Source organism: Nannobrachium achirus (genome assembly GCF_963921795.1).
Source record: "Nannobrachium achirus genome assembly, chromosome: 5".
Classification (NCBI taxonomy): Eukaryota; Metazoa; Chordata; class Actinopteri; order Myctophiformes; family Myctophidae; genus Nannobrachium; species Nannobrachium achirus.
In genome coordinates, this window is record NC_137814.1 from 66,293,599 (window position 1) to 66,365,687 (window position 72,089).

At 43.6% G+C, this 72,089-nt stretch overlaps 1 pseudogene across 1 annotated transcript; it reads right to left on the bottom strand.

Moving 5' to 3' along the window:
* Positions 1-29,991: 29,991 nt before the first annotated feature.
* On the bottom strand, positions 29,992-52,633 carry LOC308285268 (annotated as a pseudogene). The gene is made up of 9 exons (XR_013963344.1): positions 52,487-52,633; positions 44,355-45,357; positions 43,996-44,018; positions 43,556-43,747; positions 42,978-43,244; positions 42,678-42,816; positions 37,461-37,545; positions 35,088-35,120; positions 29,992-30,431 (listed from the first exon to the last, which is right to left on the bottom strand). The product of XR_013963344.1 is annotated as an uncharacterized misc_RNA (transcript).
* Between the last annotated feature and the right edge of the window lie 19,456 nt (positions 52,634-72,089).

Consider the following 72,089-nt stretch of genomic DNA (forward strand, 5'->3'; position numbering starts at 1 on the left):
GTAATGTGACTATGTGCATGAAAACAGAATAAATACAATATTAAATAATGAAAACCTACCTGTGAAGTTTATCTACATTCAAGTCAGGTGTGTTTAAGGTTGAGAGAGATCTCTCTGAGACTCGTGCTATGCCTTTATCTGCAGTGGAGACATGGCCTCTTCGGTACACAACAGATGCCATAGCATGAGTTGTTTGCTTCCCATCCAGAGTATCCTCGTTTTGATCAAAGTTATCGATGGCCGCATCAATAATTCCATGTTCAGAGACTCCAGTGAGGCCAGTTGGGATGTATACACCACTTTCCGTCCTTGATACCTGGTCTGCTGCCACAGATGTGAGGAAGTGTCGAACCTCAGTATAGGAAGCACAGTGCCCCATTGCATTGAGCTCATTGATGAGTTTCTTACTACCAAATTCGTGATGAATCAAGATGGCAAGTCCCAGTGTGATTGGCGTATTGATGTGACAGCACTGTGCAATGAGATCATGGCAGATTGCAATGACACGCAGATTGTCCTTCAAAGCTGGTTCCTCATCACAGGTCTTGTAATTTCTGTGGGCATTTGAATCAACACACCAGTTCACAAAGTCATACACACTGTTTGGTACATAGTTGCTGCAATGGAGACGTGATAGCCGATCACTGCTGACATATGATTTACAGTCATGATCAACCTGATCCATGCTTTTTCTCAATATGTCTGCAGCTCTATGTAGTATTTGCCTGTCAGAGAGATTTTGACTTGGCTGTTGGGTATCAGAGTCTTCTGTAGGATTTGTTGTCTCTTCTGGCTTTTCTTGGAGATGTGCAGCTTCTCTCATTGCATATCCCATGGGCACACTTTCAGAGCATACCATATCGGACTTTCCGGCTCGTTCAACAAATACCAGCCTGTGCTTGTAATGCTGTATGAGCTTTTCCTTCAATTTCCAGGATGTGTATTTAGTGTGTTGTTGGACTGTCTCATCTTCTTCCTCAGACCTCAGTGTCTTCAGTATGTCATCATAACTCTCCGTCAAGGAGTTTAGTGTCACCACTTTCATGTCTTTGGAAAAAACTGTTTTGTCAATAACTTCAGTGAGCTTAATAAAAGTTTTGTCATAGATACTGATCTGATGGTCTGTTTCTTTTTTCCGTCTGGCAGCTGCTATATTTCGTTCAGAAATGTAATGTGCAAGGCAGCTTTTATGATATTTGGCATCATATGCAAAGAGATCCGGGTACGCAATAAGCCGATGATGTATGACTTCATCTTGTCTTTCTGATGCTGCATGGAGGACCTTGTCTCTGGTACTCTTACCTGTACCAGTCATAATGGCTGTCAGGACTTCCGGTCTTGTTCTGGCCTTCCCACAAATGAAACAATCTCTTCGTATGTCAAATAATTGGGTATCAATCCTACTCAGTCTTCTTGAGGGGCCTGGTGCAGGTATGCTGTCACTATCAACATTTGCAGCTTGTTGCTCATTGATATTGGTCTTACTGGAGTAATTTGCTCTACATGCCACATGATATGATACCTTTATTTTGAAGGAAAGTATATCATCTGTATAAGGAGAGAGGGTTTTATTCACATCATCATCTCTCTGTTGAGCAACACGTAGTATGCGCTGAAGACCTTCTGCTGTGGGTTTTTTGACATATGGCTCTTGTTTCTTTCCTTTCTCTAAATCTTTACCACAGATTATACAAAGATTTGGATCCAATTTTTGCACATCACTCTCCATTCTGGTATGAGAGAAGAAGAAAAATGATACACTTCAGAATTTGTACAGTATGTATGTACAGCAATCATATTGTTAACATTGAGACCAATTATGGATGTGTTCCATTCAGATGAAACAGAGTCAGGGTGCTGCTAATAGGCTGCTCAGTGGAATGCTTAATTCAAATTGATAATAATTCAGCTAGACTCATACTGTATCTACTTCAATTAAGCTAGGTCACTTTCTAGCTAGCTACTACAATTAAACTAGGTCATTCTCCAGCTAATATTGTACTTTTACTCCACCACATTTATTCGAAAACTTTAGTTATTAGTTACTTTGCAGATATAAATAATAATATACATAAACCAATTTGGTCCTATTTCATAACTTGGTCTACAAGCTCACAACGTGTTGCATCACGACGCATTGTGAGCTTGTAGAACTGCTATTTTTAAACATTTTGAACTTTCATCCTTTTACACAAGTATATTTGATCTAATTAGATAATTAATTTGGCATGGTCTTTCTCACCCTTTTCATATTCCAAAATATTTGCAATGATTTACCTGTAAGTTTATGAAGAAACCTGTGAAGGCAATTCGATGCAGACAAAGCAGGGAGCCAAATGTTGTATGACTTGACAGTAACCAACTCTTGAATTGACTGACTTGCTGTTAGGTTAATATAACATTGAACATCAAAGGGGTTGACCTTGGTTTCCCTCAGCCAGGTGAGCTAAATAATCGTTAGTTCTACTGTGGGTCTGCATTTTTCTCTGCACTATTGTTGAAGTTGCATGTTAAGTTAAAAGAAAGAAAAGAAGAAGAAAAATAAAAATAAAACACAAATGGGTGTGATACTGTAGATTTTATTTTATATTATAATGTATTTATTTTTTCAGATTGGGACACCTTAATAACATAATGATTTCATTAGGAATGTTTAATATTCTTTATTTTTCTTCTTTTTGGGACACCTCATACCTTTTGTGACTTAACTCCATGAATATGCAAGCTATCTATACACAATTGGTATTGCTGGGTTCAGTAGAACCACACCTTTCAAACAAGCCCTCATATGTGTTGCCATGGTTTTCTGTGACAGAGTCACAATAAAGTAAAGAGAATATTATTCATATATTTACATTTTCGCCTATTGTAGGTTTGTGTTAAAATGACTATATCTCCTATTTGTAAGAAGATATTTACATTCCGTCTTTTCTAGAATATAGAGGGATATCCTGGCTTCCAGTATGCCAAGTTTTAGACCTCAAGGAGCTGCCATATTGGATCTACATGAGTTTATATGCCTCAACCCCCAGACGGACAGGCTTTAATTTGAGTTTGGGGGTGTATAACAATATATATCAATTTCACCACTTTTGCAAACAAATATTTTTATACAAGAATCCATTTCATGAATGGGAGGCATTAGAGATGAGGAAAAACTATGTTGTGTTTGGTTCTACCTCCGGGAGGGGTATCTCGAAAACGAAAGCACTTCTTTCCTATTTGTCACAGGCCTAATACTGACATTGTCTTACAGACTGTTTCTCTTGCTCACTCACTCACTCACTCACTCACTCACTCACTCACTCACTCTCTCTCTCTCTCTCTCTCTCTCTCTCTCTCTCTCTCTCTCTCTCTCTCTCTCTCTCTCTCTCTCTCTCTCCAGAGTCTGTGAGGTTGGTGAATGGGACTAGTTTGTGTTCAGGCAGAGTGGAGGTAAAGTCTGATCAGTCATGGGTCTCGGTGTATGAAGGTGACTTTGACCAGCAGGATGCAGAGGTGGTCTGTAGGCAGCTTGGCTGTGGGCCTGCTTCAGTCCTCCAGGGGGCGCTCTATGGAGATCCAATGTGGACCAAAGAGTTCCAGTGTGAAGGCACTGAGTCTGTTCTCCTGGACTGTGGAACCTCAGATTCAACTAGAAACGCCAGCTCACCTGACAAGATTGTTGGACTCACCTGCTCAGGTAAAAAACTACACTTTCCGTTTGGAGTGTTATTTCATACGGCAAGTAATGACTTTTTTTTACTAGTTATTCTCTTGTCTCTGCACAGAATCTGACGGTGTCAGGTTGGTGGGAGGAACCAGCAAGTGTATTGGTACACTGGAGATGAATCACCAGGGAGAGTGGAGACCAGTGGATGGTTGGTCTGACTGGAACCTGAAGTCATCATCTGTAGTGTGCAGACAGCTGGACTGTGGCTCTGCTGTGTCAAGAGAAAGGACTTCAGGTTCTACACATGAACTTGTTTGGTGGATTCCATCCTCCTGCGTCGGATCTGAATCTTCACTGAGTGAGTGTGGAACAAAGGAGTCGGGTAATTCACCTGCCAGACTGGAGGTGATATGTTCAGGTAAAGCAATACTTCAATAAAGACGTATTTACATTATTTTATCTATCTCTCCATTGTGTTTATAAAGCTGCTCTTTCAACCAATCACCTCCGTCTTGTTACAGATATGCTGTTTAAGCCAATCATCACCCTCATACCCTCCATAAATGTGGTTTCTGTGGGCCAGCAGCAGGGGCTGCAGGTGATGGAGGGTTCCAGTTTCACCATCAGATGCTCCGTTCAGCCACAGTACCCAGGAGGCTCCTTCCACCTCACCTTCACTGGATCCAACACAACACACACCTACACCCAGCCAGCTGTCAATCACTCTGACGACTCCCTGATTCCTGCAGCAGACCCCACTGGATTCAACCCAACACCACCCAACCCCACTGAACCCAACACATCACCCAACCCCACTGATTCCAAAACAACACAAAACATCACAGGACCCAACACAACACTCAACCCCACTGAACCCAGCACAACACTCAACCCCACTGAACCCAGCACAACACTCAACCCCACTGAACCCAGCACAACACTCAACCCCACTGAACTCTACACAACACTCAACCCCACTGAATTGGACACAACACTCAACCCCACTGAATTGGACACAACACCCAAACCCACTGAATCAGGTTCAGGTTCAGGTTCAGGTTCAGGTGAATCTGACACAACACTCAACCCCACTGAATTGGACACAACACTCAACCCCACTGAGTCGGACACAACACACGACCACACCCAGTCAGCTGTCAATCACTCTGACAACCCCCTGTTTGCCAACTTCCAGTTTCCTGCGGCAAACCAAACCCACCAGGGAAACTACAGCTGTACTTATCACATCTATGTTTTTCATCATAACTTCTCGTCTAAGAGCGAAGTCCTCTCTCTCACTGTCACAGGTATGGACTCGTCAAATGACAATATGAAACTCAATCCACATAATGCTGTTTAAGCCAATCACTGCCTTCATACCCTCCATAAATGGGGTTTCTGAAGGCCAGCAGTTCTTTATGTGATGTTCTAATATATTTCTTTCACAGCTTCTCATCTGACATCCAACATCCTCAAATGTACAGTCACAGTGCTGGTCCTGTTGATACTGATAATGAGTGGCCTCTATCGTCTCTGGAAGGTAATTATACATCTTTATTCAACACAAGACTGGAATGTAAATGAAGTTACTCTGTTTGTATGTAAGAGAGCCACACCCAATCCAGTACATTAAAGTTGGGTGCTGCTGTGTTTCTCCAGGTCACCAGAGGGCGCCGTGCAGGAGCTCATGACACTGGGGTGGCTTATTATAATGTAGGACGGGGGAACGTTGAGATAGTTTATTACAACGTTGCTGGTGCTGATGCTGAAGCTGCTGGACCCAATGAAGAGATAGAATACCACCACTATGAAGAGATAGACCTCCAAAGAGGTGCTGAACCTGTGTATGAGGTGGACCTCTAAGGAGTTCATGTCACAACACATAACTGTCCATCACGTCAGTCGAGGTTTGAACATTTACACTGAACACACAAGTACAATGCACTCCGGTTGTCGGTTACCCAGCTCTCTAAGGAGATGGGGAGGTGGAGTCTAACACCACCTGAACACACCACCTGAGCAGCGTAGGTGTCAATGTGAGACCGGCATACTAAACGAACAACTCATACTGGTGTGTCCTCTTACACAAGAGGGGTTGGCAGTGGCTCAGGAGGAAGAGCGGACGCTTGGGAAACGGAAGGTTCACAGTTTTTATCTTTTGCTCCCCCACGTGTCCTTGAGCAAGACTCTGAACCTAGAACCTCCATTTATATACTAACCTGGACAGTATATAAATGAACCTATAACCTCCATTTATATACCAACCTGGACAGTATATAAATGCACCATTAACCATTTCCCAACATATGGGAGTGAAGTATGGACACGAGTTTCCTGAGGAACATTGACTTTGTTACAATATGTTACATGCTTACCTTGTAACATCACTGTCACCTTTTGAGCAACAGAAAGCTCCTATTGTATGAGTCAAGGGATTGTATTTTTGTATTGGATTGTATTGTATATATTTTAATGCATTGCACCTTTTCATGTTTTCATTCATGGTTTGTGATTATTGTTTTGTGGAGCAGGGCCCACTTTAACATCTTGAAAGAGTTCACGGTCCTCCCATCTGACCTCTGGGTGGGCCGATGTTTATTTTAACTAGCCCTCCCCCCGTGGTGTGAAGCAGACAGACTGTGATGTTGCTCTCTCTGGAACTGCCCCCTCCCCCTCACTCCATCTCTGCTTGCAGGCAGTTGGGACTGAGAGTGTGCTGCTTGTTGACGCCCATTTGTGATGTAAATCGCATCACAGGACAAAGCCGCCTACAGGCCAAAATTTGGGAAAATATTTTAAACATTTGGGGATTATGAGAAGTAGAGACACATCTGAAGGTGGAAAAGTAGATGGTCAGCAAGGCTCAGGCGTTATTGATTTTTGCATTATGTTTTTTAGACAATTGAACAACTGATGAACGTGGAGTTGCAGATGGAGGGAGACACTGTTTTTGTGGTAACCCATTACAATTAGGTAGTGTGATGATCAATCAATCCACTGTGTTCCAGCTAAATGATGAAGATCAGGTTGAAAGTTACTGAAGTATTCCTTAATTATATTGTCAATTACATTCTACATTTTACCTAACTTTTTATTTAAAAGTTTCATCAGTGGTGAGAATGTTTCTGCTTGGTTCATATACTTTTAAACAACCTTGTTCTGAGCAGTAAACCTTATTGTACATAGTAATAATATAGAAGTGTTACTTGTTTTAGAGGATTTATAATAGTTTGTATTTTCTCATTTCCATTACTTACTGTATCTCTGTTGTACAGTATGTACTGTATGTTGACTGTTATTGTTCTGAAATTTAAGTGAAAATTGGTATTGGACCATTATGGAGAGATAGTCCAGTTCTATTTGTATTTTTGTTCAAATTTTCTGGAGATTAGGAAAACTATATATTTTTGGAAACTTCAGAGTGTAACAAATCAGAAAATCCATGATTCCATTTGCACTGAAGCCAATATGGTGGTCATCTTGGACTTTGAAAAATGGCGATCTTTGAATATTCGTTTTTCAATAGCTCGACTTCTAGATTATGTAGGATCGTGATTCTAGTGGCTAAATCAACATTTTTAGGGTTAGGAAATCCAATGGTGCTAATTAGAAATATTCACAAATGATCAATGGCCCAGATTTGGGTCATCATCCTTAATTTTGGGGGCAAAAGGTAACATTTTAATATTCGTTTTTCCACTATTTTGAACTACAGTACATAGGATCATGATTCCAGTGGTTAATCTAAAATGTTAAGGAAATCAATATATTATCTGAGGAGACAGAGACAGATAATTTCACAAAATCGTGTCATTTATTTACACCCAACATAAAACTGCATCGATTAGGTTTCAAACTATCAAGTACAAACTGGTATATTTCTGCTGTTAGGGTGGTATGAACAAAGCAGTTACTTCTCAAAAAATGGAAACAATAACCTGTTCCAATGGATCCAATGAAGATATTATTTAGTCATATGCTTTTGTTAATACTTTTTGTTCTTTCAATATTCATAAACCCACAGAAAAACACTTTCAGTGAGGGGGAAGCAAAGGGACCAGGTGGAGATTGACGTAGTCAAAGGGGCAGCTTGGGTCAGAGTTCTGAGTGGGCAATCTGCATGGCGCCTGGTTCTAGAGGGTAAGGCTAGTCATAGTCTGTGGGTCCTGTCCTGTCTAAACAGGCTAACCCAGGGGTCAAAAACTGGCACAAATACAGGTTATAGTAAGCTAGAATAAATCAGCAGGCAGAGAATAGTGGAATAAGTGAGGCAATAAATGCTCTGGCTACTCAGTGGAAACAGGCAAGCTTAACTGTAGAAATAGCAAGAACACAGTAATCTATACATCATCCTCATTATCATCATTGCTGTCACTAGTCAATGTATCTTGACAGTCTTCATTGTGACATCAATAAATGCTAAGACAGTGACATTGACCATCTCAATGATTGCCTCTGGTACTGGGAGGGACTGATTTCAGCTAGCCATCCTCATCCTTGAAATAGCTATTGTTGAGTGGGTCAAGGAACTCCTACTGAGCTACGTGTGCCTGACTCCACACTCTGGCCTCGAGATGGACTATATGCTGCGTAAGAGCACCAAGTGTGGGTGGAAGCTTGTCCCCTTCTGCCATGTGTTTGCAGAATAGATGCCATCTCAGTTCAGGGGTGTTTCCCCTTTGGTAAGTATGCAGTGCATACAAACTTAAGCCCCCTTTCCACTGCAAGGTGGAACCAGAACTTTCCAGAACCTGAACCTATTTTTTTGGTTCTGGTGTTGTTTCCATTGCACACAGCCTGGTTCCAGACATGGTTCTGATAGGGCTGGTTTTTGGGATGTACATTGTACATCTCGGATGCAAAACACGGTGCTGAGAGATGCTTCAATAAGACGCACTGGGTCTGGTTTCTGGTGTAATTTATTGATCACGAACACAGTCAAATAGATACTCTGTCTCATTGACCAAGTCAATGAGAGAAAGCATATGTGTCCGGGCTCACTGTCTGCCAACAGTCCATGACTGTTAGCAGAGGATAAGGCCCCGAATGTCAACCAACACATCGTATATATTGCATAAGTGAGCTCCTCCCTCCAGGAGGACAGATAGTGGGAGGTAACATACAAACAGGTTTGGCATACATTAGCTGGCGATTGTCAGACAGTATTTATACATACAGTATATTGATTCATTGTTAATCATCAGATACATCAATACAATACATTACAGAATGGTATATGATGGAACTCATAATAAGGCATACAGTACATTCCTTACATAGATATAGACAGATACAGATTGGAGAGAGAGAGAGGGAGAGAGAGAAGAGAGATGGGGGAGAGAATAGGGGGTAGGGAGGAGGTGGTGTGTGTGTGTGTGTGTGTGTGTGTGTGTGTGTGTGTGTGTGTGTGTGTGTGTGTGTGTGTGTGTGTGTGTGTGTGTGTGTGTGTGTGTGTGTGTGTGTGTGTGTGTGTCTCAGAGAGGGGGGATGAGGGGGAGAGGGAGGGGGAGAGGTAACCTCAAAGGGCACTGGAGATCAAAGGTTATATCATAATACACAAAGTCATGGCCTAATCAGATAGCAGGGCAACTGCAAGACAGTTTCACAGCAGGTAGGGTCAGGGTGTTTGTGTGTGTGTGTGCCTAAGGTCAACAGAAGTTGCGGGAACGTTTACACTATGTAAGTCTCCCTAACAAAGGAAATTATAATTATATTTATTGCCACATCATAATCCTTCCTTTTGTTAATTAAAACAATTAAAATTGCTTAATTAAAACAATCACGACAATAAATGTAATTCTAGCTTATAATGTATATACCATAATAATTTCTTAAATTCCACACAAAACATAGCATCATCATACTTTGATTCACTTCAGTGAATGATTGCTTTGTGCATTAGTTTACACTATAGTATGTGTTTTTAGAGAGGGTCTTAATCTAAAAGTGAGTACTTTGTTCTGCTGTTACTTGGTATGTTATCACTGGATGCTAAAATAGCGTCTTCAGGTGTCAACATACACACATCCAAGGATGATCATTGTGGTGGACTGAAATGTTCTCCATCATTTAGAATTAACTTTGACAGAGTAGCTAACAAAATCTAACACGTTTGTCGTTTTCTTTCTTATCATAATGTCATATCTCATGATGTATAGTGCATGTTTGAATGCATTATACAACCTGCTTGTTGAATTCATCTGGAGGACGCCGCCTGTGCAGGTCCCGGAACTCTCCTCACCACCCTGCGCCAGTCCTCGATTGCTATCCTCATTCTCCTCGTAACGCGGTGCGCTTTATTCTTCTTGCAATGATTCAATCGTTTTGCGATAACTTATTGACAGCTGGGCCAACAATGTTCATAAGAGTTGCATTGTCAGTGTTCTTCTCAAAATGTCTTTTCTTCTTTATGTTGCTTAGTTTTCTCAAAATGTCAGTGTTTTTCAGTTTCATAGGCAACCACCAATGGTCAAAGTCTCTGTGGTTACCATTTCAGTTTCTTTGTGGCCACTGCTCCCAGCCCCCTTCTTGTCTGCAACGCATGCAGGTAGTGCTTTGGTGGGCCCTTGCTCAAGGCACAGCGGGGCTTCTGCTGCATGTTGTAGCTTGAGATGCAGATAAGGCTCATTGTCTGTTGTAGTCGCCATCTGGGACAGGCATGGTGATGTTGAAGCATTTTCTGGTTGCTGGGCTGAGCTTTTTTTTGCTTCGGGTGCGGACGGCAGGCGGGGGTGAGTTGAGGTGGGGTATCCGAGAACAGCACAGGACAGACGTGCCTGCAGAGGAATTAATAAAAATAGACACCTGGTTACTTGCATATGTTCTCATCATTTCTGCATATTGACATATATTTTCATAAGTCATCTATAATCTCCCCTTTTTTTTTTTTTTTTTTATAAATGTACATCATATTCATTATCTCTCAAACAAAACTACATTGCTTGAATGCATGCTTGAAGAGAATGATACGCCAACTTTGTGCACAAGTTGGCCTTCACAAATCTTCAAGCAGTGTACTCAACCATTATGCATATTTGTGAAAACAAAACTGTTAACTACATGTCTGAGGCCGATGGCAAGCAAGCACTGCGCATATGCTTAAGCTTAACACAGTCTCCAAACAGTATTCAACAATACTCCACACTTTTCCTCTAATTTCCCCACACTTGTGTTAAACATATCTAAATCATTGGTTTCCTTTCTAATTGTATTTTTTCCATTTTAATGTAGATTTTCACAACTTTTCTTCTAGTTTCTCCACACTTATGTTTAAACATTTCTAAAACATTAGTTTTTCTCTCTTGGGCTAAAATGTTTGGGAACTATGTAGACAGTTGAGTAAAACAACTAAGTATATTACTCAAGTACTTAATTGTATTCGTTCCATGCAATACTTAAAATATTACTGAAAACGTACAAAGTCAACTATAAAGTATGTGCACATGTTCTAGGTTCTATACACATCATGAATGAACAATCTGCAGTTTTGTCCATTCCTAATGCTCCAGAAACTCCACTCGTGAAACACACAACACATTTTGAAATTATCTTCCCCTATCATTTAAATTTAAATTTAATTTTATTCTATGTTCCCCAGAGTATATTACCGAAATAGTTAAGATAACAGCAAACATTGTGTCGCTATACCTGCTATACATATTATTCCAGTGCACACACTTGTTGTTGAACAGAACTATCACTCCACACACTTTTACTTTTTAAAGTATAATTTCATACGTTTAACTAATGGGGTCATTTTAATTCCAGTTTGTTTCAGATTATTGTGTCTTGTTTACGAAAGTGATAAAAGTAGAGAAATAACAAAGAGAGATAGTCACACACACACGCTCAGATCAGCAGTCACTCACAGTATGTCCCCTGCAGGCCTACTCACACACACTCATTTGCATTGGGGCCAATTGTCTTCACCCACACACTCATTTACATACAGACCTACTGTGACTTAACTTCTCACAACTTTCGCACAGAAAGGAAGAAAATGAAGGAAGAAAGTTTTAAATTTTCTTAATATGGGCACTCTTAACTTTAGTCAGTACAGAACAATGTCCGGTAGTTTTTCATATTTATAGGCTATAAAAAGGTTTCAAAGAAAAACATCTTTCCTAGTTTCTCCCATCTCCACAGGAGATCTGGTCAGGCTTTAGGTAGGCTAAAAATAGCTTTTCGTCACCTCTCCTGTCCTGCCCCCCCCCTCTCTCCCCCCAGAAAGAGAGAGAGAGAGAGAGAGACAATAGGAGAGAATCCATCTTTTTTTTATTTTTACACCAGAAAGTCAACCCAGTTTTATTTCCATACTCATTCATATCTTATTCCTAAATTTTCCCAAATTTGATTCATATTTAGTTTGACCTGATATATATTATATATTACTTTTATTTTCGCCCATCTTTCCTTACCTGTACTTAGGTGTACAGTAACTCAAATTACTCAAATCTCAAATCAAATCTCAAATCTACTCAAATCTCTCCCAACTCCCACATAGGCAAATCTCAAATCTCAAATCAAATCTCAAATCAAATCTCAAATCTAATGAACCAAATCTCAAATCCAAATCTAATGACGAATCTCAAATCTCAAATCCAAATCTACTGACAAATCTCAAATCTAATGAACCAATCTAGTGAACAAATCTCAAATCTAATGAACCAATCTAGTGAACTCTTCCCTCAAATCTAATGAACAAATCTAGTAAACTCAAATCTCAAATCTAATGAACAAATCTAGTGAACCCTCAAATCTAATGAACCAATCTAGTGAACAAATCAAATCTAATAAACCAATCTAGTGAACTCAAATCTCATGAACCAATCTAGTGAACTCAAATCTAATGAACCAATCTAGTGAACTCAAATCTCATGAACCAATCTAGTGAACTCAAATCTCATGAACCAATCTAGTGAACTCAAATCTCATGAACCAATCTAGTGAACTCAAATCTCATGAACCAATCTAATGACAAATCTTAACCAAATGACCAAAAAATTAAAAATAAAAACTAGATGGGCAATGAAAACACAAAAAACAGGTCGGCTAAATATTGTCTATTTTAACTCTGTTTCTATTAATTCCTTTCACGGTCTTAATTGCTCTTAATTGTCAGGATTTTTCTATTTAGAGTATGGAAAATAAAACATCTCACCGTTTCTAGCGAAAGCCCTTGAGTTCGTTGAAAACCAGGCGTTTCGTTCCAGGAGGAGAGAACGTCCCGTGGCTCCTTTGTCGACTTAAGGCGCGGCGCGTTTCCTCCCCTCCCAGGAATACGAAGACGCTGATCCCACTTCTGACACCATCTGATAGGGCTGGTTTAACACGGTGCTGAGAGATGTTTGAATAAGGACAACTGGGTCTGGCTTTCTGGTGTAATTTATTGATCACGAACACAGTCAAATAGATACTCTGTCTCATTGACCAAGTCAATGAGAGAAAGCATATGTGTCCGGGCTCACTGTCTGCCAACAGTCCATGACTGTTAGCAGAGGATAAGGCCCCGAATGTCAACCAACACATCGTATATATTGCATAAGTGAGCTCCTCCCTCCAGGAGGACAGATAGTGGGAGGTAACATACAAACAGGTTTGGCATACATTAGCTGGCGATTGTCAGACAGTATTTATACATACAGTATATTGATTCATTGTTAATCATCAGATACATCAATACAATACATTACAGAATGGTATATGATGGAACTCATAATAAGGCATACAGTACATTCCTTACATAGATATAGACAGATACAGATTGGAGAGAGAGAGAGGGAGAGAGAGAAGAGAGATGGGGGAGAGAATAGGGGGTAGGGAGGAGGTGGTGTGTGTGTGTGTGTGTGTGTGTGTGTGTGTGTGTGTGTGTGTGTGTGTGTGTGTGTGTGTGTGTGTGTGTGTGTGTGTGTGTGTCTCAGAGAGGGGGGATGAGGGGGAGAGGGAGGGGGAGAGGTAACCTCAAAGGGCACTGGAGATCAAAGGTTATATCATAATACACAAAGTCATGGCCTAATCAGATAGCAGGGCAACTGCAAGACAGTTTCACAGCAGGTAGGGTCAGGGTGTTTGTGTGTGTGTGTGCCTAAGGTCAACAGAAGTTGCGGGAACGTTTACACTATGTAAGTCTCCCTAACAAAGGAAATTATAATTATATTTATTGCCACATCAGTTCCTGGAACCTTTTTTCGGTTCTGCTCCTGAAGTAGAACTAAACTTGAGTTCTGGGAACCTATGGGCGGGGCCAGCAGCGCTGCTGCTCGGACCCCGGTTAGTTCTAGTTATATGGAAACAAAAGCAGAAGTTCTGGTTCTAGTTCTGGGTCGGCCCTACAGTGGAAATTTTAGTTACTGTAGTTTGAAGATCCTGTTACATGGTTTAAGAAAGCATCTTCAGAGCCTTGAGGACAACACATCTGTGTCTGGGGAGAAGAACATTAGCTGTGCATCAAAGAGTTTGCTATGTGAAGCCAGAACTGTAAGGTGGATCAACAAGGTGTCTGCTTCTTCATAGTTGTTGGCTTTAAAGTGCAGTTCACTGTTAATCTTTGTGTGTCCTAATAGCGGACCCAATGACAAGCATGGGGGAGTCTTTGCTGTATTCAATGGTCTTTGATGTCAGATCAGATCAGCATTTGTTTGGTCGTGAGAAAGCGTTGCCAGGATTTCATGCCTTTACAGGAGCAGACAACACTGGGAACACTGAGATTTTCGATAGGCAAAACTACATGGTGGAACAGCTACCTCAAAGCTGGTGATGAAGTCTTCAAGGCACTGAAGATGCTTTCTCAAACCAGTGATGTAACAGAGGATCTATTAACTACAGTAGCTAAGTTTGTATGCACTGCACTTACCGAAGGTAAGCTGAGAAGGCATCTATTCTGCAAACACATGGCAGAAGGGGTCAAGCTTCCACTCACACTTGGTGCTCTTAAGCAGCATGTCCTAAAAGTCCATATCGAGGCCAGAGTGAGGAGTCAGGCACACATAGCTCAGCAGGAGTTCCTTAACCCACTCAACAATGGATATTACAAGGACGAGGATGGCCAGCTGAAACAAATGAGTCTCTCCCAGCAATCATTGAGATGGTCATATGTCACTGCAAAAAGCAGACTGTCACATATATGTTCTTGCACATCAGTGGAGCTACCCTCTATGGAATTATGTCAGTGTAGTACTGACTTCCAAAACGATGAAGGCTGTCAACATAAATCAGCTAGTGACAGCAATTATAACATTGAAGATGATGTATAGACAACCGTGTTCTTGCTATATTGCTACAGGTAAGCATGACTGTTTCCACTGAGTGTATTTATTGCCTCACTTATGCCACTATTCTCTGCCTGCTGATCTATTCTTGCTTGCTATAACCTGTATTTATGCCCGTTTTTGACCCCTGCCTGTATCTGGATTTGACCCTTGCCTAAAGCCCTTGTATTCCAGCCTGTTTGGACAGATCCCCAGTGTTTGGACCAGGACCGGACCCACAGACTACGATTAGCCTTATCCCTCTTTATCCCTCTTAGGCGCCACGCGGATTGCCCACTCAGAACTATGAACTATGCTGCCCCTTTGACTCTCTTCACCTGGTCCCTTTGCCTTCTCCCCTCCAGCTTTTGTTTAATTAAATCCATTGAACTTTGTACCTGCCTCTTTTGCCTGCTATTGGGTCCTATCTGTTTGGTGACAGTTTTTGCTATTTGCGGAAGAACTTATCACAGAAATTGTCTGTATGTGGGGTTTATGAATAATGAAAGAACAAAAAGTATAGACAAGAGCATATGAAAAATATCTTCATTGGGTCCATTGGAACAGGTTATTGCGACCGATTCTTGCAAAACACATTTTTGGACACTGCTCCTACAATTTTTGCCCTAAAATCACGCAAATCGGTACACAGTATGTCTACACTCATCCCATCAACATGAATCTCTCCCATATAGCGCCACCTCCAGGCCGACTTTTAAAAACACATTTTTGGACACTGCTCCTACAGATTTTGCCCTAAAATCACGAAAATCACTACACAGTATGTCTACACTCATGTCATCAACATGGATCAGGAAGATTTTGGCAAAACAAATTTTTGCCCTATTTGTGGAGATAAGTGACCTACGGTCGCTTATCTCCCGATTAGGGAGTCTTACTGGTTGTTTTCATTTTCTGAGAAGTAACTGCTTTGTTCATTCAAGGTTTCCACCCGACAGCAACAATATAGCCTACCAGTTTTTACTTGATAGTTTACTTAATCAATTCAATTTACTGTTGGGTGTAAATAAATTACACAATTTTGTGTCATTGAGAGAAATCATCTGTCTCATATTGATTTCCTAGAAATGTTAGATTAACCACTGGAATCATGATCCTATACTGTAGTTCAAAACAGTGGAAAAACGAATATTAAAATGTTACCTTTTGCCCCCAAAATTAAGGATGAGGACCCACATCTGTGCCATTGATCATTTGTGAATATTTCTAATTAGCATCATTGGATTTACTGACCCTAAAAATGTTGATTTAGCCACTAGAATCATGATGCTACATAATCTAGAAGTCGAGATATTGAAAAACGAATATTCAAAGGTTGCCATTTTTCAAAGTCCAAGATGACCACCATATTGGCTTCAGTGCAAATGGAATCATGGATTTTCTGATTTGTTACACTCTGAAGTTTCCAAAAATGTATAGTTTTCCTAATCTCCAGAAAATTTGAACGAACCTTCATTTTTGGACAAATAGAACTGGACTAAGAGGGCGAGATCATTTAGCAACCTACAACCGGGTTGCAACGTGGTCGGTAGTTTTCAGCGACCGGGTCGCTAAATCAACCGACCGGGGCGGTAAATCACCGACCGTGCCGCTAAAGCGACCGACCGGGTCGCAAAATCGACCGACCGGGTCGCTAAATCCACCGACCGGGACGCTAAATCCACCGGCCGGGACGCTAAATCCACTGGCCGAGTAGGTAAATCCACCGACCGGGGTCGCTTATCCAATGACCGGGCTACTAACCCTAACCCTAACCCTAAACTTAACCTCAGTAACTAACCTGCCGACGCAACCTACCGACCGGGTCGCTAAATCACCGACCGTGCCGCTAAAGATTGATTTAGCGACCCGGTCGCTGAAAACTACCGTCCACGTTGCGACCCGGTTGTAGGTCGCTAAATGATCTCGCTCCTACTGCCATTATGGATGAGCCAATACCATTCAGACCATTATGGATGAGCCAATAGGATCCATCCAACCATTCAAACCATTGTGGATGAGCCAATAGGATCCATCCAACCATTCAGACCATCATTGATGAGCCAATAGGATCCATCCAACCATGTAAAGACCATTGTGTGTTTTCTAAATACTGATACTTCTTAATGACTATAAAGTTCACTGCTGATTTGTCATCTGACAGCAGTGTTAAACACTTATAGTGTTGTGTGCTGTCTCTTAAATGTGTTGTGTGTAGTACATGATCTTGTAACAACCAAATCAACACTATTGTTCAGCTATTCAAACTCAGCTCACAATACAATCCTATACACCAACACGGAGCTAGAAAGGAACGCCCATAAACGTCACATCCGCTTTGAGCGTGGGGGAAAATAGAGCGCCTTTCCCCATTGACTTAATACAGCGTATACAGTATACTATCGTTTAAATCACGTTCAGAGCGATTTTTTGGACGATAAAACACTCGACAGCCAAGAAAAATCCATCAGAAGGACTTCTGGAACGCAATCGTTCACTAACTGGTTCACTTTCCGTCGGAAAGTTCACTTATTATTAAGATAACAAGCCTATTATGAATGACTGGCTAACGCACCGCTGTGCTCTACGGAGCTAATGTAGCTCGCCACCTCGTCTAAACTACTCCTGCCTCTTCAAAACCTCTGAACGGGACCCAATTTTACTCTTTACGTTGACCACAGTCGGAAAGTTCACTTATTAAGATAACAAGCCTATTATGAATGACTGGCTAACGCACCGATGTGCTCTACGGAGCTACTGTAGCTTGCCACCTCGTCTAAACTACTCCTCCTGCCTCTTCAAAACCTCTGGAATAAAACGGGACCCAATTTTACTCTTTACGTTGACCACATATTCAGTCTACGACACCAAATTGCCAATCTATGCAGTGCCAAAAATCAACAAGCTCGCAATTGGGTTATGTTCTCCCTGGCATATAGGACATAGAAGTCGGAGTAAAGTGGTTTGTAATCAGAGTCAGATTAATATATTCCCCGCAAATTACACAAGCACTGACTGAGATGGGGAGATCTGTCCGTTTTTGTAGGCTATCTCCAAGTTACACAAGCATGAGATGAGATCGGAGATCTGTTTTTCTCTCCATCTACTCTACTCCCTGTGTTACAAAAACATGTTTGCACATGCAGTGTTCAATAGAGACACTAATATTAATATGAGATATGATCAATTAAACGTGCCACAATATTAAACCATTCCCATTGCCTAATACACTTACAATGGCATCCTCCTCCTGTGTCCTTCCCGTGTTCCATGAACATCATTGCTGAATTAATGGCCTTTGTTTTTTGATATCGAATCATGTTCATGAAAATGTGAAAGTGTGTAAAAAAAGATATTCCTTCCTGAAACTTCACCATAGACAGTAGTTGCTTGCTTGGGCCAGCCAAAGCACTACTGGTTTGTGCTTAACGATATTGGATTAAGTCTTTCATCTCTCTTACCGGTAGGACCTTGGCTTGTTCTGGCGAGTCACCGTTGAGTTTTATAAAAACTCTGCAGTTCCAGGTCCAGGTGGATTGTATCTTCTTGTTCTTCTTTAGGATGCGGGCCTCTCTGGCTAGGTCGGCGTTCCTTTTCGTTAGGTGGTCGTTTACATAGACATCAGTGCCCTTTAATTTCCTTCCTTGTTTCATTAGACGCACTTTTTGTTTGCGATTTGCAAAGCGAACAATGATGGCGGGTGCTGCGGATTTGGCATTGCGATCTTTTCGAGGTAGAGTGTGACAGGCAACGATATTCTCGGCATCCAGCTGGATGTCGTGTTTTTTAAAGAACAGTATAACTTGCGTTTCAATTGTTTGTTCCTCCTCTGGCGAGGACGCGTCTCCATTGTTGTCTGCGGCCACGGCCTTGGCATATGACTGTGGCTTCACACTCAGACCGCTAATAATTACGTCTTCCATTCTGGTGTACTGCTCCAAACTGTCGACTCTCTGCTCTAGGGCAGCGATCTTCACATCTTTTTCTTTGACCAGAATGTGGAGTTGTTTCACTTCTTTCATCAGATCCATCAGCATGTTCTGTTGTTTGGCCACTCTGCTGAGCTCACCCGACATGAAGTTCAGGGATCTCTGCATCTCCTCATTGCTTGCTGTTGCCATTTCTTCTTCCATTTCTCCTGGTGTTGTGCTTCTCAGTTTATGGACTTTAGGATTCTTTTGCTTAGGGCCTGACATTTTTTGTCATTTTATGTCAAGGTTCAAGAGACATTCAGCGTAGCGACATTAGTTGTATCTCCGTCCCCCCGACTTTCGGCACCTCCGCTCTGCACCTCCGCTCTGCTATATAATCAGACTCAGATTATCCCCCGTGCATGCGTCAACGTTGCACAATATAGCACCCTGTCTATGCTACAAAACCTGTTTACATTATGTCTTTAACCTGGTAGAGACACAATTACAATATATGATCAATTAAACTTACTATAATATCAAAAAACAACAGTCGTTAAGTCGTCAATGATGTTTATAGAACACGTCGTAGTGAGTAGGATAGAGACCTGATCTTTGAATGGCAGGATCGACGCCAGTTTAAAAGTATTTTCTGCAGGTTTGAAACTAGGATAGGATTGTGTTGCGTCGTGTCAGTGTGTAAATCCTTGCATGATAACAAGCTGTTAATGGCTGTAGACAACTGGAATTCATTTAATGTGCTCTATAACCATCATTGAATAATTGTGCTTTTCGTTTTTTGATATGATAGGTTTAATTTATCATGTAGAAAATGTAACAGTGTCTAATACCAGACGGATAGTCTAGATAACCCATGGTCTTTGATGATGCGACCAGTCCTTAATAATATCAGACAATATTTAATCCCAATGCTGTTTAATTTTAAATGCATCATTTTTTGTCCATTGGCAACCAAGGAATCAATGTAAGACATTGCAATTAATTAAAACATCGCTATACTATTAAAAAATCGGATTTGAAAAACACGGAAAACCCCATTCTACTAATGGGGGTTGTTAAATATTTCCCCCACGCTTGACTCCGCCCCCAGCTATGACGCGCTGATGACAAAGCTCCGTGTTGGTGTATGTTAATCTTGGCTTAAAGGAGTAGTTCACCCAGAAATGACTTATTTTCTATCAATTACACAGCCCATGAAGCCTTGTTTTTGTACCATTCCTGAGTCAATCATTTGATGGGAATGGGAATACGTTTGCAGGAACACTGCTCTGTGAAAATGAAGAATACAACTTCTGGGGAAATTCACAAGCTGTAAGTCCCACCTTTCTAACCACTCTCTGCCTTATATTATTCTCAGGCTTTTCTCTTGGCAGATGTAGTGTATAATTAGACTGCCATCTTTGTCATACCCTAGCTCAGGGGTTTTCAACGTGGGTGACGGGGCACCCTGGGGTGCCGTGACAGCAGTCCAGGTGTGCCGCGAGATCATTTGATAATATTTGGAATTTATTTGGACACTTGAAAACATATTTAGTTAATTTTAAACTTGTAGTACAAAGTTATTTTCAGTCAGTTCTAACCAAAAAGGTTATTATCTCAACGTTTTCCTCGCAACAAAATCACTAAAATATCATCACTGTCGGGCAGAAACCTTGTATCTCCAAGTTTCAAATGGGTACGTCTTTTGGTAAAGCAAAGCCCTGCTTCATCATACAGCCGATCTACAAGCACACATCATACAGCCGATCTACAAGCACACAATGCCTCGCGATGCTTGTAGATCAGCTGTTTTCACTAGTTTAGTACATTTTATAGATGATAAATACAAAACGAACGGTTTTGGACATACAAGGTTTCCACCTAAGGAGCTGGGAGTGAAAATTATAATGTAGGGGTGCCTCGGATTAAATAATATATATGGGGTGCCATGAGACAAAAAGGTTTGGGAACCCCTGCCCTAGCTTTTGCTGAACTGACACCACTGAAAGTGGCACAGTATCACTACATGTTCAAGCGGTCTTTATACTGTACAGTGGAATACAAGGGCGGTCACTAATATGTTAGTGTGAAGGACCATCCTTCTGTCATTCTATTGGACCAGAGACCCAGACATGCATCTCGTTCCTGTCTTGAAATAAGCAGTGGCCTGCAAGCAGATGTCACTTTGTTGACAGTATACAAACTAACTATTGTTAGTTAGCTAACACAACAAGTAGGATTCCTACACAAAGACAGTGAGTGGCTTCAGGAGGCCAGCTATTGACCCCCAGTTAAGAGCAGACCCTTGTTGTTGTTTTTTACGTCCGGTGACGCCTGTCCAGGACAGGCCTCAGACGCCCTTCCTCGGGAGACTTGGCTCAGAGATCTGAACCCATTTGATTTGGCACTGCAGGAACCTGTTGCTGCTTTAACATAACTGAGTTAAGCCTATGCAAATAGCAGCATTCTGTTCCACAGTTATTACACCGCACAGATGAGTAAGCCTGGCTACGCTAGGCTTTAGACATCCTGGTGAGAGCTCCTCACTGGCAGGTGAGCCAGTATGGTAAAAGCGTGTTTCCTCAACCCACCAGGATTGAGTTAAGACCCGCCTCGCAGAAACGCCCCTCTCAATAATCTTAAGTATGAAAGTGCGTATGAACGTTAGTGCTGCTCGCTCAAGTGCAAAGCAATACTGCACCTACGCCCTACCGATCCATTACAATAATACACGCAGCATAATACGCCCAAAGCCATATCCAAACTATAACAATTTAACTGATAATCAGTAAGAGTTTTTATTTTGAGTAGTGACAAACGAATAGCTTTCTCAGTACGTTTTTCTCTTTAGCAAAGTTACAAAGTTTCCCCTTTTTTAAGCACAGTACCAAGTAAGTTTAGTATTATTATGTTTTTAGCGCAGTTTATTTTGAGTACTGTAGTGACAAATTAATAGCTGTGCATTGTGCAAATGCACAGTTTTATATGTCTTCATGCTTTTACGAGGTCTGACTTTATCCACCCTCCATGTGTCCGGCTGCGCAAGGATTTCAGCCACTCCTGGAAGTCCTCGTGTTTCCGCGAGGCGGGTCTGAACTCAAGCCTGGTGGGTTGAGGAAACACGCATGGTAAAACAGTAGTGACAAGCAGAGGGAGGAATTAATTGGCATGAAGACTACAAAAAGAAAAAAACTAAAAACATTGACATTGAATTACTCTTTGCGTCGGGTGGATTTGTCTGAAAATCGTTCCCCTAAAATCTGGGACAAATCCACCAGACTATAACCTTATCCTAACACCAAGCTCCACCCCACCCCACCCTACCCCCACCCTCAAGAAAATTCAGTTAAATCTAATTGGAGGAACTCATTCAAATTCACATTCACACACACACACACACACACACACACACACACACACACACACACACACACACACACACACACACACACACACACACACTACAGGACAGACTCTAGGGGAATTGGCTGGCTCTTCCAGCATGTTGATTTATTTTTATTGTGAACAGAATGTTCTAATTACTGCAGTGGAATGTGACAACACTCAAAACACATCAACAGCTTCAGTGACTACCTGACCTCATAACAGTAGCCAGGGTTAAAGTTAAACCTCTTTATAAACCATTAAACCTCACCGTAACACCATCCAGGGTTAAAGTTAAACCTCTGTATAAACCATTAAACCTCACCGTAACACCATGAGGGTTCAAATTAAACCTCTTTACACCTCTTTATAAACCATTAAACCTCACCGTAACACCATCCAGGGTTAAAGTTAAACCTCATCATAACACCATGAGGGTTAAAGTTAAACCTCTTTGTAAACCATTAAACCTCACCGTAACACCACCCAGGGTTAAAGTTAAACCTCATCATAACACCACCCAGGGTTAAAGTTAAACCTCATCATGACACCACCCAGGGTTAAAGTTAAACCTCATCATAACACCATGAGGGTTAAAGTTAAACCTCACCATAACAGTCAAAACAGAGAGATGATTGGTTGTTATCCTGGTGAGCTGTGTATGAATGTCTGACATCAGAGGGTTCAGTTTTAGTGATGTCATAACACCATATCTGGTCTAATACCATACTGTTAAGCCCCTATCAGAGTCGGTACCGCGGTGAAGAGCTATCCACCGCGGTGTAGTCTTTTTGAGTCATAAAACTACAACGTTACGTCATTCCTCGCGGTGAAGAGCTTTCCACCGCGAGTCCCGACACATCTCTCTGTTTATAGTTTCAGACAGATAGGCTCTTCGCCCCGTCCACTGATTGGTCTATCTAGACCAGTCAGTCACGGTGAATAGGACTTCACCGTGACTGATGGCCTTCACTTATTTTCTGACTTGAGGTGGAAAGCTTTCCACCTAAAATTTGCGGTGGATAGCTCTTCACCCTGGACTATGATAGGGGCTGTACTGTACTGAGTAGTGCAATACTGCAGTGCTGAAACACATGGCTGTGGTACTGCAGTATTTGTAATACTTTTGTGCCGTTGAATTTACCTGGTATTTCTCCATAACCTTAAAGACCCCTCCTGCTCATTTTCCTTCCTTTTCGTTCCCCACACTAAATGTATCACCATAGTGCTCATGGGCTTGGGTTGTTGGTTGAAATCCTACGTCACACCTTAGAAACGTCATGGCTGAGTAGCAGGTTGATGCTCAACTGGGAATTATGTTAAATCACTTTTAGACAAATATGGTTCCAGGAGGAACTGAAAATTCAACGTATAACACAACAGGTTGGCACTGGAATTATTATTAAACTGCTCAAATAAATACATAAATAAATAAAACACTCAAAATAGGCTACTGGAGGGGAGCATTAGATGTGCGTTGTGATTCAAAATGAACAACACTAAATCAGTGGTTCTCAAACCTTTTTTTTTTTCATGTCAAGGACCCCCAAACAGCCCTTGGACCAACATTTTACAAGACATGCCATACAACTCAAGGGAATGTTTTATAGCAGTGATCATGGCCTGTGTAATAGAGCAACTGGAAGTTACGGTACGCTGAATGGGAACATTATTTGGTGTCAGACAAATTCAGGACCAAGTTCTGTTGGAGTGGGACTGAAAATAAAATCATGATGTAATGAAAGTGTAAGTGGCCAATATGTGTTGTCCCCCCAAGGGTTACAAAACAAAATGTTTCAGTCTCAGATAGTTACTACTAATGAATGTATACAACTCAGGCATATACTTATTGCAGTGCAGTTGCTACCGACGTTGACATACAATCCAGCAACTAATGTTGTTGTGTAAACACTATATTCTGTCTCTGGTGGTGTTGTACACAACATGGCAGTAGAACAGGGTAAAGATGCATGATTTAGGAAGACAGTCCAAGACATGCTTCACCACTAGAGGTGAAAAGGTGCAGACAATGGTCTCCTAAGTGGGCACCGTCTGACGTCAGATCTCAGTCACCAACGTTCTATGTTTACTGGAGCTAGATATCATGAGAACATTCTCACGTGACTGTGTTGCTGGGACAAAGAAATGTAAAAAGAAAGTGTAACAAAGTAGATGTTCTCCTGATCTGTCTCTGTGGGGGAAAAAAGCCTTTTTGGTGTCTTGTGAGGATTGTGGTGATTGGGTCCAATGTTTAGTTTGGGGGGCGCTCTCCATTCCGACATTTCACCACTCCGACATTGACTTCTTATTGTCGGAGTGGCAACACTTCCATAGAGGTTAAGGTTAGGGTTAGGGTAAGAGATTGGGTCAGTGTCGGAATGGAGACATGTCGGAATGGAGAGATGCACTCATTTAGTTCCGTGACCGTGGATCTAAACTTTAGATCCTTGTTTAAGTCATCCTTAAAGGCTGGTTCACTCTTCCATTGGCATGAATAGACTCCAACCTAGCCTCACATACAGTATAGCCAGACTATATCACTGCATGGATATCAGTCTGGTACTTCTATATGGAAGGTTTTATTTCCAAGGGTCAGGTTAAAAAATGGCTCTGGACTCTTCGGGGTGAGGAAATGGATTAACAATAATTGAGCAGACCAAAATCTGCCAAGGGCAATTTTCTTTTGCACCGGTGGTCCGATTCCAGCCTGCTTCTGGTCTCATAGAGAGGCGGTCACCTACTGTATGTCACACAGATATGAGGAGTAAAAGCCAGTTAGGCTGTCTGTCTTTTTCTTTTGTCTTGGGTAAAAGTATACTTCATACTTCTTGTTCTGCCAGATGCATTGTGGGATACACAGCAGGTACATAGTGAAGCTGCTATTAATGACTGACTCAACCTAAAGCAGTTACTGGTCTTCACCGCCAGAGGGCAGCATTGTGTAATACTTGGGGGTAGTATTATAAGATCATAGTTTCTCTGACACAAATTAGCATCCAATTTCATAGTGGAAAATACTGTAATTGCATTGTTATTGTAACTGTAAGCTACTGCTGAACAGTATGACTGGTGTCCACAGCAGTGCTTCTCAAAGTGAAGTCCGGGGACGCCCAGGGGTCCTTGCGGAGGTCCCCCAGCAAAACTAAAATTAGTTCATTATTATGCTGACAATATATCTAGTTTTGTTTGTAGATCTGCTAAGAAAACATTTTTGAAATATTCTGATAAACAATCCACCCTGATCCTATCCCATGGTACAAAGTATTTTCAGATGGGGGTCCGCAGACAAATACACATTCATAGAATCTTGGGGGCCCACAATCTGAGTTCCCAGAAGTTCTTTCTTTCGCCACTAGGGGAGTGAGAAGAACCTCTAGGCCAAAACTATGATATCCCTGGCCAGGAAGTTAATTGTCCCAGGCTCAGAATCTGAGCTGGGACAATACCGGATGTAGAGCCCTGTGCAAACCCTCAAAACATTCAGAATAGAAACACCAAACAAAAACACTACAACAATCTGCAGCCCATGATTCCAGGTGAATCCTACCAGACTAGGGGGCCCATGACATGAAAATGGTTGAGAAACACCAAGTTAGGGTTACACTGCACCCTGTGGCTGTGTTTGGTACTGCAGTGTTTCACTACCTTACTAACAATATTACAGTACAGTCAGTATTTCAGCAGTAATACTCCAGTAGAGTTGAGTATATGTCAGTACTAATACTCTAGTACTCTTGAGCTAGCCTGGCGTTGCTCATACTAATTCCTCACTGCGTGTCGGATATTAGTCTGGACTCGGGAGCAGAATTTTCATTTCCAATTGGTGGTTTAAAACAATGTCAAGGTGACTTGCTCTTAATTGCTCCCTCTGAACTTCAAAGGGGTTGTGAGCTGCGGTAATTGATTGAGGCATACAAGTGTCAATAGCTCGTTAGTTCAATGAAAGCATCAAAGACTACGATCTGTTTGATGTCTGTAATAGAGTGGAGGGGGGAATGTGTTTGAATACACACCGACTCGCCTGATTGGCTGAATGGTTCTGAACCAGGCCACCACCCACCACGTGCCCCAAGCCTACAGCCCTGATTGGCTAGCCCTTTCTGAGGGCTGGTGGAAAAAGCTTATTTAATGTGAAGGGCCAGACTACACAACACCACCACTACCGCCAGGGGGTGGTGTTGTGCAGTCTGGTTTATTAACCAGGCTACTCTTGAGCATGTCAGTAGTAATACTAGAGTACAGTACATATAACCAGTCCCTCCAGTGATATGTAAATGCATAAATTAACACAAATATCAACCCATCTCAGCACTATACTAGTTCTTTTTTTTTCTCCAACTCCTGCAGAATTATAACTGTTTGCTTGGAAAGAATGCTTGAATTAGATTAACCACTCATCAATGTGGGAGTTTGTTTGTTTTTGACAATTCATGTAAACCATTATTTTGAGGGATTTTGACCAGAACCACCCTAAAATAAACGTCATAACAGTGTATAACGTGGGTGACCCATAGAGACCTGAGCAGGTTTAAGGTACGGTCACTGATCAGTGACCCATAGAGACCTGAGCAGGTTAAGGTACGGTCACTGATCAGTGACCCATAGAGACCTGAGCAGGTTAAGGTACGGTCACTGATCAGTGACCCATAGAGACCTGAGCAGGTTTAAGGTACGGTCACTGATCAGGTGTGTTCAAATCAAAGTGGTGTTGCGTAACCTTCAGTTTGCTGCATGGGAGCAGAAACACCAACACCAAGTGAACGGGATTTGATGACCTACTGACCTTTGACCCGTAGGGCTGCAACCATTAATCCATTAATCCTAATCAAATCGATTATTCAATTAGTTGCCAACTAATTTAGTAATTGTAATTGAATCGGCAACTAATCGCTGGAATTTGTATTAATACTGTGCAGGAATATACCGTAGGGTCAAGAACAACAAATAGGACTTGAATATTTATTTTTAAATGACCTATTTGAAAAGAGTACTGTTATCCTTTAGCCTGACAAATGCGTAGCTATTCTTTAATCAGTATGCAGTCAGAAAAGGGTATTTATTTTGTGTCTTTTATTAGGAACCAAGTCGGCAGCTGAGCAAAATGTAATACTGTAAATGATGTGTTTTTGAAAGAATTATTCATCTTTAAAGGTCTTTTTTTTGTTTTTAGTTAAAACATCTCTACAAGAAACTCAAATCGAATGTATAAGGTAATAGCTAAATAAATGCCACAATCTTATTAAGCGTTTAAATAATTGAGCGATTAATCGACTATGAAAATAATGGTTGGTTGCAGCCCTAATGACCCGGTCATCAAATGATTGGTTCAGGAAAGCCTTACTGCACCTTTAAAACCCTGGCTCTCATCAGCTTAATGTGCAACACTGTAAACTCCTCACTCAATGGTAAACAAACCAACATACAGTAATAAGTGGAGGACATCTGCACATTTCTAAAATGACTGTTAAGACCTTTTCAATGCCTCTTAAATGAGATAAATTAACAGAAATAAGACCATTGCTGCATCAAAAGTAATCAACAAACTATACTGGTAAAACATTGACAAACTAATTGTCAAATATTACCTAAGCAAGAGGCAGAAACTGTGGAAAAGAGCGGATCTGCTCACAACGGCTCGTGTTGTGAGCAATTGAGAGCTTGTAGATCGTCTTTTCACAATATGAATCGGTGGAACCATGCTTGTCAAGGTGGGGGGTCCCCGGTTCAAATATGTTGGGGGGTCGCGGCCTGAAAGGCTTGAGAACCACTGCTTTAATAATAATAAAAACAACAGTAAAAACAATAATACCAAATAGACTGTATCTCTCTTTAACCCTTTGTTTACTGTGAGGTGGTAAAACATGGCCGTCTTATGAGGTGTCGAGTTACATCAATTCACGTTCGAACATTATTGGTCGGTAGTCACATCATAACTGTTGTCAATCAACCTTCAATTTCACCCCTGCTCCAATGAGAGGAGGCGTTGTTCCTGAGAGCCTTCCTGATTGGCTGGTCGGCTAGGAAAGGCCTGGTGATTGGATTAGAGCGTCGGGGTGGGGTGGGGTAGGGTAGAGGGGGGGGAGGTTCCAGGAGAGGGGGAGGAAGAGAATTTATCCAAAAACAAAACAAAACGATTCCCCAAAAAGAAGGGCTGAACGCGGGGCTGGGCAGTAGATCCATCTGACAGCATATCCATATGCCAGACCGAGATATCGTCTGTTATGGCGTTATGGATGTTGTATCGTGATGTGGCAAACGTTTAGTCTTTTCCCGGGTTCTAATCACGCTATGCTCCGTGGTACCATGAAAACAGCCTACTGGTGGTACCATGAAAACAGCCTACTGGTGGTACCATGAAAACAGCCTACTCGCAGCGCATCGTGGATGCCACAAGTTGTGAGCTTGCCAGTCTGCATTCTTTTTTTTTTGTTTTGTCCTTTTCTGTCGTGCCACGAAGCATAAATCGGGCTCATGCCTTATTTTATACCGAACATGTCAAAGGTTTTAATAGAGAACAGCAGCTTTGTGGATCTGCCGTTGTCACTATTTTCATAAATGTATAATTTGAATTCGGGTGCATTCGGAAATGTGCTGGGAGAACGAGCTCCGCTGTGGAGAGTGCTCTGGTTTTAACGTCATAGAGCTCTGGTGTCAGTGAGTCAGACCAGATCAGGGGTCTTCAACAGGGGGACCGTGACCCAGGGGGGGTCCCCAAATTATCTCAGGGGGTCCCCAGATGATTAAATTAATGTGCAACATTGTTTTCTCACTCACAGTTTAAGTGTATAGTATCTGCACATTTCTAAAGTGACAGTTTAAGGACTTTTTAATACCTCTAAAATGACAAATTAAACATTGGCCAAATTGTCAAATATTAGAGGCAGAAATTGTGAAAATAGCCGATCTACATGCTCACGACGCATGTAGATCTGTGTTATAGAAAATGTAGTGCCTCAACCCAGTTAAAACATGATTATTTTGGGGGTCGCAGCCTGAAAATGTTGCAGACCGCCGGTCTAGATAGCAAACTAAATGTCCAAGTGTCAACCATCACATCTTGTAATAACGTCCTCCAACAACCTGACTCTCTAGCCAGAGTGGTCAAAGGACGCTCACTTAGGGCCGTCACCATCATGACCTTTTAGATGACCATTAATTCATTGCGATTAACAATTTCATTGTGTTTTTTGTCATTGACAATTACTTTTTCGTTTGGCTTGTAGGCTCTGAAGTTGCACATGGCAGATATGACACATGAACTAAATATACAAAAAAACTATTGGCAAATTTGACAACTTAACACTTAAAAAAAGAACATTGAGTGGAAATAGGCAATCTGCTGTAGAGCTTGTAGATCTGCTATCTGATATTTTGTAGATCTGCTATTTTGTAGTTCTGCTATTTGGATTACGACGATTATGACAAATTAATTGCGATCATGTTAAATAATTGTGATTAGACGATAATGCAATAAATTGTGACAAGGATTCCCTCTCAACGGACCCATTCCTTAACGGTTCCATTTAACCATTCCTGCACATTATTTTTATTTTATTCTATTGATAAGCTCAAATCCATATCCAATGTATTCATTATTAATTATTGGGTCTCAAAGTGAGGTCCAGGAACCCTCTCGGTTACTCTTTTTTATAATCGCTTTAAATCAAATCAACCGTTGCATCACTGACTCCAGCACTCTCACAGCGTTATTTCCGAACGCAGCCCGTTTATGGTCGCCACATGGACATCGATACGGAGGTCATCATGGTCGCCACATGGACATCGATACGGAGGTCATTTGGTCAAAAAGACGCGTTGGGGTGTTGATGTTGTGATGGCCCAGCCCCTGGTGTGTGTGTGTGTGTGTGTGTGTGTGTGTGTGTGTGTGTGTGTGTGTGTGTGTGTGTGTGTGTGTGTGTGTGTGTGTGTGCGAGTCAGTTCTCTTCGATCATGTTCAGATCCAGTTCTGTACAATCCCTCTCAAACACTGCAGTCTGCTGCGGGGGGAGGGGCTCCCCTTCCTCCCCTTCCTCTCCCTCCTCCTCCTCCTCCTCCTCCTCCCCCCCCCTCCTCGTCCTCCTCCACGGGCCCCCCTACCCCCTCCTCGTCGCTCTCGCTGAGCGGTCCGATGGAGGAGCATCGTCCCAGGAGGTCCGCGGGGGAACAGGAGCGCCTGTAGTCCAGGAAGAGGTCCCTGACCCCGCCGCGCTCCACCGCCTGGGGGTCGAAGCTACGAGTCTGCAGCTTGGTGTTAGTACACTTGTGACAGGACATCAACTTTTTTTTTACTATAATTTTTATCCCACGATTCTGTAACCAATTTTTTCACCAATTGCCTATGTAATCAGAATGGGCTAAACCTCAGATCAAATGCCTGGCTACGTTGTACAGTACCTGTGTTCACATGTGAGGGAGGCAAAAAATGCCTCGCTTTCTTTGGTCCATGGCCGTGGAATGACCTTCAGACCAGACTCAAATTGGCCGTGCTAATTCCTCTGAGATGCTTCAAAAGAATCACCTTAGATAGTTATAAACACTTGCACTTGCTCTGATGTTTATTAGGTTCTCATGTTTTTTTTTTGTTACAGGTTGCATACTGTTTGTGTAGTATTACCTGAAGTTTGTAAACTAGCTTTTATATTATGTAAAGTGTATCACCTTGGGGTTTAGGTATTAGTGATGTATCATGGATGTTTTATCTTTGCTGTTGGTGTCTTGTATGTGTAGCAAAGACAGTGTCATTTTTTATTTCTGCCTCTTGGCCAGTTCCCACTTGAAAGAGAGATCGTCTCAATGTGTTTTACTGGTTAAATAAACAATTATAAATCCTGGGCTCTGCTCTCCCTCTGCTGCGCCTGGGGAGACAACAGACTGACCTCATGCTTCCTTCAATGCATGAGGAGTCCAAGTTGCTTCTTTTCACCTGACGGGGGATTTCCCTGATTTGGACGTAGCGCGTGGAAGGAACACGTTAACCCTACCAGTTCCTTTCCCCTCCATCAGGCGCCCCGGCTGGCCAAGGGGGAGGCATTATAGAGACCAGGATTACTGCATGTTTTCGTGAGGGTATCTACCCTAGGAGACACGGGGAGAACATGCAAACTCCACACACAAACTCCACACACAGAAAGGCCCTTTCGCCAACCCCACCTAGGGAGTGGGCGCTGATGACGCGGATGAGGGAACACACCCCCAGTGTCCCCCGGCGGGAATCGAACCCAGGACCTTCTAGCTGTGAGGCGACAGCACTACTGACTGCGCCACCATGCCCACAGGACATACATTTTTTACATAATTGACCGCTTTCATTAAACTTGGCGTGCACATGACTTATCAGAAAAGATTGCATGTTGATGTGTCGAAGCGTTCCAAAGCTACAAGCTAGTTAGCACGGAAGCGGCGCAGAAGTAAAGCAGGATCAGGAAACAGATTTTATTTTCTTTCTAAGTGACATTTTAACCAACAAGCCTAAAGCCAAAACACGTTGTGAACTTGTACATCAGCTATTTATCGCTGCACGACACCAATCACGCGACCAAGTGCAAAGGCCCTTTCCCACTGCGGCGCGCTAACGATAAAACTAAATCTTTTTCAATTGAAGTGGATGGCAGCGTCCAACACCACAGCGATAAAGCCCTCATAATTGATGAGAATGCCAACATATTGTTATCTTTATCGCTATCGCGCACAGTGGGAGCCTTTAACCCATTTGTAGCCGATCCCAAGAATACTCGTGAAAAATACTCGAGTACTCGGAGTGCCGATCCCGAGTATACTTGCGCTATAATTATATACAGTAAAGCTGGCAAGCTTACTGTACGGTCCGTTGGAAAGTCCTGGCACGATTGGACTCGCCGATTCATCATCATCGCGGATCCACGTGCACAAAATAGTGATTCCTTAACATGGTAGCCGACGGTCTATCTCATCTTTAATGTCCATTTTCTCCAAAAAACACATTTGAAGCCAAGGATGGCATTCGATTCTCGCTATAATAACACAAGCTGAAAGGGAACGATCCGCCATTACTCCAACCGCATGGGAGGATGATCACTTCCGGTGAATGACGTCATGACGTCAAACAGGAAATGTTTACGCAATCGACTTCTGGCCTTCAAAATAAGAGACTGGCCGCGGACGGAGCAGGCGAAAGGCGCGCTGGACATTTAACCCGTTCATGTCTGGAGCACTAAATGGGTTAATCAGGCACAATTCTACCTCTGATCCCTTAACCCTCTAAGGCCCGCATTAAGAAATACTTGAAATAAAAAATTGAAAAAAATCAGATGGTGTTGTAGGAGTCCTATTAACACTTGGGGAGCCAAACGCGTTCAGGGACGAGTTATGGCCACTAGATGTCACCCTGCCACAGGAAGTTATATCGTTGAGGGACGAGTCAACAAATAGTTAACTTTTCGAGACCGCAGCTTCCCTTTGCATGCCCTGAATCCATTACGTCACCCAGCCAGGGCAGGAAGCCCCCTGTCTCTCCCCACACGGAAGGATTTTACATGGCTTTAGATTCTACTTTGAAACATAAGAACGGCTTTATCTGAGAATGAGGTAAAAACAGCCCCATGGAGGCAGAGAGCTGATTGTTTTCACGGCGACACTTTACCGCGAATTTACCGCGATTTTTTTACCGCGAGTTTCGCGAGCGTTTGTAAACAAATGGAGTACCTCCTCAATCTTCTCTGGACACGCACGTGCACACGCACGAAGCTTGCGGGGCTCATCAAAACATAACGTAAGTCAATGGTGGCACCAGCAACAGCTATAAATGTTATAAACCTTGGCCGCCCATGTGTTAAGAGGAAAATGTAATGTTTTTTTCAAAAAAATGTTTTTGTAAGATTTTATAGCCATAAATCATAAATCATAAATCATGCTCTAATTTACATATGGGGGATATTTTTCACAATAATAACATATGTACATGTTCTAGACATTCTAATGATCACCAAAAAAAATAGTACAGGCATTTTACTTATGTTTTTGTGAGGTATAGCTTCCATGAAAAAGTGAGATGTTGTCCGTCAAAACTCTGGAATTTCAGCGGGTGTGGCGGGTGTGAATGTCAGCCCCTGTGGGGGGTATTTATATGCAAATATTGTGGCCAATGGCATTGTAATACTAAACAATAGAATCCAATGGTGGTGTTTAGGTGGTAGGGGGAGCTAAAATAAATTGATTTAAACCTTTTTTTGGATAAAATACAAACGTTGTAATATTACAACCGTGGGCCTTAGAGGGTTAACTAAACTTCTAGCGCCCCCATCTGTCCGTTATTTGCGGACGAGCACAGCATTCAGAGGTGTTTGCTGCAACGACACAGAGGCCACTTCCAGTTAGGGATGAGATAGATGATAATCGTTATTATAATCGGAAAAACACCCACAACAATCATATCGCAATAACAGTAAATCGTATCGTCCCATCCCTACTTCCACCATCATTTGGCAATGACCATATGGACGCTCCATATGTCCAAGACATAATTCATTTGCAAATCAAGACTGCTGACTATCATCACCTGGATCTCCATATATGAAGATCACGACACTGACCTCATCAAACCCTGGATATCCATACATGGAGACGACTAGATCATCACGTAGATCTCCATATATGGAGCTGAACTCTACATCTGATTCCCAGATGATGCCCTGTTAGGGCAACCACACTAATAGAATCCCTTTTATGCCCATCAATATTAAGCCCATATCTGGGAATGCCCATATATGGACAATGGACATATTGTGTGGTTGACGACACGAGTCACACTTGCAAATAAATGTTGCCCTTGTCACTTTTATGCCCATATATGGAGATCCCTGTCCCGGATATCATCAATATTAAGCGCATATCTGGGAATACCCATATTTGGCGATGCCCATACTGTATATGGACACTCCATATATGGCCAAGACAGAATTCCTTAGCAAATCAAAGCTGCTGACTATCATCATATCCATATATGAAGATCACGACACTGACCTCATCAGATTTATCTATACATGGAGACGACTGGAACTAGACCTATATCTCCATATATAGAGCAGGGCAATACCTCTACATCTGACCTCACAGAATCCATATATGGATATAGCTGTTCTGACATCACAGTGATGACTCGACCAGCTCGGCAGAAGGATATACATGCCAAAGCAGCCATGTGCACGTGTCCACTGTCCATGTGCATGACCTCGCCGGCGAGGTCGCTTCTCGCACTTAAGGCGTCGTACTGGTTATAGTATATAGTTAGCAGAACTAGTTTGTGTGGCTGCTAAGCATTCTGTCCGAGAATGGAAACTGTGAACCTGCTTTTAATTAGCCTTTGCACAACAGCAAAGTTAAGCTTTTGTCATGCTTCACACACTGTTGTCATGCTTCACACGACACATTTTTATTTCCTTAATTTTTATCCCACGATTTTGTAACCCATTTTTTCACCCAGTGCCAAATTCCTAAGCTAATCCTGGCTCTGCTCTCCCTCTGCCGCGCCCGGGGAGACAACCTTCAATGCATGAGTAGTCCAAGTTGCTTCTTTTCACCTGACGGGGGATTTCCCTTGTATGGACGTAGCGCGTGGAAGGAACACGCTATTCCAACCACTTCCTTTCCACTCCATCAAGCGCCCCGGCTGGCCAGGGGGAGGCATTATTGAGACCAGGATTACTGCATGTTTTTGTGAGGGTATCAACCCTAGGAGACACGGGGAGAACATGCAAACTCCACACAGAAAGGCCCTATCGCCAACCCCACCTAGGGTGAGGGTGCTGAAACACACTTGCAATTTCCCCGAATTGCTCGTTTCTAGGTAGCATTACTAATAAACGTACCTGTGTCATCTTGGTAATAAATGTACCTGTGTCATCTTGGTAATAAACGTACCTGTGTCATCTTGGTGAAGTGTAATAAACGTACCTGTGTCATCTTAGTGAAGTGTAATAAACGTACCTGTGTCATCTTAGTGAAGTGTAATAAACGTACCTGTGTCATCTTGGTAATAAACCTACCTGTGTCATCTTAGTGAAGTGTAATAAACGTACCTGTGTCATCTTGGTAATAAACGTACCTGTGTCATCTTAGTGAAGTGTAATAAACGTACCTGTGTCATCTTGGTGAAGTGTAATAAACGTACCTGTGTCATCTTGGTAATAAACGTACCTGTGTCATCTTAGTGAAGTGTAATAAACGTACCTGTGTCATCTTGGTGAAGTGTAATAAACGTACCTGTGTCATCTTAGTGAAGTGTAATAAACGTACCTGTGTCATCTTGGTGAAGTGTAATAAACGTACCTGTGTCATCTTAGTGAAGTGTAATAAACGTACCTGTGTCATCTTGGTGAAGTGTAATAAACGTACCTGTGTCATCTTGGTAATAAACGTACCTGTGTCATCTTAGTGAAGTGTAATAAACGTACCTGTGTCATCTTAGTGAAGTGTAATAAACGTACCTGTGTCATCTTGGTGAAGTGTAATAAACGTACCTGTGTCATCTTAGTGAAGTGTAATAAACGTACCTGTGTCATCTTAGTGAAGTGTAATAAACGTACCTGTGTCATCTTGGTGAAGTGTAATAAACGTACCTGTGTCATCTTAGTGAAGTGTAATAAACGTACCTGTGTCATCTTGGTAATAAACCTACCTGTGTCATCTTAGTGAAGTGTAATAAACGTACCTGTGTCATCTTGGTGAAGTGTAATAAACGTACCTGTGTCATCTTGGTAATAAACGTACCTGTGTCATCTTGGTGAAGTGTAATAAACGTACCTGTGTCATCTTAGTGAAGTGTAATAAACGTACCTGTGTCATCTTGGTAATAAACGTACCTGTGTCATCTTGGTGAAGTGTAATAAACGTACCTGTGTCATCTTGGTGAAGTGTAATAAACGTACCTGTGTCATCTTAGTGAAGTGTAATAAACGTACCTGTGTCATCTTGGTGAAGTGTAATAAACGTACCTGTGTCATCTTGGTGAAGTGTAATAAACGTACCTGTGTCATCTTATAATAATAATAATAAACCTTTATTTCTATAGCACCTTTCAAAACGAGGTTACAAAGTGCTTTACAAGAGTTACACAGAACATCAAAGGACAGAGAACAAAACATACACACAAGAGGTTATAAGGATTAAAAATAATGCAGAAAAACAATGCATTGAATTAAAAACAAAGCTGACATATGGTAGGATACAAATACATAAAAGTTAAGAGAATTAGGGATTAAAAGCTAGTCTATAAAAATGTGTTTTAAGGAGGGATTTAAAGCGGGGGACGGACTCAGCGAGGCGAATCTCAGGGGGCAGGGCATTCCAAAGGGAAGGGGCTCTAAAAACAAAGGCCATATGTCCTTTGGTGTTATATTGACCTGTAGGAGGGTTGAGAAGTGCTTTATTGGCAGATCTTAGTGAACGTGAGGGCACATAATTAGTAATTAGATCTGAAATATAGGTGGGGGTAAGGCCCATCCTGGCCTTACATGTAATTAGGAGGATTTTAAAGTTAATTCTGAACTCAACTGGGAGCCAATGAAGAGATGCTAGGATGGGTGTGATGTGATCATATTTTCTGGTACCGGTTAATAGACGGGCTGCTGCATTTTGAACCAATTGGAGACTATGGATGGATTTTTTTGAAAGACATGTATACAATGAGTTACAGTAATCTAGACGAGAGAATATGAAGGCATGGACTACTTTTGACAGATCGGAAGGGGTTAGGAATGATTTGATTTGTGAAATATTTCTTATGTGATAGAATGATGATTGAATGACCTTTTTTATATGTTGTTGAAAGCTGAGGTCTGGGTCGAAAATTACACCAAGGTTTCTAACTGTGGGTTTAAGGTTGGGAATCAATGGGCCAAGGTTAAGTTCGATCTGGGCTCTGGCGAGGGGGGGGCCGAACACCAAAACTTCTGATTTATTTTCATTTAATTGAAGGAAATTGTTGTGCATCCAGTTTTTTATATCAGTTATGCAGTTATGGAGGGTGGCTAGTCTGTCTGTATTGTCGGGGGTTAATGGTAAGTAAAGTTGAGTGTCGTCTGCGTAACAATGAAATTGAATGTTATGGCTACGGATTATATCACCTAGTGGGAGCATATACAGAGAAAAAAGGATAGGGCCGAGGATCGAGCCCTGGGGGACACCACAGTGTAAGGGGGCTACGGATGATGATGCATCACCGATAGCGACGGAAAAACATCTACCACTTAAATATGATGTAAACCATTTGAGGGCCACACCAGAAATGCCCACAACAGTCTCCAGTCGACTGATGAGGACCGCATGGTCGATGGTATCGAACGCGGCCGTTAGGTCGAGCAGGACCAGGATGGAGCAACTGCCAGAACCGGTGGATAACAGCAGATCATTGGACACCTTTAGGAGCGCTGTTTCCGTGCTATGCATGGAGCGAAAACCTGACTGGAACTTTTCAAAAATTGAGTTTGCACTCAGGTGGGTTATTAACTGATTAAAAACTGTCTTTTCAAGAACCTTCGATAAAAAGGGTAGTTTTGAGATAGGCCTGTAGTTGTTTGTAGCGGATGGATCTAGGTTTGGTTTTTTAAGCAGGGGGGTGACTATGGCAGTTTTAAAGAAGGCAGGAACAGTACCGGAAACCAGGGAGCTATTGATTAGTGAAAGAATATGGGGACCAACAGAGGGCAGTATTTCCTTTAAAAGTTGAGTGGGTACAATGTCTAATTTACAGGAGGTGGACTTCATAAGGGAGATGGTTTTAATAAGTGTTTCTATGGATACAATTACAAAGGAGGAGAAGGAGCTGATGGGGGGATCAAGAGAGTTGGGGGTAACTGTAGGGGATTGGATATTGGCCATCTGTGTTCTGATGGAATAAATCTTTTCAGTGAAAAAGGTTAAAAATGTCTCACAGTGCTCAGAAGAAGCAGGCATGTCGAGGTTTTGGGGAGCACCAACCACACGCTCTATAGTTTTAAACAAAATTTTGGGATTAAGGTGATTATTGGAAATCAAAGTTGAAAAATATTTTGCTCTTGCATCTTTTACAGAAGCGTTATAATTTCGCATGAGGTCTTTGAGCAATTCGTTAAAAACAGTTAATTTGGAGGATTTCCATTTTCTTTCTATTTTCCTTAACTCTCTTTTAAGAGCTCTGGTGTGGTCATTTAGCCACGGTGAAGCTTTGTTGGTCAGTTTAATCCTGGTTTTTAGGGGGGCCACAAGGTCTAAAGTTACCTGGCAGGTCTTATTAAAATAGGTAAGCTGATCGTGGATGGAGAGGTGAGGAGCTGGGGAAGTTACAGTAGAATCAAAAACAGTGGTAAATTTGCTGGCAGTTAAGGGAGTCAAGATGCGTGAGCAAATGGAAATGGGTGTTTTAATGGGAGGAGGAGCAGTCAGTAGACTGAAAACAACGCTTTTGTGATCGGATAACTTAAAATCAAAGGTTTCTAATTCAGAAATGTTTACACCTGAGGACAGGACTAAATCAAGTATGTGACCTTTGTCATGAGTTGAACCAGTGGCATGGAGAACAAAATCAAAAGAATCAATAATATTCCGGAATTCCTTGGCTAACGGATTATTAGGACAGCAAACATGGACGTTGAAGTCGCCAAGAAGGGATATTTTGCTGTATTTTGCCATGGCTATAGATAGTAATTCGGAAAATTCAGGGATAAAGGAACCATTATGTTTTGGGGGACGGTATACTGCAATAAACAGAGTGGGATGTTGTTTGTTAATGGTGAAGGCCAAGTATTCAAAAGATGAAAAATCACCAAACAGGATGGGAGAACAAATATAATCAACTTTAAAAATTACAGCTAAACCACCACCAGTACGGGCTGAGAGCCTGGGTTTTTGTAAATAGGAATAGGTGGGGGGGAGGCTGCGTTGAGGAGAGCAAAGTCATCACTTTTCAGCCATGTTTCAGTAAGGATAAGGATATCAATATGTTTAGATATGATAAAATCATTACAGAGATTTGATTTATTGTTGAGTGATCTTATATTTAACAAAGCCATTTTTATTTTTATTTGACTGCCAGATAAAATAGGGCTAGGGGGAATAATGCTAGGTTGTAGTGGAATTGAAATTAAATTCAGGGGTGTAACAGAACGAGTTCTATGTTGAAAATAGTGTCTATCAGAAATTATAGTGGGAATATAATAGGTGGTGGGTGTTGTGAGTCCATCAGGCCACCAGGGGGAGATGGCGTTATTATGGGTAAAACTAGTTGTTTGCTGTGAACCGGAATGAATTGGAGAGTTACCGGATGTATTCATATCTGCAGTGTAAACAAAGTGAAAGTGGTTAGATGAGATGGATGCGTTGGATGCTGGAATAAACAGTCATTCACGTGGTTGCGATTGAGCAGCCACAGCGCGACGTAGATTATGTGAAAGCATTTGTGTACCATGTTTACTAGGATGCAGGCCGTCTGGCATAAAGAAAGAGGGACGGGACCAAAATAATAAGAAATTAGCAACGTAGCTGATATTATGGGAGTGCGTGTGACATACGGACTGAAGCCAATAATGCAGCGACAGTAAACGACTAAAGCGTACGTTTCCGTGGGGCATGGTGGGCAGAGGACCGCTGATGTAGACGGTCATCACACAGCCACTTAGGAGATCAAGGAGGCATTTAAAGCTCGCCCTTGAAATTTCAGAAAACCTGTCGTTGGCTCCAGAGTGGATAACAAGTTTTGTTATGGACAACGGGAGCGCGGCGAGGATTCCAGGGACCTTTTCTAACAGAAGAGCCGTCGTTACTCCAGGAAAACAATGCACTATTGCGCCAGGAAAGCGGACATGTTTTATTATACTGTCCCCAATGATAGCTATAGAGGGACCACTGTGGGACAATGGACTGGACACAGTAGGGGGGGATTTGGATGGAGTACTGCTGGTCTGTGTAATGGGGGTTTGCTTTGCCTGTGGCTTGATGGGACCCAATCTGGGAACCCATCGCCAAAGAAGAAAGGGCGACACCTATCGGTCGGCCTCTCTTCCTTTGACTCTGGGACCAACATAGAAAGGGGCGGGGATACATGGAATTCCCCGGTTGAGAACGAATTTTAAAACTAGTTCCGCTTTGAAGCCTGGTCCGCCCCTTGGTTTGGTTCCCTCCCGAAACTACTATAGCGGAACTGCTACTCTACACACGGAACACAAGTTACACAACAGACAACCACAACAACGACGACGCAACATAGATGCTACTGTGGACGAGGAACTGTTTTCTAGCGTGCTTACAAGTGTTTCTCAGTTACACAATATTGAACAATTAAAACCTCTTCAGCCCATTTGTTTTAAGTACTTGATAGATCGGCGACGACGGCGAGATGTTTGGCATGTTTGGCCGCCTGGATCCTGTTATCCTGCTTTCCCAGAGAGAAGGAACAAGGACCCCATCGTTTTTACCCCATATGCTGCGCTGAATGAAGCTGGATGATCTGCTGATGATCTGCTGCAGACCAGTGACCAAGACACAACGAATTTACCCACAATAAGCAAACGTTTATATAGCCTCGGATGTCATGGTGTGTTGCAATACAGTGGATTGATGTTTTAAATCAATATGGGATGTTATGATAATGTATAACTGCTTTAACCTCGCCTACCAGGCTTTCTCCCGGCTGGCTAACTGCAGTAAGCTAGCGTGTTAGCATACGGCCGTCATGTTTTCAGCTCGTCTTTTTAAACATTTACAGTTGCCTTATATTACTCTATAAATCTATCTGTGATGTGTGCTTTTACTAATACTAAGTAGTACTCAAAGTACCCATTGTGCAGAATGTAACCAAGGTGTTTAAATAAGTGTAGATTGTACGCTATTTCAATATCTTGTCCTGTCTCACAAAAGATGATGTTATGCTATGAAACAGTTCGTTTTTATTTATAGAATAATCTCTCAATGACAGACTATTTTTTCCCTTTTATTTGATGATGGTTAGCCGTATTGTTTATAGAATAAACCCTAAAGTTATGTTGCATTTATGTAGGCCTACTGTATACTACATTTACAATGTGTATGATTATCTGTATAATAAACATTTGGTTTGATTAACAAATGTATCGTTCTATGCACAGATAATGTTGCTTAATGTGTATGCCTATGGTACTGTTAATATTTAATGTTAATGTTAGTATGAAGCTAATTATAAAGCTTACATGAATGATGATGGACTGAAAAGCTAATGAGAAGTTGTGACTCTATTAGCATACAAGCAATCTGCATTTAAATAAGCTGTGTTGGAATGTGTCAAACTGTCAACAATGGCTTGTGAAATCAAAGAATGCCACTTTCAATATGAAACCCATTTAGATTGAAATGGTTCACTTATTTATATGAATGATGGATCTGCTGCAGACCAGTGACCAAGACACAACGAATTTACCCACAATAAGCAAACGTTTATATAGCCTCGGATGTCATGGTGTGTTGCAATACAGTGGATTGATGTTTTAAATCAATATGGGATGTTATGATAATGTATAACTGCTTTAACCTCGCCTACCAGGCTTTCTCCCGGCTGGCTAACTGCAGTAAGCTAGCGTGTTAGCATACGGCCGTCAGGTTTTCACTTTTCAGGTCGTCTTTTTAAACATTTACAGTTGCCTTATATTACTCTATAAATCTATCTGTGATGTGTGCTTTTACTAATACTGGCGTGCTTAGGCAATGTAGTGGGAAAAGTACTCGCATTCTTTACTTAAGTATCATGCACAAGTCTTGTATTAAAAATGTAGCCCTTGAGTAAAAGTATAAAAGTATTGCAAAAGCAGAAAGTAGTACTCAAAGTAGGCCTACCCATTGTGCAGAATGTAACCACAATGCGACGTTGTTGTGAGCTTGTAGATCAGCTATTTTTAAATAGCCTGTCTAGGAATAAAATAGGGCTAGTTGATTAATGTATGTTTTATAATATAATAATTTAATACATGAGTCTTTTAGACTAGAAGTTGCAACGTTTACATTTACTCTATACTAATAATAATACACTAAAATCTAAATTCATATAGGCATATTGCTGCACTTTACTGTGTAGACTAACAAATGTAGTTCGTTATTGTAATGTAGGCCATTCTTCCTTCCATTTAATTCTATTGTTATGCACAACGATTTCCAAAAGCATTCTTTGATTGTGCAAATAGTGGCAATGTGAAACCCATACATTGTGTGGAAAACCGGGTGGGTCAATGAATATTTAAATGGAGCAATTCGCTTGTCTATATAGACTACAGAGGGATTTATTTAGCTGCACAAAGAATATGTACAGTTGAAAGATGGTTTGTTTCCACCCGTGAGGGGGAATGCATAGTCAACGCACACATTAGATACCGCCCACTATGTTTGATTGGTCAAAAGCGCTGCCTGTCACCAGACTTGGGTACCGCCCAAAATCCCTTCCGTGAGTTTGGTGTGTGACAGACTCAGTAGCGTAGCGTTCTCTGAGGCTGTTCTTGAGAGACTAGATGGGACCTGAACGGCGTTGGACAGCCGCTTTCAATATTTTGCGGCGGTCGGATCTCTGGACAGAGGGAGCCAGCTTCGGCTTGCCAGCGCACGTCGGGGGGGTAGCATGGACCATGGCTGTGGGGCTCGGTGACGACAAACCACCCTGTGATGGACCATGGATACTGAGCGGAGGGAAATTTAAATTGTCCAAAACAAGAAATCTATTGCTTGTAGTGAGTGGGGAGGGTTGGGGTGGAGTGAATCTTCGGGATTTTCGATTGTGTCTGGTGCGAGAACTGTCAATCCAGGGGAGCGGAGTGGAACTGGACGAGGGTCCCAGCTTGGGCCTGGCATCCTCGGAGTCCCAGCGGACAGAGTCATCCAACCCTGGGGCAGATGCCGGCGGCTCGTTCACCGCCACCGGGCCGACCGCAGCGGGTTTGGCCGTGACGGGGGCAGCTGGAGGCACCCAGCCCTCCACGGCGGGGACGGTCAAGTCCAGGTCCCTCCTTGTGACAGGGATATACGGGGCCGGGCTCCTCGCTACGGCGGGGACAGTCACGTCCAGATCACCGTCCGTAGGAAGGCCAGCTAAAATGGTAAATGGTAAATGGTGCATTTATATAGCGCTTTTAATCCAAAGCGCTTTACATAGATTGTGCATTACATTCACCCATTCACAGACACATTCATACACCGGTGGCGGAGGAAGCCATGCAAGGCACCAACCTACTCACCGGAGGCAATTAGGGGTTCAGAGTCTTGCCCAAGGACCCTTCGACATTAACTCAGGGGGAGCCCGGATTCGAACTGGGAACCCTTCGGGATTTATACCCTTCGTGCTCTAATACCAGTTTCTCTACCCCTGAGCTATGCCGCCCCTTAGATAGCTACATGGGGACCAGTGGATATCTCGGCGTCGGGTGACGGGGGGGCGAGGAATGAAGCGGCGGCGGAGTCGAGGAACATCTCGGCGTCCTTGATCTGGGAAAGCAGGGAGAGTCGTCCTTCCAGGTCGGACACCTTCTGCGTTAGGTGAAGACAACTGTTGCAGCCGGATGGTGAGGTAAGTGCCGACATGGTGGTGGTGGTAGCTGGGGGAAGAAAAAAGACTATGGCCAGTACAAGTGGATTTTGTTGGGGAAGGATTAAGCAGCAGTTGTAGCAGCAGTGATGTGGCGGGCTAGACTGGTAGTGACTCAGGGCAATACATACGGGCGAGGGCACCTCAATGGTGCCCACAGCGTAGAGTAGGCCTAGCGTCAGAAACCGGGTTAGGAGCCAAGACAGTACACGACAGTACACGACACACACTGAGGGTCCAGATAGAAACGGGACTTACCAACAAAGGCCCAAAGACTGGGCCTGTTGAGTTGGAACAGCGTTCAGTATGTGCGTTTAGAGGTGATTCATCATGGGTTGATGTTCCATAGCCTGTAGGCTAGGGCTGCTTTGCTGTCACTGCTATGCTGTCACTGTGCTGTCACTACAATTCTCAAGTGTCCAGAATTGCTTAAAAAAAAAAAAAAAAAAAAAAAGCTAAAAGCCAGAGCAGGCAGTTAAAAGCCAATGATACTGGCTTAAAATCATAAAATGTTAAAAGCTAGAGCAGTCATTTAAGACCCAATTTGTTTGGACACAGCTTGCTGCTGCTCTGCTGCTTGCTGCTGCTCTGCTGCTTGCTGCTGCTCTGCTGCTTGCTGCTGCTCTGCAGTGAAGTCCAGTCCAGGTCTGGTGAAGGGTCGGTCGGGGTCGCGCCTCCTCTTCAGGCCGGGCTTGAGGAGCAGCAGGAGGTTGCAGGGCTGCGAGTGGCAGCGGGGGAGCTGGGGCGGCAGCGACCTCCGCAGGGACGAGGGGGTACTGCACGCCGACGAGCCCCCCCCGGAGCACACGGAGCACCCGCCCCCCACCCTGCCGCCGGGGGGAGGGGCCGGGGGGGGGGCAGGGAGCCTGAGGAGGCAGCGGGGCAGAGGGGGCGGCGGCAGGAAGGAGGAGGAGGCGGCGTGGTGGTCTCCCCGGATGAGCACGGGCGACAGGCTGAAGCGTCTCCGGGGCGGGGGGCCGCCGTGGGGGTGGTTCGCCGCCCCCGCCGCCACCGCAGTGGGGCGGGTGGGGCAGCGGCGAGGGCGAGCTAGAGCAGGACGAGGGCGAGGGGAAGAAGCAGCAGCACGCCGCGCCGCCCCCTCCCACCAGCAGGGGGCCGTCCTCCCAGGGCAGGCTCCAGGGTAAGGGGGAGTCGGGCGACAGCGCCAGGCTGAAGAAGGTGGGGCTGGACGAGGAGTGGAGGTAGGAGTTGAGGGAGGAGGAAGGGGGCGGGGCCGCCCCTCGGCCCCCTCCCCCTCCTCCACCGGGGCCCACGGGGGTCCACACGTGGGAGGCGCTGGGCCTCCAGGTGTTGTAGCGGCAGCGGGACAGGTCCTCCGGCACGGACAGCGAGCGGCAGTGGCGCTTAGGAGGGGGAGGGGGGGGAGGAGGATGGGCGGGGCCTCCCGGAGGAGGCGGGGCCTGAGAGGAGGAGGAAGAGGAGGAGGGGAGGTGGTGGTGGTGGTGGTGCGAGAGGGGAGGAGGTGCCGAGAGAGGAGGAGGTGGTGGTGGGCGGAGTCCGGAGGAGGGGGAGGAGCAGCGGCGAGGGGGAGGGGCCCCGGCGGGAAGGAGGAGCTCAGGAGCTTGGAGGAAGGAGATCACAGCTGGTAGTATCCACTGTCTGGGGGAGGTGGGAGAGGAGAGGACATTAGCATTAGCATTTTTAACATTAATGTCAGTGTCTGCGACACTTGTTTGGTTTTAACTTCAATAATTTCTTTAGTTTGAAGTTAATTTGTCATTTACATTTATTTTCAGCTACCTTATTTTGAAACTTCCTTTACTTTATTTTGTTACTTCCTGTCATGGCTCAGAGCTCATATAGGCTTTTGACACACCCTAACTTGACTCATTCACACACTGCACAGCTAGCGTGAGACAGGAGGGGACAGGCAGCATGGTTTTGAACTAGGCCAGCAAGGTATGTTTGGCTGAAATATTCACTCAATCTTTGCTTTTCCATTCATCCATGAGCACCCTTGGTTAGCGGACTAAGGTACATGATTGTCATTCACAAACCAAGGGCAGCTACAATTAACATTAGCATTTTAGCTTTAGCATTAGCGGAAGTAGCTGTTAGCATTAGCGGTTAGCCATTGGGACTGTGGGACTACCCACCGAGTTTGAGACCAATAACGTGTTGGGAAGTGGAGTTATGAATGTTCAAGGCCCAGCCAATAAGAAGGCAGAGGGGGCGGGGCTTAAGCAATCACTGATCATTCATTCCTATTGGCCGTGTAAGTACACCCACCAAATTCCGCGACAGTACAATGCTGCAAACTGGAGTTAAGGCTGTTTAAAGCCCAGCCAATAGGAAGACAGAGGGGGTGGGGCTTTGGCCGTTTAAGTCCAGACACCAAGTTTCAAGACTGTACCATGCTGTGAACTGGAGTTATGGCTGTTTAAAGCCCAGCTAATAGGAATACAGAGGGGGCGGAGCTTAATCAATTACAGCTCGTCCCTATTGGCCGGAAAAAGTCCAAAGTCTTGTGAGCGTTTTAAAGTTTAAATCACGTTGCTAGGCAAAAGTATGCCAGAGTAATGTGGCACCAAAGTTTCTGTTTTTCTTTATCGGAGTCTCCCATTCAAAGTCAAGGGTTTTTTTATTTTTGTTTTTTTACGAATTACGTTGCCATGGTAACGCGGATTGGCAAGAAAAGTAATAGCACCCCATACCCGGCCGAGCCGCACATTTTGATGTATATATTGCGGTGGTGGCGTAAATCGTGTACATATCATGAACATTAGTGAGGACCTATTATACCAGTAAGACTCCCTAATCGGGAGATCTCCACAAATAGGGCAAAAATGTGTTTTTCCAAAATCTTCCTGATCCATGTTGATGACATGAGTGTAGACATGCTGTGTAGTGATTTTCGTGATTTTAGGGCAAAATCTGTAGGAGCAGTGTCCAAAAATGTGTTTTTAAAAATCGGCCTGAAGGTGGCGCTATATGGGACAGATTCATGGTGATGGGATGAGTGTAGACATACTGTGTAGCGATTTGCGTGATTTTAGGGCAAAAACTGTAGGAGCAGTGTCCAAAAATGTGTTTTAAAAATCGGCCTCATGGTGGCGCTAGAAGAGGGCCATGTGAGAAATGAGGGGTGGGGTGTCCGCGTTGCCTTGGCGGACGAATAGGTACCGGCCCCGGCTCTCCCGGACCCTCCTAGCCGGAGTTACGGCATTTTATGTGAGCTGCAGTGGAGGGGGTCGTCCACTGGGGGCGCCACCACTTTTGCATCCGTTCTGGAGCAGCAGGAGTCGGTGGTCCCCGGGAATTCGCCGTGAGCAGCCCCGTTGGGGTGGTCATTTGGTCATTTTTGCACATTTGGTCATTTTTTACATCTGGGGGTCCCCCAGGGACCTGGGGGTCCCTGGAGCTCCGGGGGTCCTTGGAGGTTGTAGTTTGGCAGGCAAGGAGCGTGTGTGCAAAATTTGGCATGGATCGGGCCAACGGTTGCGGAGATATGAGCAGGGCAATAGTGTGACGTGTGAGGTGTGACAGACAGACGGACAGACAGACAGACAGACAGACAGACTGACTGACTGACAGTTTGTGCAGGTTTTGATAGTAAGTGCGACCTACGGTCGCAATGAAGACAGGTTAAAAAGTGGTGAACTACTCCTTTAAATATGGCGGATTACAATAAGTGTTTTGCCATTGCATGGCAGGCACACTTAATTTGAGACGCTGAATATGTCTTTGGGACAAGCAGGGCAGTCACCATTACGACATTTTACATGACGATTAATTGTTACTCAAATATTTGCGAATAACGATTTAATTGTGTTTTTGCAGTTGACAATTACATTTCTGTTTGGCTCGTAGGCTTTGGAGTTGCACATGACAGATACGACACATGACCTAAAGAAATGACTGACACATTTGACAACTTTATACTTAAAAAAGAACATTGATAGTGGAAATAACCGATCTACAAGCTCACAACGCGTCGCATCGCGACACGTTGTGAGCCTGTTGGGCAGCAGGCCCGAACCCCTGGCCTGAAATGACAAGCAGAGTGTGAAGTGTTCCACTGCACCTCTCTGAAAGTGGGAGCTGTAAGAATAGTACCCACTCTGTAGGGTTGTACAACTTGTACCCCTTTTTTCTCCCCACTGTACTGTATGTTTACACACACATTAAGTCTGGGAGCAATCAGGAGTAGGGGTGGGCGATATGGTGATAATTATCGTTGAGACGATACAATGTCTCCACGATATGCCTTTTCAGAGGTATCGTATATATCGTGATACAATTGAGGGAGCCTTGTAAAAAATCATGTTTAATCGTTAATACAGAAATTCATTGCAGAATTCAATTCAAACCTGCATTTTGGTCTAAATAAGTAGTTTTCAAACTTTAAAAATGTCAAGGTCTCCACTTAACTCTGTCAGTATACAAATAAAAACCAAATGGACCCGTAAAGTTACATACTTGTAAAGTTGAATTTAGACCTCCCAAAAGGAACCCAGATAGTCTTTTTGTCAAGCAATTTGAAAAATAACCATAAAAACCAACATGAAAAGGAGTTGTGATAAAATCATGTATCGTGATACAGCTCGGGAAAATATCGTGATATTGTATTTTTCCATATCGCCCACCCCTAATCAGGAGCTCAGACAGGGATACACATGGACCCAATGCTGGCCATGACTATTAGACTGGGGACAACCTCCCCCCCCTCCCTCAACTCAATCGGGGCAAAGTAGCGGCCAGAGATAGTCACCTTGCCATTCCCTCTAGCTGAGAAGGCATCCTCTTGTGAGAGCTTAACGCCAACATGTAAGTGGGAGGCAAATCAGCCACGACCACAGACAGTATGCAGCTGCAAATACAGCCATAGCCCTTTTCAGGCACCCAAGTCAGGACATGGTGGTCGAAAGTAATGGACTTCCTCTTTGGGAACCGCAATTGTTGCAATAATCCATTGGCAACAGTAGCGGAGTGTGATACACTCTCAGTGCTAGTGATAACGTAGCCAAGCTACCGAGTCAGGTACATGTGTACTTTATAGGAACTACAGTACACATTTTAGTGCAGTATTGTTACTGTATTGTTGTCATGCTATGATGTTTTCTAATAAAACTTGAACTATACTGTAGTCGCAGCGAAGAGCGAAAACCACTCAAGCCACAGTGTTAAGTACACACAGTATGATAACCAAGCGATGGCAAGGTGAGACATGCTTGAAATCATTGTAATACCAGTTTACTGCTATGCACTTGGGCATTAACGACTTGTGATTTTTGCAAGTCGACTCGACTCAGTAAAAAGTTGAGTTGAAATCGACTTTGTTTGATGAACAATGCGTGAACGGGGGACAAAACCCCAAACCCTGTGCTTAATTCCATTGATAAAAGTTGGAAAAGGAGCAAATCATTCTGTCTGTGACGATAAGCAATCCTAATGTTTGAATGCTGTACACACGCACACTTGGAGCACAAATAATGATGACAATATGGTTTTTTTTTCGACTAGACTTTACCTGGTGGGAGTCGACTTGTGTACTAAAGTCTACTGAGTCGACTTCTAGACTTTTTGGATAATGCCCTACTCTGCACAGAATGGTATCATCTGGAGAGCAGTAGGAATGGGACGATATGAACACTTCATATCACGATTATTGTGACAAAAGAAACCGCGATTTACGATATTATCGTGATAATCGAAATTCATTATCCTGGAGCGGAACATTTGCCAAAAAAATAGCAGATCTACAAGCTCACAATGTGAGCTCGTAGATCGGCTATTTTTTGGCAAAGACATTTGATAGAGAGTGAGAAAAAGACTGTATCAATAGATATATTATTAAGTACCTTTTACCAATTATAGAGGGTTTAAGTGGTACCGGATATGCAGCTCAGCAAATAAAAGGTGAATTGATCCCAGTGCATGACAGAGGACGATATCACGCTAAATTAAATCTCCACGATACGATTATTGCGAGTGTTTTTTATCACGATAAGCGACAATATCGCGTACCGTCTCATCCCTAGAGAGCAGCAGAGTGAATCACACTCTAGCTAAGATGCTTGCAAGTATAGGCTACTCACAGTATCCATAACAGCAGTAGCAAGGCCCATGTACACATCATTATACACTCTAGCTGTGATGCAACATGCACAGAATGACGCGTTATTGGAAATCACGCCACAGCTCCAGTCAAACCCCACCCATGCAAGCTTTTGATTGGCTGAACCGGAGCTAGGGAGCGCTTATTTTGCACCGTGCGGAGGTGCCGGGTGGCCCGACCACCTAAACCTAACCTTAACCCTAACCTTGACCTCGGTAAAACTATGCCTAACCCTAACCCTAACCTCAGTAAAACTATGCCTAACCCTAACCCTAACACTAAACCTAACCTCAGCAAAACTATGCCTAAAGGCTCTTTTCCACCGGCAGCGATAACGATGACGATAACGATTTAAAAAAGTGGGTTTTCAATTGAAGTGGATCGGCAGCATCCACCCAACACCGATAAAGACAACGATAGCCGGCAACTACATCGTTAGGATCAACAACGATGTGGTTAAGATCACAGTGATATGGAACTGGGTCTCTGACAAACAGCTCGCGATGCGCTCTGCGTGAGCGGCTGTTAATTGGCGCCTCTTCACATTGATGTCCGATAACTTTATCGGACATCAATGTGAAGGCATAATTATCGCTGTCATATTTTATGGCTATTGTCATCGTTATCGCTGCCGGTGGAAAAGGGCCTTAACCCTAACCCTAAACCTAACCTCAGTACAACTATGCCTAAACCTAACCTCAGTCAAACTATGCCTAAATCTAACCCTATCTGCCGACGCTGGTGAAACGAAACGAGCGGCTCCTCCTGGAGCTGTGTTGTGATTTCCAATTGCGCCAGAATGACAGCATTGGCACATCCCCGTATAACGGGCAAGGCATGCTAGTCAGTACTGAGCAGCGTTTACAACTTCAGCTGTTTTTTGGCGCTCAGTTGGGACATGTAGGCACACACCCGTCTGGTAGGGTGACATGTTCTGAACATAGCCCCGAGTGCAAGCAGCAAGGTACACAGTATGTCGCCCAATAACAACAGAGTGACCAAGCGCCACATTTCTGGCGATAAAATGTCTGCGGGCCTTCTGAGAGACACCGAGCAGCACACGATGAAACATTGTTGTGTGTCAAATACAAACTGCTATCAAGCATTCGGTCAAGTTTTGGAGCGGTCGTCTCGTTTGAGGCGGAAAACGCCTTTGGAGAGACACACCAACCAGCACATCATGACAAGGGAACAATATATTAAAGTGAGAGTTGCACAATGGCCTTTACTTTGTCCCAATTTAATTGTTAGGTAGCTGTGAAAATATTTGCCAATGCAACCATATAGTTATGGTGCCTGTTTTCAGTGTTGTATTCAGACAGAGATTCCCACAGCCCACTTTCCCCAAACTCCTCCTTCACAGAGCTCGGGAATGGCCGAGCAAAATCATGACGTTTGATCTACATCACGTGCTTCTGTAAAATCCCATTGAAACTCATTGGGAACACGCCTTGGGAATTACAATATTTTACACTCTTTCTAATAAAGTGAACTCATTACTTTCTTAATTGACATGACCAACAACGTGTCTGCTATATGCCTATCCATTATATAGTGAAGCATGCGTATGTACTAGCCAGGGGGCTTGTCTCTTAGCGACCAGGCTCTTCTAGCGAGGCATTGTTGACCAGCAAGCCCAGAAACGGGCGCTCGTTTGGGGGTAAAAACTCGGTGCTTGTGGAGTTTTTCTCCTCCTGCCTCTCGATTCATGTGCTCTCTACATCTGGACCAAACAATGACACAACATTGGATTAACTCACCCAAAAGAAGATAGCCTAATGTTTTCCACTGGAATTAAAGTTATAAAGTCCTTCACAAATGCGAGTGACACATGACGTCTCTCTTTATGCTGCCCAGCCAGTGTCCATCCATATGCACATTCCACAGTTCATACACATTTGCCCGGCTGATGACATAAAGCAGCCGAAAGGTTTTTGATCGATAAGCGACTCTCATTCTCGCACGGACAGTACACTGTGTGGTCTCGCAGACTGTCCATGCGAGCGTGCGAGAATATAGAATGGGCAGTGGTGTAAAAGGTACTCAAATATTTTACTTGAGTACAAGTATTCTAATTTTCTCGCATGGCGAGTAGGAATCACGCGTGGTTCCCAAACAATCCAAATCTGATGGTCTGAGTGGGATAACTTCTAGGCTCCACACTGTCTCAGGAGTCACAGGTGTCAGGAGGGCGATGACAAGCCACAGCTCCCACCATGATGGTTAGCGAGACTCCAAGCGTAGAGCTGCACATAATCGACATGCCCTCTGAAGCGAAAAGATGAAAGAGGATGTTCCTCGTGTGCGTCACGCCTATGCAGGCAACGTACGCTCACGCACACACAGGGTCACGAGTGACTTTGTTGCTAATGCGCGGGCTGAGTATTCAGGTGTTGAAAACGGGGAAATCTCGCTTTTGCGAACGCCCATCATTTCGACCGGAGGGTTAGCGACTCACTCCACGGAGGTTAAGGTTAGGGTGAGGGTCAGAGTCGGGTGTCGAAAAGTTGACATGTAGTAACAGCGACACACTCCCGTTGAAAACACAGCCTCTGGCGGTCAGAAGCTATGAAATAGAAGCTCAGTTTGTTACTCTACTAATAACAGTGTTGTAATAAGATAGGTAGGAAGGTAGGAAGCGCTCTAGAGAACATCAGAGGTTTGTACCACCTGTCCACCTGTGATTTACTGATCTGCTGACTGATGGAGATGAGTCTGATGATGGGGATGGTGAGGATGAGGATGGTGATGATGATGAAGGACTCACCGGGCATCAACCCATCAGGAGGCCACCGCTCAGCCAAGTCTCTAGGATCCAGCTGGGACTGACACACACACACACACACACACACGCACACGCACACACACACACACACACACACACACACACACACACACACACACACACAGAGAGAGAGAGTTGATGACTGTGATCAGCTTTGTTCACAACACGTCTACTTTAGAGCAAGGATACATGACCGAAAACCTGCGGGACTCGGCGAATGCCGACGGGCCGGAGGCATTCTCTTACCCGCCGTTAGGGAAGCCGTGTCCATTCGGCGAGGTTCGCCGAATGGACGCCCCCCCTGCCAAAAGGACGCTGCCAAAAGGTCGCGTCCATCTGGCACCGGACTCCATTCATTCTCGGCACCCGGCCCTCCGGTCGAGCCGGGCCAGCCAAGCGCGTCCCCCGTTTCCGGGGGCGCTAAAAATAAGGGGCTGGGGCCAGGAGAAAGAGGACCCTTTTCCTCACGCGACGCAACCGGCCGCGTCCCGGGGGACCGCCCCAGGCCCGCGCAGCATTTTCGGGAAAAACGGAGCGAAAAAGAGCAACGGCGCCGTCCGTCCACCAGAGGGCGAGTGTCTTTTTGGCACGTTGGGCATGTACATTTGGCCATGGATCGCACTCTGTTGGGTCTTTGTCCATTATCCATGCCAAATCGACATGGCATACATGCCAAAAAGACAAGGTCACTTTGGCATGTTTGCCATGTACATTTGGCCATGGACCGCACTTTGTTGAGACTTTGAAATATTTTCTAAGTCTCAACTGAGTGCGGTCCTTGGCCAAATGGACATGGCAAACATGCCAAAATGACAGGTCAACCGTACACTGCAAGAGGTCAGGGCTCATTTTTTAAAGTTCTGGAGGTGCTATGGGCACCAAACTGCACTGATATAATCATCTTTCAATGCTATTTCAGAATATGCAGAGCTTGAGTCCCACAAACAATCGGTGTGATCAGAACAGGGCCCAAAGCGTGTCCCTAGAAGGCCCAACGTCTTTTTGGCATGGGCTTCATGTTATGTTTTTGAAAACTGAATCGTCCCTAGTTCTGGAACCTCGATAGATAATGACGCCAGCCGGTTACCGTATATTCGTCAATAGCCCTAGATAGCGCACATGCGTTTTCGTAGCTTTTGGGGGCCCAGAAAAGAAATAGGAGCAAAAGAGCATTGACTGCGTCCATTTGGCAGATTTGAAAGATGGGTCAAACCTTTTTTGACCATAACTCGGCCATAAGACCACCTGAGGAGCCCAGATTTTCAGCAGCGATACTCCTCCTGCCCAATAATTAGACCCTAAGTGCTGGGCTTTGTAACTGCCGTGGAAAAAAATGCTTCACTTTGGAGCCTCCGAATGGTCTCAGAGTCTTAGGCCTTAAGAGCCTCTGGAACAAAAGTTGGTCATTTAGGCCAAACTTTTTTCCTACGTTATTTGAGGTTACGATTCCGACACATGTTGATCGGGACTCTCTTTAGAGCATCCCTGAGGTGGTTTCACCTCTCCCGGGGTCTCGGAAGGCCCACAGTGGTCCTGTCCATTTGGCATGGGAATGGATTTCCATGCCAAATGGACTCTGCCTTTTCTCAGCCACAATAGCATCAAATGAAGCGATAATGTACAGGGCCTCTGAAAAGAGCCTCATAAACCACCTCTTAGAATATCTCGCCGGTAGCCCCTTCTGAGAGTGGACTTTAGCACAAGTTAAAAGCTACTTAGCATCAGGGGCCACGAAATGACAGGTGGTGACCGACACCTGACTGGCGGGGTCACAGGCATCACCTGGTGTGAGTTTCAGGTCAATAGTGGCTGTGGAAGCAAAACTGTAGCCAAAATTGGTTGCAAGGTCAGTCAGACGACCTTTCCGCCATTTTGTCTTTTTGGCACTTGGCCATGTCCATTTGGCATGGACCGCACTTTGTTGAGACTCTGAAATATTTTCTAAGTCTCAACTAAGTGTGGGCCTTGGCCAAATGTACATGACACACATGCCAAAAAGACAAGGTCACTTTGGCATGTTTGCCATGTACATTTGGCCATGGACCGCACTTTGTTGAGACTTTGAAATATTTTCTAAGTCTCAACTGAGTGCGGTCCTTGGCCAAATGGACATGGCAAACATGCCAAAATGACAGGTCAACCGTACACTGCAAGAGGTCAGGGCTCATTTTTTAAAGTTCTGGAGGTGCTATCTGCACCAAACTGCAGTGATATAATCATCTTTCGATGCTCTTTCAGAATATGCAGAGCTTGATTTCCACAAACCATCCGTTGGATCAGAAAAGGGGCTTAAGCGTGTCCCGAGAAGGCCCGACGTCCATTTGGCATGGGTTACATGTTAAGTTTTTGAAAACGGAATCGTCTCTAGTTCCGGAACCTCGATAGATAACGACGCCAGCCGGTTACCTTATATTCGTCAATAGCCCTAGATAGCGCACGTCCGTTTTCGTAGCTTTCGGGGGCCCAGAAAAGAAATAGGAGCAAAAGAGCATTGACTGCGTCCATTTGGCAGATTTGAAAGATGGGTCAAACCTTTTTTGACCGTAACTCGGCCATAAGACCACCTGAGGAGCCCAGATTTTCAGCAGCGATACTCCTCCTGCCCAATAATTAGACCCTAAGTGCTGGGCTTTGTAACTGCCGTGGAAAAAAAACGCTTCACTTTGGAGCCTCCGAATGGTCTCAGAGTCTTAGGCCTTAAGAGCCTCTGGACCAAAAATTGGTCATTTAGGCCAAACTTTTTTCCTACGTTATTTGAGGTTACGATTCCGACACATGTTGATCGGGACTCTCTTTAGAGCATCCCTGAGGTGGTTTCACCTCTCCCGGGGTCTCGGAAGGCCCACAGTGGTCCTGTCCATTTGGCATGGGAATGGATTTCCATGCCAAATGGACTCTGCCTTTTCTCAGCCACAATAGCATCAAATGAAGCGATAATGTACAGGGCCTCTGAAAAGAGCCTCATAAACCACCTCTTAGAATATCTCGCCGGTAGCCCCTTCTGAGAGTGGACTTTAGCACAAGTTAAAAGCTACTTAGCATCAGGGGCCACGAAATGACAGGTGGTGACCGACACCTGACTGGCGGGGTCACAGGCATCACCTGGTGTGAGTTTCAGGTCAATAGTGGCTGTGGAAGCAAAACTGTAGCCAAAATTGGTTGCAAGGTCAGTCAGACGACCTTTCCGCCATTTTGTCTTTTTGGCACTTGGCCATGTCCATTTGGCATGGACCGCACTTTGTTGAGACTCTGAAATATTTTCTAAGTCTCAACTAAGTGTGGGCCTTGGCCAAATGTACATGACACACATGCCAAAAAGACAAGGTCACTTTGGCATGTTTGCCATGTACATTTGGCCATGGACCACACTTTGTTGAGACTTTGAAATATTTTCTAAGTCTCAACTGAGTGCGGACCTTGGCCAAATGGACATGGCAAACATGCCAAAATGACAGGTCAACCGTACACTGCAAGAGGTCAGGGCTCATTTTTTAAAGTTCTGGAGGTGCTATCTGCACCAAACTGCAGTGATATAATCATCTTTCGATGCTCTTTCAGAATATGCAGAGCTTGATTTCCACAAACCATCCGTTGGATCAGAAAAGGGGCTTAAGCGTGTCCCGAGAAGGCCCGACGTCCATTTGGCATGGGTTACATGTTAAGTTTTTGAAAACGGAATCGTCTCTAGTTCCGGAACCTCGATAGATAACGACGCCAGCCGGTTACCTTATATTCGTCAATAGCCCTAGATAGCGCACGTCCGTTTTCGTAGCTTTCGGGGGCCCAGAAAAGAAATAGGAGCAAAAGAGCATTGACTGCGTCCATTTGGCAGATTTGAAAGATGGGTCAAACATTTTTTGACCGTAACTCGGCCATAAGACCACCTGAGGAGCCCAGATTTTCAGCAGCGATACTCCTCCTGCCCAATAATTAGACCCTAAGTGCTGGGCTTTGTAACTGCCGTGGAAAAAAAACGCTTCACTTTGGAGCCTCCGAATGGTCTCAGAGTCTTAGGCCTTAAGAGCCTCTGGACCAAAAATTGGTCATTTAGGCCAAACTTTTTTCCTACGTTATTTGAGGTTACGATTCCGACACATGTTGATCGGGACTCTCTTTAGAGCATCCCTGAGGTGGTTTCACCTCTCCCGGGGTCTCGGAAGGCCCACAGTGGTCCTGTCCATTTGGCATGGGAATGGATTTCCATGCCAAATGGACTCTGCCTTTTCTCAGCCACAATAGCATCAAATGAAGCGATAATGTACAGGGCCTCTGAAAAGAGCCTCATAAACCACCTCTTAGAATATCTCGCCGGTAGCCCCTTCTGAGAGTGGACTTTAGCACAAGTTAAAAGCTACTTAGCATCAGGGGCCACGAAATGACAGGTGGTGACCGACACCTGACTGGCGGGGTCACAGGCATCACCTGGTGTGAGTTTCAGGTCAATAGTGGCTGTGGAAGCAAAACTGTAGCCAAAATTGGTTGCAAGGTCAGTCAGATGACCTTTCCGCCATTTTGTCTTTTTGGCACTTGGCCATGTCCATTTGGCATGGACCGCACTTTGTTGAGACTTTGAAATATTTTCTAAGTCTCAACTAAGTGTGGGCCTTGGCCAAATGTACATGACACACATGCCAAAAAGACAAGGTCACTTTGGCATGTTTGCCATGTACATTTGGCCATGGACCGCACTTTGTTGAGACTTTGAAATATTTTCTAAGTCTCAACTGAGTGCGGTCCTTGGCCAAATGGACATGGCAAACATGCCAAAATGACAGGTCAACCGTACACTGCAAGAGGTCAGGGCTCATTTCTTAAAGTTCTGGAGGTGCTATCTGCACCAAACTGCAGTGATATAATCATCTTTCGATGCTCTTTCAGAATATGCAGAGCTTGAGTCCCACAAACAATCGGTGTGATCAGAACAGGGCCCAAAGCGTGTCCCTAGAAGGCCCAACGTCTTTTTGGCATGGGCTCCATGTTATGTTTTTGAAAACTGAATCGTCCCTAGTTCTGGAACCTCGATAGATAATGACGCCAGCCGGTTACCGTATATTCGTCAATAGCCCTAGATAGCGCACGTGCGTTTTCGTAGCTTTCGGGGGCCCAGAAAAGAAATAGGAGCAAAAGAGCATTGACTGCGTCCATTTGGCAGATTTGAAAGATGGGTCAAACCTTTTTTGACCGTAACTCGGCCATAAGACCACCTGAGGAGCCCAGATTTTCAGCAGCGATACTCCTCCTGCCCAATAATTAGACCCTAAGTGCTGGGCTTTGTAACTGCCGTGGAAAAAAAATGCTTCACTTTGGAGCCTCCGAATGGTCTCAGAGGCTTAGCCCTTAAGAGCCTTTGGAACAAAAGTTGGTCATTTAGGCCAAACTTTTTATCTACGTTGTTTGAGGTTACGATTCCGACATATGTTGATCGGGACTCTATTTAGAGCATCCCTGTGGTGGTTTCACTTCTCTGGGGGTCTCGGAAGGCCCACAGTGGTCCCGTCCGTTTGGCATGGGTGCTGTGTACATTTGGCATGGACCGCACTTTGTTGAGACTCTGAAATATTTTCCAAGTCCATTTTCCATGCCAAATGGACATGGCATACATGCCAAAATGACAGGTTAACCGTACACCGCAAAAGGTCGGGGCTCATTTTTTAAAGTTCTGGAGGTGCTTTCTGCACCAAACTGCAGTGATATAATCATCTTTCGATGCTCTTTCAGAATATGCAGAGCTTGATTTCCACAAACCATCCGTTGGATCATAAAAGGGGCTTAAGCGTGTCCCGAGAAGGCCCAACGTCCATTTGGCATGGGTTACATGTTACGTTTTTGAAAATGGAATCGTCTCTAGTTCTGGAACCTCGATAGATAACGACGCCAGCCGGTTACCTTATATTCGTCAATAGCCCTAGATAGCGCACGTGCGTTTTCGTAGCTTTCGGGGGCCCAGAAAAGAAATAGGAGCAAAAGAGCATTGACTGCGTCCATTTGGCAGATTTGAAAGATGGGTCAAACCTTTTTTGACCGTAACTCGGCCATAAGACCACCTGAGGAGCCCAGATTTTCAGCAGCGATACTCCTCCTGCCCAATAATTAGACCCTAAGTGCTGGGCTTTGTAACTGCCGTGGAAAAAAAATGCTTCACTTTGGAGCCTCCGAATTGTCTCAGAGGCTTAGCCCTTAAGAGCCTTTGGAACAAAAGTTGGTCATTTAGGCCAAACTTTTTATCTACGTTGTTTGAGGTTAAGATTCCGACATATGTTGATCGGGACTCTATTTAGAGCATCCCTGTGGTGGTTTCACCTCTCTGGGGGTCTCGGAAGGCCCACAGTGGTCCTGTCCGTTTGGCATGGGAATGAACTCTCATTCATTTCCATGCCAAATTGACTTTGCATTTTCTCAGCCACAATAGCATCAAATGAAGTGATAATGTACAGGGCATCTGAATAGAGCCTCATAAACCACCTCTTAGAATAACTGGCCGGTAGCCCCGTTTGAAAGTGGACTTTAGCACAAGTTAAAAGCTACTCAGCACCAGGGGCCACCAAATGACAAGCGGTGAACGACACCTGACTCGGGCTGTCACAAGCATCACCTGGTGTGAGTTTCAGGGTCAATAGTGGTTGTGGAAGCAAAACTGTAGCCAAAATTGGGTCTCGGGTGACTCAAGTTAAAAGCCACTTAGCATCAGGGGCCACGGAATGACAAGCGGTGAACGACACCTGATTCGGGCTGTCAAAAGCATCACCCGGTGTGAGTTTCAGGGTCAATAGTGGTTGTGGAAGCAAAACCATAGTCAAAATTGGGTCTCAGGTGATTCACGTGACCTTTCCTCCAATTTGTCTTTTTGGCATGGTTGGCGTACATTTGACCAAAACACATACTTAGAGCTTTTGGAAAGATCAAGGATTGGGTGGGGGAGGGGAGTGTCACTTTGGGAGGGGAGTGTCACTTTGGAGTGTACATTTGGCCATTGTCCCCATGTGGGGGAGGGGAGTGTCATTTTGGCGTGTACATTTGGCATGGGACAAGGCATTTTTGGAACTCGATGCTGCCCCACGGTGACCATTGATTGTCGGCACACCTCCGTCTTTTTGGCACCGGACCCAATGTTAGCCAAAAGGACGGACCAAATGTACAATCGTACATTTGGCGCGTCCATTTGGAAGATTTTGTACATTTGGCGCGTCCATTTGGAAGATTTTGCGTCCATTTGGCGCCCGTCCTTGCCAAATGTCCGCAAAAGTACGGATTACCTCGTTGACGATCGACCGTACGGCATTTTTGTACTTTTGGCATGGAGAAGCGACTCTTTGGCATTGGATTGACCGTCCATTAGGAAGGACTTCCCTTACCAGGTGGTCGGGCTTCGATTCTGGTCGATGATATTGTTGATATAGCCTACACCAGGGTTCCCCAATAGGCGGCCCGCGGGCCATTTGCGACCCGCGAGGGGCTACTGTCTGGCCCCCACCAACCCCAGTAATAATTGTGGTATAAGAGCAGCAACAACACTAGTATATTGTCGTTGTCGGGTGGAAACTCGTATTTCCAAATGTGTACATTCTTTCGCAAATAGTAAAGCCCTGCTTCATCGTACAAGGCACACAAAAGTAGTGAAAAAGGCAATCAGATGTTTTCACTAGTTTAAATATTTTTTTAAATGATAAATGCGAAACAAACAGTTTTGGACATACAAGATTTTCACCCAACAACGACGATATCTCAACTGTCACTGGAGTAGCAGGAACGCCACCGTCGCCCCCTGCAATGCTGTGGTCCTCGGCTTGGTACCCTAGACATGGTTCGGCCCTTGGGGAAAACTAATTGGGGAACCCTGGCCTACACCATGCATCATGCACTCTCTGATGATGCGCGCATCGTAAAACTCCCGGTGTGAGTGGCATTGTGTAACCCTAATGCTGCAGGCATGGAGACATAAATGTAAACTTTATGTCCCAAATGCGGAGGTAAATGTGTTGTTGTGGTTTGATTGGACGTGGCGTTCCACTGAAGGGAGCTCGTAGCTTGTTGGCGCTGTGTTCTCCACTATCGTCGTCCCTTGCATTGGATGTTTATGTTGTGGCGCTGTTGTGTGCACTGTGCAAGCCTCGTCCGTCCAACACACACATCACCCAAGTAAAGCCTGACATATAATTTGTTGTAAAGTGTGTTGCGTGCCAAAAGTGGCTGATCTGCAAGGCCACAGCGCCGCATTGTGAGCTTGCAGATCGCCTATTTTCCAGACACAGGAACTTGCAGGATGTAGAAGTTCATAAATGTTTGCCTTCACAATAAAGGCATCAGTGTTGGGATGCTGCGTGGGTCAGGCGCATATTAACACTTAAGCCGCCATTTAGGCCAAAATACTTTTTCAGATTTTACCCCACTTGGTCGCCATATACGCCAAAACACGTAACTCTGTCTTTTCATTAATATCAGACGGCTAATATCTGAAACACCCTGCAGTAAAGCAGGAACTCATTGTCCCATGATCCTTCGGGAGATGAGGCCACCCGGAGATCCGGCTTTCCATTCAGACCAATGGTAGAGAATTCAGAATATCTCGGATTCTACGCCCAGATTGTGATTATCCTCCAAAGACGCTTTTTTTTTTCTCAACGGAACAAAACTAAAGAACGGATCACCGTGGCCGCAATTTCTCTTTACAGGGTGATAGAAGACATGGTCGTTGGATGTTACAGACCGGTCTACACACATATTCTGGACGTACAGGACAGACAAACCCTGTTCATTCTAAACTGAAATGGCCATATATGGACAAGGGACACACATTTTGCTTTTTGAAAAAGCCTATTCATTCTGGACTGATATTCTGGACGTACAGGACAGAATAAACCTGTTCATTCTGGACTGAAATGACCATATATGGACATGAGGTGACAGACATTGTTTTTGATAAAACCTGTTCATTCTGGACTGAAATGACCATATATGGACATGGGACACACATTTTGTTTTTGATAAAACCTGTTCATTCTGGACTGAAATGACCATATATGGACGTGGGACACACAAAGCCACTCCTTGGAAGCGGCACCGCTTCAAAAACGTGGACAAATCTGCGAGATAGATTTGGGAAAACAAAAAGCAGAATGAAGAAGACCAAAAGTGGCGATGCTGGTGGGAAAGAATGTGGTCCCCCAGCTGTACCTCCAACTCCAGTGGCTGGAACCACATATAAAGCATCGGACAACCACAACCAACATGCCATCAATTGAGTCGGGGGTAAGCACTGCAGTGTTTGTTATTCATGTTTTAAATTATGTTGTTCAGATTAATTACACCATGCAGTGGTGGGGAAAGTACTCAAATGTTTTACTTATTCCAATACTGCAATAAAGAAACACTCCGTAAGGGTGCCCTCACACCAAAGTACCTATGAGAGTGGAATCCGCGTTCCACCAATGCATTTCAATGAGAGTGAAGCGGTTTCATGCCAGCAGAGGATTTCTGCAAAAAACGCTCCCTTCTCATTGAAACGCATTGGCAGAACGTAAATACCTATGGGAGTGGAATCCACGTTTCATGCCAGCAGAGGATTTCTGCAAAAAAATGCTCCCTTATCATTGAAATGCATTGGCGGAACACAGATTCCACTCTCATAGGTATTTTGGTGTGAGGGCACCCTTAAGTAAAATTCCGGAATTCAAAATGTACTTGAGTAAAAGTACAAAAGTATTGGCATCAAAATTAACTTAAAGTACCAAAAGTAACAGTAGGCTACTAATTTTGCAGAATGTCCCATTTCAAGTTTTCAATTTTTTTGAAAATAGCAAATCTACAATCATACAATTATTATCAAATGTCCAGAATGTATATAGGGTTAAAGTGGTTAATGTTTTGTAATAATAATCCCAATCTACACAGATAACTAGTAGGCTAACTAAAGTTTTATAATAATTGTAGTGGAGTTCACTGGAGTAAGTACAATATTTGGATCTGAGATGTAGTGGAGCAGAAGTAAAAGTTTTGGAAATACTCAAGTAAAGTACAGGCCTAAACATTGTACTTAAGTACAGTACTTACATCACTGACACCATGACACCACCATACATACTGGTTCTTGTACGTTGCCACCTGGTGGCCTTGACATTGATTGATTGAAGATTGATTGATTGAGGACTTTATTAGAAGTTTGCATAGGAAAAGGTACAGTTTCATGACGGTACAGTTCACTGGTACAAGGTCTACTAAAAGGAGATCCATGAAAAGACTAAGCTTATTTCCACAGGAAACCATTTAAGTATCTCATATAACATTGAATGACAGACGAATAGAACACAGTACTATGCAGTAGATATGTAAAGAAAAGAAAAATGAGAGAACAAAAAAAAGAGTCTAAACGGTAAGTACATGATATGGTTATATCATATGCATGTTATTAAATGACATGATTAGTAGGAATTGAGACATTTGCAAACAGAGTTCATACATACATACAGTCAGTCAATAATGAGACTATTGGGTGTGTTCTGGATGAAGTATTCATATTCATTTATTTAAGTGGGTTTATAACACTTCTGTCTTCTCTTTTTATTAGACACAAGAGGAAGAGCAGCCGTCGACCAGTGGAGGCCACACTGGTCAGAACCTTCCCTACCCCATGTATCCAACCCTTGCCCTTGGAGAAGAGGTGGAGTTGTACACCGTCAACTGGTCGGACTTTGGCAGCACGGTGCTGGACACACTGACACCACTTCCAGCCACATCTTCAGCTCCCTCCGTCCCTGCTACCCATCGTAAAACCCACTGCCTCTAGAGCCAAACATCCTGGCCCAGCCCCATCCATCCTACCTCCTCGAGAGCCCCTGCCTCACGTCCTGTCCTAGTCCCATCCATCCCTGCAACCTGTGACCATCCGACCCCTGCTACAGACCCACTCCCTGGCCCTTCCACTGATGAAGCTGCAGCTCCAGGCCCTTCTGCCATAGCCTGACTGCAAGCGTCAGACTCTTCACACACTACGTTTCACTTCGTTTAGGGAGAGAGTCTGATCCTTCAGGCAGAGATTCCACTTCAGCGGGGGCGGGCTAAAGCCTATTGACGTCACACACACACACAAACACACACACACACACACACACACACACACACACACACACACACACACACGCTTAGAGCCGGCGACGTGGCATTGCAAAAATAAGTTATTTCTTATAACATATTATATGAATGCATGTTTACGTTAGTGCAAAATGGTATTAAAACGTAATGAAACGGCACTATTGTATAGTTTATTAAAATAATTCGAAAAATGACTCCGCCATGACAGTTTTCACGGACCAATCAGAGTCCACTAGCGACTCTCACGTGGGCAGAGGACACCAATCAGAGTCCACTGGTGACTCTCACGTGGGCAGCAGAGCTCTGGAGGGAGGGGGCTGGGACCGGACCAGCCTTGGGAATCCACAGACGCCAAACCACGTGCCCCAAGCATACAACCCTGATTGGCCCATTCAATTCGCCCGCTCCTCGGGCGGAGAAGAAATACAATATTAAATCTCCAGGGTCAGTCCACACTACACACCACCCACCAACAGGGGGTGGTAATATGCAGACTGATTTATCAGGCTACTTCTGCCACACCAAGGTCAAGGAAGCGGAAGATGGTGGACTACGAAACCCTTCTGTCAACCCTGGACAAAAGGGCAGCAGAGAGAGATGCTGCAATGGAGGCAGGCAGGCAGCGGCGCACAGACGTTATAGAGAATCTCATGGGCCTGCAGGACGACTGTGGCAGGCACGGCCTCCGCGTGGCAACTTTCATGAGGTCTCTGCCACCACACCACCTGTCAGACTTTAAAGTTGGTCTCAGAGACCTGATGAAGAAGACAGAACAGGCAGTGGAAAATGAACTTGCAGAGAGAGTTGTGGGCAATGAACTGTGAACCGCCTGCAGCTCACTTTATCTGCAAGTTCATTTTCCACTGCCTTTTTTTTTTTCATTAGTTGTTGCTTTTAGCCTCTTCGCACCCATTATGGCCGGGTACACATTTGTGTGTATTACCCCCTCAGGCCGGGAACACTTACATTACAGTATTACAGTACATGTAGCCTACAGTATGTAGTACAGTATTTTTTGAAAAAGTATTTGTTTTTCAGATTTATTTTCTATGAAAGCCAAATGTAAACTGTCAAATAGTTTTGGAATTTTGTTTCTAGCTGCTACAGAGGATGAGTAATGTTTTCCAGAAAAACAGTGGGCAATTTTCAAACAGACATGGGTCTAAATGGGTTGTTTCACTGGGGCACTACACACTTTAATTTATTTTCTATGTATATAGTTATTTATAGATTCAATGATTTGGTAATGTTTATTTAATATTTATACATGTACAGTATTTACATGATATACTTTGATTTGTTTTTATACTTTATACTAAATGTATACTATTTATTGTTCATAAGTATCAATTTATTGATATTTTGTAAATATGAAGTTACTTAATTTATAGTTCTGTAAATATGTTCAGTATATATTAAATGTTCATCTAAAAAGTACAGCATGGTATTATTTACACATTGACAAAAGTCAACCATGAAAACCTTACTCAACATCACTACGTTGCCACACTGTCAGAGAAATGGCGAAAATAGCAAGCTCACAATGTGAGCCGTGAAATCTTGTAGATCAGCTATTTTCCCCACATTATTTGTTAAGTTTATACAATTACATGGCCACTGTAGGAAGACAAGGCTGTAAATGGCAAAGTTATAGTCACTGCCCCATCTCTAGTTGCAGGTCTCCTCCCATCTCTCATACAGGATAAGTGAAACTGGTAAGTGTTGGCCGAAAACTGGAGACAGGACGTGACTATCAGACTAAATCAGATGTATACACATTTAAACATATTACTATTAATAAGAACTTACATTGGATCCACTGGAATATAGGTTCTCAATAGAAATGTTTTATTTACAGACAAGTATTTACAACAGACTGGGACATACACATAAACTACATAAACAACCTAGCCCAAGAACATGGGCCTTCAACAGGGGCACTATGCGCTATGCTGGCTTGGAACGACAGCTCCCGACTGGCGAGTATCGGAAGTAGTCAATGCTGCACGGAACTGTAGTCCCATTTGAAACTTAGCAGAAACACACTAGCACAGTCAGTCATTCTAATGAACTGTTAGTCCCATTGGAAACATAACGGAAGAAAACTAGCAGTCATTCGAGCAGAATATTGTGTATAGCAGGGGTACTCAAACCTCTGAACCTGTGGGCCACATTACAAAAAGGGCCAGGGGCCAGTTGATAAAATGACAACATTTACGATACTTGATAACTTCTGTCTTTCATTGGCCCCTTATATCTTCCATCTTAACAAATTAAACATACTGTGGTTGTTGAAATTGCGTGAGAGGGAAAAAGCTCAAAATATCTCGAAAGAATCTGTCCATTTTGGGTGAATTTTGGGATTGACTGATTGATTGGTGGGCCAGTCAAAATTGTGCCATGGGCCGGAAGTGGCCCGCGGGCCTGAGTTTGAGTATCACTGGTCTATAGTTTAAGAAATCATTTGAAAACACCAACACCACCATAGAAAGACGAATTAACGCAGGAAGTCATCAAAGACACCCACCATCCATTCAGCCACATCCTTCCAAGACCAGTGGTGGAAAAGGTAGGCCTACTCACATTTTTTACCTAAGTAAAAGTACCAATACAATAGTGCAATATAGAAATAAAGAGGTAAAAGTATGTTATTCAAAATGTACTTGAGTAAAAGTACAACAGTATTGTCATTACCCTGCTGTTCAGTATTTACCTCCCAGTACCTTAACTGAATACAATCATGCTGCATGAGAAGACCTTTTCAGAAAATAAACCATTGTCAATGAGCCGACTGGAGTCTTTTTTTTTTTTTTAACCCATTTTTTCACCCAGTGCCAATTGCCTATGTAATCCTGGGCTCAGCTCTCCCTCTGACGTGCCTGGGGAGACAACAGACTGACCTCATGCTTCCTTCTATGCATGAGGAGTCCAAGTTGCTTCTTTTCACCTGACAGTGGAGATTTCCCTGGTTTGGACGTAAAGCGTGGAAGGAACACGTTATTCCAACCAGTTCCTTTCCCCTCCATCAGGCGCCCCGGCTGGCCAGGGGGAGGCATTATTGAGACCAGGATTACGTGCATGTTTTTGTGAGGGTATCAACCCTAGGAGACACAGGGAGAACATGCAAACTCCACACAGAAAGGCCCTATCGGCGCTGATGACACGGAGGGAGGAACACGCCGCCAGCGCCCACAGCGTCCCCCGGCGGGAATGGAACATAGGACCTTCTAGCTGTGAGGCGAAGCGCTAACCACTGCGCCACCGTGCCCCCAAGCCGACTGGAGTCTTGACAACTCTTTGACACAAAGCTACCACAATAACAAAAACAATCAAAGCAAACATTTGACTGCTTTAGAGTAAAAATAAACTATAAACATTGTCCACTTTCACAGTATATATCTTACACAGTGAAATTACAGATTCAGTATGACGCATTCCAAACAAACCAAACACCAGATAGATCCTTCATACAGCAGCTCTCCATTTCAGCACTGATATAGTAGTAGAGTAAGAACCCACTACCGATATGCCATGTAGTATTGATCCGTATGGACCCACTGGGCAAGCACCACCAGATGGTGTTCCTAGGAGAAGGAACATTATGCAAAATGTCCAATTTCAAATGTAGGCATATAAAAATCTTCAGATCTACAAGCTCACAATTTGTCACAACGCATTGTAAACTTGTCGTCTATTTGAACATGGCCAAAATGTATACAGAGCTGGAGTGGTTATTGTACGATTTGTAATAATCAAAATTTACAAAGTAACTAGTAAGTAAAGTTGTCGAATAATAGTAGTAGAGTAAATGTACAAATATCTGCTGCTGACATGCAGAGAAGCAGAAGTAAAAGTAATGAAAATTGGAAACACTCCAGTACCACTGGATACTCAAGTAATAATGCCCCAAATTGTACTCAAGTACAGCACTTGAGTAAATGTGCATAGTTACTTTACGCCACTGCATCCAGCACGATTGCACTGTCAGGCTGAGGCGAGCGAATGTCGAACGGAACGAAACAGACTACTTTCCACAGCCAGGCAGTCTAGTCAGGCTGCTGAACAGGCCCTGTCACCATGTCAATTAGGAGTGTAACGATATAGCAACTGTTTCGAAATATCGTTTTAACTTAAAAAATCGAATCGTATCGTTTTATTTTGTATCAATACGGCAGTGCAAAATAATCGATACTACCTTCTTCTGCATTGTATTTAGCATGTTTAAGAAGAAACAATGAAAAGGAGGGGTTTAATTACTTTTCCTTTCCATATTGTTACACTGGTCTATCGATAAATGTGTGTAATCTCTGGGTTCATGTCAAGGTGCAGGTTTGTCAATATACAATCTCTGGGTTCATGTAAAGGTGTAGGTTTGTCAATATACAATGTCCTTCCCTACACATTGAGACGGCCTCGCCGGACCACGCTTTCCTGCCATGAGACACGCCCTTGAGGGGTCATGAAATATTCTGTTAAGTCCCCTCTGACTCGCTTCCCTGCTGTTGTTTTGGTGGCAGCTGACATTCTCGCCGGGTTTTGAAGGTTGGTGTCATCCTCCACCTGCCTCCTCCATTCTCCTGGCAGTACGTCCCCAGAAGCAGTGAAGGCGTCCGCATAGTTCGCTGGGATGTACCTTGGGATATAACAATTCTAGATGTTAATTGTGTGATTATAACCAGTTTAAAAAAATATTTTTTTCTATCAACAACAATATGGATGTATAGTCACATGTGCATTTATACTTTGGATGTTTCATTATAATTTCAACAAAAACAACTTTGTTTGTTTTTTACAGTTGCTGCCTTTCAAAAGACAAATAATACACTCTCCAATTAATACAGTCATATTTATACTGTTTTAAATCAGTGGTTCTCAACATCGATTTGTTTTTTGGGGAGTCCCCAGATGTCAGTACAGTGACAATATAAGGACTTTTATACTTTTTAATACCCAAAAATATACTGTATATAAAATAATGCAACAAAAGTAAAATAGTCAAACATTGGCCAAAAAGTCAAATAATACAGAGGCATACAGTAGCTCTACTATTTTCATAATATTTATCTGTGGAAACGAGACAAACTGAATGTCATTTAGGGTGGGTGGGGGTCCACAATTCGAATATATATTCAGATTTTGGGGGCCGGTCAGAAAAGGGTTGAGAACAGTTTTACATAACGGTTTACAGCTACATCACCATATTACCTTGGAGCCTCCGTATTTGCCGCGTCTGTGCAGACAAGGAAGTTGTGCAAAGCCACACAGGCATGGACCATGTGTCCGGCCTTCTCTGGATTGCATTCGATGTCCCGCCCCAGGATCCTCCACCTCGCTCTCAAAATACCGAAGGTATTTTCTATCGTCATCCGGGCTCTGGAGTGGCGATAGTTGTATTGGCAAATAAACTATTGCGATGTATTGCCATATCAATAATATTACCCACCCCTATTAGGAACATACTTGAATAGGGGCTCATGAGGTTGGGAAGCATGGGGAAGGCTGCATCACCGATAAAAACGTGAGGCGTTTTTATGGTCCGTCCAGGGAGGGCTTCGGGAGGGGGCAACTGGAGTTCTCCTCTCATGAGACCAGAACCGAAGGCACTGTCCTGGAAGACTCCACAATCACTTTCTCTACCTGTGAGAGAAATAATAGCCATCAAATAATGATTATAATTATAGGACATTGTAATTTCTACAATCAGCTATCTCAGTATTACCAATACCCATGATGTATAATCAACTGGAAGCTTTATCAGGGTTCATTAATGTATACTAGTGGACTACATACTAATGTGCCATTGTGTATTCTCTATTCCAATGTGCTACAAATTTATGATGGTAGTTCAGCATTAATTAGATAAATGTCCTAGCTACTCTGAAATCAATCCACTGGCTGTGTACAGATATCAGTGCAATACAGTCCAAGTTCTCTATATGCAGCAAGGCCCATAATCTGGTCACAACAATACGAGTCAGTGCTTTCTTCCCACGCACATGACATCAACATTTAAACAACAGAATGGGGGGGAAATGATTTGTAGATAGAATCATTATAATTATAATAGGGCCTTTGATCATTGCATTGACAATGGAATGCAAAATATGCATTCCAACCAGTGAGCATTACTTACCAAAGAGAGTAGATCACAGTATCATTATTTTAAGATGTAAGTAAGTTTTGATATGACATACCAAACGCCCCGATGTCCACCATGGTGAACCAGTAGTGTGCGTCGCAGACCGCCATCAGGACGATGCTGTGGTGCCCCTTGTAATTATGGAAGTCACTGCCAGCATTTGGTGGTGCCTTCAGATTGATGTGCTTTCCATCGACTGCCCCTACAATTTACAATTTAAAGTTTAGGCATTTAGCAGACGCTTTTAATCCAAAGCGACTTAAATAAGTATCTAGTACACATCACTATAATAAGCAAGATAATGTCATTACATTAACAACAATAGGAATATCAATCTAGAAAAAAACAATAACAAAAGGTAGACGGTAGACCACCCACCTAGACAGTTTGGAAAGTTCCACAGGTTCCGGAAATCCACCGCTATTTCACCGTGGGCCGTGGCGGACTATGATGGCCTTCACTTATTTTCTGACTTGAGGTGGAAAACACACATGATGTGACATGCATGTTTATCTCTGGACAAGATTGAATCTTAACGCTCAAAAAAGAGATATTGAAACGATAGAGGCTGTACTCTAAAGCCTCTATCAGAGTTTTCACAGCAGACTCTGATAGAGGCTTTAGAGTACAGCCTCTATCGTTTCAATATCTCTTTTTTGAGTGTTAAGATTCAATCTTGTCCAGAGATAAACATGCATGTCACATCATGTGTGTGAGGGGACTGCCCATAAGTCCTACATCTCATCTCATTAGTCCTACATTGGTTAGAGTTAGAATTCACCAGGTTAGCATTCACCAGTTTCAGACCAATGTGTGAGGGGGCACCCAGAGTTGAACTGGGGACCTCTTGATCTGCAGTCAAATGCTCTACCACTGAGCTATAGGGTTAGGTTGATAACAAAATGTATATTTTCCTTGAACCCCAGTCGTCCCGACGTATGAAATATCATAGAGATAAGTGTTAAACAAAATTGTACGTCCAAGAGTTGTACTGGGGTCCTCTTGTTTTGCAGTTGAATGTTTTAGGACAGACCTATAGCCACCCCTTGTACTAAATGAATACAAGATATATATTTTTCATGAAGTGAATTTTGAATATTGTGTAGGATTCTATCCAGACTAGAGACGGCACACTGGATTTAAGGGGGCACCCAGAATTGAACTGGGGACCTCTTGATCTGCAGTCAAATGCTCTATCACTGAGCTATACCCCCACAAAAAGTAGAGCATTAGAGTACACCTCCTATCATTTCTATAACTCTCTTTTTGAGTGTTGAATCCTGTCCAGAGATAAACATGCATGTCACACATTGTGAGTGAGGGGACTGACCATAAGTCTGACGTCTCATCACATTAGTCCTACATTGGTTAGGATTAACCAGGGTAGCATTCACCAGTTTCAGACTAATGGGATGTCAGACCAATGTGTGAGGGGGCACCCAGAGTTGAACTGGGGACCTCTTGATGTGCAGTCAAATGCTCTACCACTGAGCTATAGCCCTACAATATGCAAAGAATTAGAGTACACCCTCTATCGTTTCGATAAGTCTTTTTTGAGTGTTAAGATTCAATCCTGTCCAGGGCCGGAATAACCATTGGGCCGGTGGGGCAGTTGCCTGGTTCCCTTGGGGAAACTGAGCCGCGTGGTCATTGAAAATGTCTAAGATAATGTGTGGGCCCCTCCTCTGTTATCTACAGGTGCTCCTGTATGTACGGGAGCTAAATCAATTCAACATTGGACATACAGTAGGCCTATGCCACCTCCTATGGCTGTTCTGAATGGGCCACTTATGGCCCATTCAGAACAGTCATAGGAGGTGGCATAGGCCTACATAGGTGGCATAGGCCTACTCCACAAAACATAGCCGACAATCTGGTACAAAAGTTACCTAGTCACTCAGGGTGCTATGGGGAAAGTCATGACACATCATCCACTGAAGGGCATTCAGGTTGTAAGAGGTTTTTCCTTGTAATGCTGCATTCACACTGAGAGAAGCCAAGCTAATGGTTGGCTTGGTAATTCAATGTAATCTCTATGCAAACCAGCTTTTAAAATTTCCAAGCTCGAAAAAAAGCTTGGAAATTTTAAAAGCTGGTTTGCATAGACATTACATTGAATTACCAAGCAAACCATTAGCTTGGCTTCTCTCAGTGTGAATGCAGCATAAGAGGTAGGGGAGAGCCGCCTAATTTGTAACACTTCATAATTGTAACGTGCACAAATTGCACATTATCTCTTGATTGGTCAATGGTCAATGTCATCA